Source organism: Primulina eburnea, chromosome 9 (genome assembly GCF_022965805.1).
Source record: "Primulina eburnea isolate SZY01 chromosome 9, ASM2296580v1, whole genome shotgun sequence".
Lineage (NCBI taxonomy): Eukaryota > Viridiplantae > Streptophyta > Magnoliopsida > Lamiales > Gesneriaceae > Primulina > Primulina eburnea.
In genome coordinates, this window is record NC_133109.1 from 6375679 (window position 1) to 6447767 (window position 72089).

Below are 72089 nucleotides of genomic sequence, written 5' to 3' on the forward strand. Positions count from 1 at the left end.
ACTAAGGTGTAAACACCTTAGCTCTTGAAGGTAGACAATCTACAAGCTCCTCCTCCAAATCCTTGAAACTTTCCTTCAAATTAGGCCCACCACCAACTAGGTAAATCCCCTCTTAATTTGCACTAGAAAATTAAGAAGATTTTTCAAAGAGAAGACTTTTATTCTCCAACACTTGAAGAACAAAAGAGAGAAGAAAATTGAGAGAAAAAGAGACACACAATTTCGGCCAAGGTGTGTGGAATGAGGAGGAGAGTTGAGTCTTGGGGTTGCAAAAAGTTAGATACAAAAGTTGTATGCCTTTGCAATTTTTTTAATCAAAAGTATTCAAGACTCTTCACCTCCCAAGCATGCAAACCCTAGCATGTCTCACATATATTATATGGTTTTTAACACATTAAAAACCATGGACTAAATTTTAATTATCTCAAACATATTTGAGATTAATTAAATACTACTTGAATTTATTCAAGTCCCACTAGTTAAATAATTATTTTAATTGAGCTCTACAAGACTCAATATTATTTAATTAATTCAACACTTGAATTAATTTTAATTATTTAGACTCTACTAGGTCTACTAGTGTTTAATTAATTCAACACTTGAATTAATTTAATTTAGTCCCCAATAATGTTTATGAAAATCACAATTTTCAACTACATTATTTACTTGGCCAAATTTTAATCTAGGAACACTTTCATAAATTAAAATTTATATTTCTCTCATAGAAGTCATACTTCTATTTTTCTTTACGCTTATAAACACATTTATAAGCCGTTCAACACATTGAACCATTTTCTCCTTTATAGAAGTCAAACTTCTAATTTTACTTACGCTTATAAACTCCTTTATAAGCCGTTCAACACATTGAACTATTTTCACTTCTCATCGGGATTTACAAAGCTAGTACTTGTGTGGCCCTCAATGGTTCATTGATACAACTAGCCGTGGGTTCACATCTCCATGTGATTCGGACTAAACATGTCCTTATTCGAGCATACCCCAATTGCTCCATTCTTACTTATCAACTCCTTGATAGTAAGAACGTCAGAACTCAAGTCTGATAGTACCCAACCAATCACGTTAAACGCCTAGCAGCATCGCTTACGTGATTCCCTAGGTATCACATGATAGTGCCTGCAAGAACCATTCAATTATGGTTAGCGTACAGTACGGTCCCTTCAACTCATATATCCCGATCGATTCGACAACCATTGGTTTATCGAGAGTTGTCAATGAATCGATACTATGTGTCATGTCGTAGTTGCATCGATGGTGTAATCTATGAAACACCTTTCATAATTACAACCATACTCTGGCCAGAGATTTCGATCTACATACACATGATAACACATAGGATATCCATACCCGAAGGTAAGCGGTGAATCCCCGACTACAATGCATCGACTCCTATGTGTTTCGACAGAACACCCAACCTTGCCACCTGATGACCCCATGAGAGTCGGTAAACAAGTCAAAGTGTAATTCTAGCACATAGAGTCTCAATGTTGTCCCGGGTCATAAGGACTAATTCTGTACAACCATAAACCAGGACTTTTCCACTCGATAAGTGAGAACCACTTGGAAAGTCCTTTTATGGAGGGTTGTTCAGTGCACTCTACAAGGAGCACCTATCTGCATGTTCGGACATCACAATGTCCCCTACCAATGAAACATGGTACTCACATCGCAGATACTAGTCTCTAACTCGAGCGGCCTATATCCTTCTTAGTGGCGGCTGAATCGACTAGGAACCGTTTAGAATATACAGTATTACAAATATGAGTTTCATGATACTCATCATATGAGCATCTCATATTCTTTCTACTATTTGTATATTCAAGGGCTTTATCTATGCAGCTAGCATGGGTATACAGATAAAGATTTGCCAAAATAATAATTTCAAATATTATTAAAATAAAGACTGCTTATACATAGAGTTTCATTGTGAACACTCGGCCAACACTTGGCTCGACGGGCACCTACTCTAACAGAAAGTTCCAGCACTCACCCAAGTCTCGGCCCTTCTTTATTTACACCACCCTTGCAATAGCCTCCAATATTACGTCCTAGCTCACCACCAACAGATCAAGCCTCGACTCCATCTTACCTAGACCACCCTAGGACTCCCGTGAAGCTACTGAACCCACGAAAACCATCCCATGCAAGGCGCAGCCCCCATCAATTCGCTAATCACCCAAAACGTCTAAACCGAGCCCGTCCTCTACCTTCTCGATCTACAGCGCTCGGGACAGATCCAGCACAGGCCGAGCCCTTCCAAGCCTCGTCTCAGACCCACCAGGGTCTGGTCCAAGCCTCGGCGAGGTCCCTGCGGCACTGGTCGGACCCTGCACGCTGAAACACCCAAGATCGAGCCACCGTGAAGAACCCTTCTCTCGACCCTACGCCCGTATGCGTCCAGAAAATTTTCTACGCCGCATTACAGCTCTTTGACACACTAGCAGTCTATAGACAATCAAGAACCGTAGCCCCCTTGCACCAAAAATTCAGAAAAGTCATGACAGCAACAAAAATGCAAGAGTAGCAGAGAAACCGAACATCGTGCATGCTTATGGATAGATCGAAACATTCGTGTATAGGCATTCACAAAAGCATTAATATTGACGTGCGTGATGCAAAAAAAGGAGTAACAAGCGTGCCTTATGATGCTTGGTTCACAAACGCTCCAAGGGACCGAGGTGTAGGAGAAGCTTGAATTTGAAGAAATGAATGCACCGAAATCCCTTGGCTGCAGCAATTCACGAAGATGGTTGCTGATTGGAGGGGTGGGCGGCTGATACACTATTAGGTTTAGGGTAAAATGGTGTTTAGGAGTTTAACTCAATAATAAACAAATGGTTAATGGACCTTAAATTATGTAATTAAAAGATTAAAAAGATATTTAAGTCCAATAAGCTTAAAAATAGGCCCATTAGATCCAAACACACTCCCGAAAAATATTTCTTGTAGGAAAGATTTTGAAAATATTAGCCGAACCCTTAAAAAGTCTCCCGATTCGATAAAATTTGCATATCGATAAAAATAAAGTCACGCAGATAAAAATACCCAATAAAAATCCCATTTTTACAAAACACACTTAAAAATACCTTAGAATAATTAATAAAAATTAATCTTGTAAAAGAAATAATTTTCCTGAAAAATTTTCCGGTCTCCGTTCCTCGTTCGAGCGCGAAATGAAACTTAAAAATCATAGTGCATGAACTTTTAAGATTTCATGAATTAAATCCTATCATGCAATAATAATGCATAAAATGCATAAAAATAATTAAACACCATTTAATAAAATAAACATACATTTTATGCTTTAAAAGAATTTAATAAAATACCAAAGAAATTTAATAATTTGATTGCATGCGGTTCACGTGGACTTTCCGATTTTCGGGATGTTACATAGTTGGTAATCAAACTGAACATGCTTAGATCGACTGAAGTGAAGATGTCGTTTAAAGCCTTTGAATTAAAACCTTTGAATTGTGGTTCGAAACCTGGACTTCATCAATTTTTTGGCTTTGGCAGATTGTCACCATCTCCATCTATTCTTTTCAGTGGAGTCCAACCGCTGACAACTCGTTGTCGTGCTCTCTCATCTATAGATTTAATATATATATTCTGATATTGACCTTTCATAGACTGTAGTTGGATCCAACCAAGACAGGTGGTCATAATGTAGTGTTTGTAATTGACACATCTATTAATTTGTACATGTTAAACAAAAATAGCCAGAATCTCACTTAGTATAGTCAAGTGACCATTCTGATACTACTTGTAAAGAAATTTGTTTAATATAAAAGTAAAAACGCTGTGTGATAAGTGCAATTTATTGTACTTTTATTACTTGTTTTTAACTTGGAATTTTGTGATTCTTGAGCAGGTTTTATTTGATTTGTTGTTGTTTTTGTTATTGTAGTTTGGAAGCTTAGAAATGAGAATTTGGAGTAGTATAGTGATGAATTAGAAGGTGCAAAGGATTTTTCTGCCGAAGCAGCACCGCACCCGCGGTCCCTCCTAGCACCGCACCCGCGGTCCCTCCTAGCACCGCACCCGCGGTCTCACATGTTTGAAGAATGATTTTTGTTGCGAAGCACGACCGCACCCGCGGTCCTACTTACACCGCACCCGCGGTCATGCACAGACAGAGTCCGAAAATTCTGAAACTTTGGTGTGCTGCGCATGGGAGTTGCTGACTTTGATGTTTTGCGTATAAGATTTGTCTAGGACTATAAAAGGTCTCTATTATTCATCATCTAGGTCATAGAGGAGCAAAGGAAAAGGGTGGAGGCTACAAAGAAGAGATTGAAGATCTTGGGAAAGTTCTTGCACAATTTTGGACAGAAATTTCATTACACTCCAAAACTCTTGTTCTAAGTTCTTCTTTCTTTATTTTTACTCTTATTTGAAATGTTTTGTTTAAGATTCATGTATTGTTGTGTTATTTTTATTATGAACTAATTTTTATTTCTAGAGGAATGATGAAACAAAACTAGAAACCATGTGTTGAGATTTATGATTTATGCTATATAAGTTTCCTTTCTTGTTCATTTGTATTTTTCCAATCTTAATGCTTTCATTTTATTGGCCATATCTTGAATGATTTGTATGTTATAAATTATCACTTGGAAAATGGAATTTATAAACAAGAAAAGGAAAAATACATCGATGGTATTTATATAGTTCGGGAGGACATATCTTGCTATTGAAGCCATTAAAAGACTTTAGTGCTTAATGTGTTATTTAATTATAGATTGTTGACAGGAATGTTACAATCTTTTGTTAGATAATTAGTATCTACTTAGCACTCGGGAGAGGGAGTAGATAATTATAGAATTCTTGGTTAATGAATAAGAAGGACAATTATAATATAGCTATACAAAATAGCACATGGTGGATAGTTGCGTGAAGTCAGACCTCTAGATCTTTTATTCCATTGTTCAACTTTGTTTGGTACTACAATTAAATTTATTTTCAATCTAGTTATTGAAGTGAACAAATCTGTTAATTGAATATTCTAAATAAAGTCGAGACTATTTTAATTACAAGCATTAATATAAATTTAGAAATACATTCCTCGTGGGATCGACACTTGTACTCAAAATTACATTTTACTATAACTTGACGTCGTGCGCTTGCGAGCAATCAAGAAAACACGCAACACTGTGTGTATCAGATATCAATGTTACCTCAGATGTTGTAATACTTTATGAAAACACGTAACAGAATAATAAAACAAACAAATAAATACTTAAATAGAATAACTTAAAGATAATTATGCATAAGTATTAATACTTGTGATGTCTCAGGGCAAAATAATCACTAAAAGAATAAATTAAGTTTACAAAACCAATACTATTGATTATATGAAACACTAACTTCCCTACACTAACTTCCCTGACAAGTTTAGAAAAATCAAATTGCATTCTAAAACAACAATATAATAACAAAATAATGCAAAATACTATATGCCAAAAATTGGAGCAACAAAACGAAATCTTCAATAAATACTTTCACAAGTGTTGTCTTCAAATATCTCTAACAACCACAGCAACACAGTTGTAAATAACTGTATTCTTCAAACTGTGGCCCTCTACGACTTAATTTTCTATGAGTGAGTATTTCTCTATATCTCTTCGCTCTTGTGCATAACATATGATCCTTATATTTATAGGCATGATTTTCCTATAATTTTTTCGTTGATTAGATACCTAAAAATCATGGCAAGATGGAGTTTATAACACTTTTAAGTATATCAAATTAAATTTAGAGTCAATCTCTATAAAATTATAGAAAGAAAAAACTCTTAATAAAATATTTAACAAAATCATATCACTAAAGAAAATATAAATTAAGTAATAAATTATATCTTTGAACCTAAATTTTTTTTCTTTCAGATATAGCTATAAGTATTTGTAGAACTTACAAACATCGAATGGAACAAGCATTACGGTAATTTAATGTCTTATATTTCACACCAAACAATGTCTAAACAATCAAGAAAGAAAAAATATTGAGGTGAGAATTTTAAATTTTCTGATAGCTTTGGTGTTTGGAGTAGAGATCAACCTCAATATTTCAAAAGTTTCTAATATCATTGTCCAAAATAAAGTAATTGTTGAGGTGCCATAATTAATCATGTTGGGAGAACAGTCAATGCGTGAAGCTTTAGTTGAAACGATAATTTAAAAGATTTAATTTATAATGTTACTACCAGCTATAATTTTTGATAAAATAATAATTAAGCGCTCAGTCTTGCAATCGTTATTAAAGTCAATGTCACATGTTTGATTCATATGAATTCAAAGAGTACAATTATTATAAGAAGAATTGTGGAGGCGTGATAACTTGCTCTGATGAGAGAGTGGTCGACACGTGATACTTAACATATTGGATGCTTTAAAAAATTTGAATTGCACTATTACTATCAATTATAACTTTTGGTAAAACACCACAAGAAATTGTCTAATTAAATTGTAAATAATTATAAATTAGAATAAGTAACTTTATGAAATAAAAAAAAGTAAGAAAACAAAGGGTACGGATATCTGCTAATTTTTATTAAAATTATCGGAACTTGTAATGAAATAAATTACCATAGAGTAGGTCTCTTGTGAGACGATCTCACGAATCTTTATCTGTGAGACATGTCAACCATACCAATATTCACAATAAAAATTAATTCCCTTAGCATAAAAAATAATATTTTTTTTATGGATGACTCAAATAAGATATTTGTCTCACAAATACGAACCGTAAGACCGTCTCACACAAATTTTTGACATTACCATAATCAATAAGGAACTTAGCAGTGTTCTAAAAAAAGACGGCCTAGCCACCTCAATTTTTAGAAATCGATGCTTCTTGGGGTTGTTAAAAAAATCGGTCGCCTAGGTTGGCCAGTCATCGAATAGGTGGCTTAAAATCCTCTTAGGCGGACACCTAATTTAGTAAATAGAATTTTTAATTTTTTGAAAAAAAAATTGTTTGACATATTTTTTAATCGATTTTTATTGGATAAAGATTATGAATATGCTATTTATTTTGAGTTCGAATATTATATATAAGAATTACTGGAAAAATGTTGAGATGAATAAGAATCAAATATTTAGGTAAAAAAACCGCCTAAGCTACCGCTTAAACGCCTAGTCGTTAGGTGGTGGGTAGTCGTCCGCCTACCGCATATCACTTTTTAGAACACTGAAAAAGATTAATTTTGCAGCAACATCTCTCCAGATAGTTTTATTTGAGAGTTTAGCCCCCTAACTTTTTGCAGTTGTATCACATACACCTTTCGTTTAATGTGTAGTGATGATACAATTTTATTTTTATACAAACGATGAAAACATCAATATTTCAGATATTTATCAGGATGATTATTGTAAGGTCCAATATCCGTCGATTGTCCTAGTGTACTAACACAAGTCTGTTCAATATGTTTATGTCATCACTCACACGTTATCTGAAAAACTTTTCGAGAGTCACACCTATCTCACAATTGTTCCAAATCAAATACGTTTAAATTTTGAAGATATTTACTCTAGAAAAAATATTTTTTTTTGTTGATATAATTGGTGTATCAAATCTTTAATCACTACTCAATTATACAATTTAATACATGCGCAATCTTGGAATCTTTATCATTCTAGTATGAGATTGTTTCATTTATGGTTTCTTAACCTAAAAGGTCCGTGCAACTTCTTCATACCGACGATCGCTCTTCTTTCCATTGAACATAGGCGTCACAATTATACCTTTGATTTTTAAAATTTATTTGATAACTATATACAATAGTTTTAAGCTTTATTAAAAATTTAAATTTGAAGATATGGATGATCACGATGCGATTTGACTGATTTTTTTAATGAAATTGGAACCGAATGGTTATGTGGTTCAGTTAGAAATATTTTTGAATATTGCGGAACTTTCAAATAAAATTAGATGAGTATGTCTCATGTGAGACCGTCTCACGGATCTCAATCTGTGAGACGGACCAACCCTACTCATATTCACCATAAAAAGTAATACTCTTAGCATAAAAGCAATACTTTTTCATGTATTACCCAAATAAAGATCTGTCACAAAATATGATCCGTGAAACCGTCTCACATAAGTTTTTGTCAAATTAGATATGCGGTTTTAAACGGCTTCACGTGGCTATGCGATGTTTAAGGTTTACAAAAATAAAGCATCTATTGAGCAAAGCACTAAATCAAATATAGTTGTTTTTTCAATGAAAATAACAACTTAATTTAAGATAGTAACTATCAAAATTAAGCATATAAAAAACAATTAACACATGGGAATACATGAGTTAACATGTAACATATGAGTAGGTTTCTTGTAAAACGGTCTCACGAATCTTTATCTATGAGACAGGTCAATCCACCGATATTCACAATAAAAAGTAATACTCTTAGCATAAAACGTAATATTTTTTCATGAATGACTCATATAAGTCATAAGAGATCCATCTCACAAAATATGACTCGTGAAACCGTCTCACACAAATTTCTACCTTAATATATATATGTCTCTATGGAAAAATTGCTCAATATAATAAGCATATAAAATACAAAGACCGGCGAAATAAGAGGAATAGGGTCAAAATTGGACCAAAATAATTATAACCCAAAAAGAAAATATATGATATTTAATTTTTTTAAAAAATAAAATAAAATTACGAATCTCAGTTTGATACAATTCGATTTGAGCTGTTCGGGCAGTTTTATAAAAACCCTTAAATTGCTAACCAAGAAATATCCACTTTAGTTTAGTATTTGTGACCACCTAAAAGGTACAACAAAACAATAATAAATTTCAAATGGCAATCATTTCCTACACTCCCTGTTCTACTTACAAGAGAAGAAGATTTTGTAACAAACTATATCTCAAAAAATAAATATCATATACTTTCCTTCAAATTTCTTAATTTATTTCTATCTAACAAAATCGTATTCTCGTCCAAAGCACATGTTTCATACTAGTATTAAAATACTTTAGGTTAGCTGAGAAATATGTTATTCAGAGACACTATTGGACGTATAGCTTTGCAAGTATATTGTAGCATGGGTTTTGTGTGTCTCATAATACCCACTTGTAAGCAAGAAAAATCAAATCAAATCAAACCCCAAAAAGACTTGGATCCCACTCCCGTGTTAAAGGAATGACAGAAACTATAACTGGACTGACTATTCACACCTCAGAAAATACTCTTCTATCCAACCAACTGGACAGGCGCTTCATCTTTCCTAAAAGCTCTTTGTTTCTTTGAAAGTAAGATTCACCATTTGATAGCATCACCTCAAAGTCATGCTTGGTTGCCTTCAGACTCCTATAGTAGTTGTTTTCTAACCTAAGCTTTATTATTCGAGGGGATAATGGAACAGGAAACCTGCAATAATTCAACGATTGATGTCAGCTTTATCACACACACACACACAGAGAGAGAGAGAGAGAGAGAGAGAGAGAGAGAGAAGCTTTTCTTATACCTGTTGACGAAATCTGACTTCTGAGCAGCGTCATTCAACTTCAAGACCCCGTATCGATCCTGCGACATTGGTGACATATTCATAATACAAAGATGAGAACCCAACATTCACAATGGGTCTGAAACATGAATTCTAAACAAGAAAGAGGAAGACCTTATCTTTTCTAGCAGCCCGCAACAATTCAGTGAGAGAATTTAAGATTTTTTCCCTGCACTTGAAGTTAATATTTGGTTGCTCCCAACACCTGCCAGGATCATGCAGTTCCCATGGACAATGAAAATGGGAATCTGTTGGATCATTCTTGTACTCAACATTAAATCTTTCCCATGGACTACCAGGGAATTCACTAGATTTATCTTTAATACCAACAATTCGACCATCCCACCAAGCACCATTTTCCTCATCTCTCCACCACACCTGGCATTCATCCCTAATCGTCCATCTTCGGTCCAAAGATGCATCATACCATGTCCTTTCAACAATAAAATCGGGGAAGTTGTCCAGCTCAGGAAGCACCAGGCAAAATTTTTGACCAACAACATTACAAGAAGAATCCATGAATTTGAGCATGAGTTCACAGCAACTGTCCCCAGAACCGGAGTGTGTTGTATACTTGAGTTCTTCAACCAAACAAATCTCAACAGCTCTAATATTATCTCCATACCAATGCCAAGGACCAGGTAGTGATTGCACAATCAGTTTCATGTACTCGTGATGGCCCTGCGCATGAAAAAGTCATATACACTGTTCACTAGACAAATAAAGTATCAACAAAAAATGATTAAATCGATGCAGCTTCCTACCTGTCGTAAATATACTACTTCATCTCCTAGCTGAGGGATATAGCGATATGCCTCCTCCTTCTCTGACAACAGCAGCCAATTTTGTTTATTGGCCCTATCGTGCCTATTTCCGTCAACTAAAGAACTTGTTGCTCCCCTCAAGTAGCCTTCTCTTTTGTTCAGGGAAGACTTAGATTTGGCACAAAGTTGTGATCCCTCTAAAGGAAAATAATCAAGTGCTTTCTTTGATGACTTTTGTGCACCTCTTGAAGTATCTGGTCGTAGAGGGTCACTAAACATCCGAAGGTGACGGATTTCAGGATTGCTCTCCCGTGAGGTAGCCTTCAATCTGAAGGTTCTGGATCTGCGTATGGAATCAGTCTCCATGTCATGAGATTTCGTCTCTAAGTCATGGTTGCTCAAGCTGAAATTAGAATCACTGTCACAAATTTCATCTCCATCTACAAGGAATTGTGACTTAAGATTTGGTTCATCTGGACTGTTGTCTTCCATCAACACTCCATGCTCAGTTTTCTCTTTGACAGAGAAATGTGTTTTAGATATAGCACCTGATGAAGCATCTAAGTTGGTCTTACAAGTAAGTTTAGGAAGGTCCCCCAGAATATTCTTTGTTTTTATTTTTAATATAGTTGGCTTCATTTTAGAATTTCTTTGTGGTTCAGAAGAAGATTCTGTAGCATCCACATTCAAGTTATTAGATATACAAAGATGAGAACCGAACATGTCCTTTTCTCCTTCGACACAATTTTGGCGGTTTAACACTCTATAATCACTGTCCACAAGCTCATGACCATGAAGAGGTGACACAACCAGCAATGAAGACTTATCTGTCTCTTCAGTAGGCAAACTTCCATTATTGCTGGCAACATTCACGTGGGCAGGCAAGTGATCTTCTGACTGCTTTCTATTTGAAGTACGGATTTTTATTTTCCCCCAACCTAAACAGGCTTCACTGCAGCTTCGTTCCAACTTATCATCAGCTTCTGTGGGTTTTTCAACATCTATAAGACGCCGCTTGTGATTGTGTTCATCAGATGGTTCCAGATCACCCATGCTTCCGAAAGATGACCTAAGATCCGTTGGTCTCAAACTAACCCCCTTATCTTCTATGTTTCGTTCACAAACTCTTGCAGCCAAAGACGGAAGACTAGTCTGACTCTTAAATTGTTCCTTGTCAGACTCAGATAACACCGGAGTTGGTGGATCACGAAGTGAAAATTTCACCACCAATTTCTTCTTGCTTTCAACACCAGTCTCTGACTGAAGGCCCTTGAGTGGTTTGATCACATCTTTAGACCGATTTGAAGATATCTTTGCAACAGTTGAATGATTTATTTGCTCATTTTGTTCTTTACTCCAAAAGTCTGAACCTTCAAATGATGATTCACTATCTGATGAATCGCCTTCCGAACCATCATCTTCCCCCTCAGTAGAAGCTTCCGACATCTGGGAAAAAGTATTGATGGCATTACGTGCAGCAATTCTCTGAGGTCTCAACAACTTAGATGTTCGAGACTTCCTTCTAGAAGTCCTCTGACCAGTTTTTGATTTTTTATACCTTTTTATTCTGGATGAAGTTCCATTTTCATCATCTGAAAGTTTCTTCTTAACAATTTTACCGGATGAAGGAAACAACGGGCCCTGAGGAGCCAAATGTTGGTTAGACAATGCAAACTAAATAAATATACATTTTCTGAACACAAAGCTTACATCTTGAACAGATCTCCTTCGTTTTGATCGGACCAGATTATCTTTTTCATTGAGTCTCATCCTATCTTCACTGCAGTCTGACTCAATCGAAGTGTTGTCACTAGGACAATCTTGTTCATTACTGAAATATTCTTCAGCAATATTGTATTCTGAGTCATTGTCATCGTTCATGCCATCATTTTCTGGTTCCCAGTACATTGCATCCACAAAATCTGGTAAAGAGTCCTGTACATCCAAATCCGCCAAAGGCAATATATGGAACTCTTGCCCCATACCAATATCTGTGCCGACAGCAAATTTCATGGATGAAGGACGCCATTCGATACCAAGAGCACCAAGACGACGCTGTTGATACATGTTCTGGTAAGGTTCTGGGTATGGAAGCATACCTGAGATTTCCCATCCATTGACAAAGACAATCAAGTGTCAGATGATTTTACAGAAAGATATGGAAGATAGAGAGAACTATAACAATTAAACACAAGAAAATCATCAAAGGGAGTGAACAAAAACCAATGCATACTCGAATCACACAAAGGGTCTTGAAGATTTCTTCGATATGGTGAAAGCTGGGTCTCCTGCATAAGATGCAAACCATCAAGATTTAGATAAAGCAAAAGTAACATACGCTTCCAGAACCATAATTTTTTTTTTTGTGATAGGAAACTAAAATTTTATATAATCATTAGAGTCTATTACATAAAAAGCGGATGAGTGGTCCGCGGAATAGAAGAAACTACAACAATTATGTCAATATATTACGAACTTCCAATCCCTAACCACATCTGAGAGCAAGATGACCGAACTCTTTGAATTTCTTGTTGACGTTGCGACCCTGAATTTGAGCACTTCCCAAACTGTCTACCGAATCAGACGAGTCATTGAAGATTCTGTTATTTCTCTCGAGCCATAATGTCCAAAACGTGAAATGAACGACCATATACCAGAATGTCTTAGCGGTAGCCCCTGTTTGAAATCCGGGATCTATGATGAACATATCTTTCGCCCTTCTCGGAAAAATCCAAAAAAATCTCAGCTCTTGCATCACCTTAATCCACATGCTTCTCGAAAAAGAACAATGTACCAGTAAATGATCTTGATCCTCTTCGTGGTTTTGACATAAACATCACCAATGTGGGCTTAAAGCACACGATGGCCATCTTCTTTGCACCAAATCTGAGGTCGGCAATTTGCCCAGAGCGACGATCCACGAGAAAATTTGAATTTTTTGGGGATAGGTACTTTCCATATATGAGTAAAAAGGGAGAAAACATGGAAATTATGGAATGGAAAGAATGACTCGTAAAAAGATCGGACAGAGAACAAACCCGTAGAATCCCCCAACCACACCCTGATATCCTCCGAACCCAACTCTAATCTGACCGTTTCTAGGACTCCCACTAAATTAGCAAACTCCCCCAGCTCTAAATCATTAAGATGTCTCCTAAAGCGCACGTCCCAACGATAATTATGACCGACTCCTAAATCAACAACCTCAATAAAATTACGAATTGGTTTATTGATGATGGTGCAAATCCTAAACAAAGATGGAAATCGTTCTTTGAAAGAAAGACCCCCTCCTCCCCAAACATCCTCCCAAAACTTAATGTAATTTCCCCCTCTCAAAACCTTCCCACTCAACAGTTGAATTGACAGAAAAGAACGAGAAATAAATTTCCAAGGGCTTCTGAATGTTGCGTTTCTGGCCAATCCCAAGTCCCATCCATTCTCTTGAAGACGATAAATGCTTTTAACTACGTTCTTCCACAACTGCTCCTTATCTTCTGTGCCTCGCCACCACCATTTCCCTAGTAACGCTTTGTTTCTCAAACCAATATTCTCCAATCCTAGCCTTCCCCTGTCCTTTGGTCTGCATACATGATCCCACCCAACAACGTGACAACGCTTATCCCCGTCCGCTTCATCCCACAAGAAATCTCGCATCAGTTTTTCCATTTTTTTTTCAACTTTTGCTGGCACCCGAAACAAGGACATGTAGTAAGAAGGCATTGCACTTAACACAGATTTTATCAGGGTCAACCGACCACCTCTGGATAAGAAAGATTTCTTCCAGCTTGAGAGTTTTTTTTGACATTTTTGTAAGGACAGGTTCCCAAAACTCGAGAATCATAGGTTTTCCTCCCAATGGTACCCCAAGATACTTAATCGGCCAGTCATCTTTTTTGCACCCAATTGCTTGTGCCAAACCAACCACTTCCTCGTCCTCACAGTTAATCCCCAACACCACACTTTTTTCAAAGTTGACCTTCAACCCCGATCTAGTTTCCTCACATGTCTATCCGTTTGTACTAAAAACAACGTATCATCGGCAAATTGAATATGCGAGATTTCCAAATTTCCCCTGCCAAGCACCAGTCCTCTTACCTCATTCAATTCCTTAGCCCTGTCAACCAACCAACCCAAAGCGTCAATGACCAAGTTAAAAAGAAAAGGGTACAAGGGATCCCCTTGTCAAAGTCCTCGTTCCCCTTTAAATTTCCCCCTCGGTTTCCCGTTAATAAATATCGAAAACGTGATGTTAGACAAACACCCTCTTATCCACCTCCTCCATCTTACTCCAAATCCTTTTTTTAGAGCACAAAATCAAGAAATCTCCAGTCAACGTTGTCATACGCCTTTTCCAAATCCACTTTAAGCACCCAACCCTTTTTTTTTCTTCTTGCAGTGTTCCTCAACCACTTCATTTGCAACAAGGCAACAATCCATAATTTGTCTTCCTTTGATAAAAGCACATTGATTCTCGGCGATTGTACAGCTCAAAACTCTTTTAATTCTTTAAGTCAACACTTTGGCCATAATCTTGTACAAACTCGTTGTGAGGCTTATTGGTCTAAAGTCATTGATCTTAATAGCATCTTGTTTCTTGGGAATGAGGCAAATGTAAGTTTAATTTGTAATGTCGTTCACAACTCCTCCATAAAATTCAGCGAATACCTTCATTAAATCATCTTTAACCGTATCCCAATTCTTTTGGAAAAATGCCATTGTGAATCCGTCCAGACCCGGAGCTTTTGATCCTTCACTCTCAAACACTGCTTTTTTGACTTCCTCCTCGGAGAAGGAAATTTCCAGCTCGTCTGCTGCACTCGTATCCAACGGGCACCATTCCAACCCATCCCCCTCTGATTTCCTATACAGATTCTTACAAAATTTTACAATGTCATCTTCAATCTGTTTCTCTTCCGTAACCAAAGTCCTATCCTCCAACTCTATCTTATCTATAATTGATTTGCTTCTTCTGTTGGTCAACAATGAGTGGAAGTACTTTGAATTTTGATCACCTTCCCTCAACCACCTCACTTTCGCTTCTGGCTCTCCAATTGAAACTTTTTAAACGTCAAATTTTCTAGCTCACATTTTGCGTCTCTTCTTTCGGAATTTAAAATTTCAGTCCATCGTCCCTTGGCTTCTTGCTCATCGAAGTGATTAATCCTATATGTCAACTCTGCCAATCTGACACCCACATTGCCAAAAACATCTCTGTTCCAACTTGAGATATCGACTTTCCATTTTTTTAGTTTTTTCATATACTTGTACCCCTCCGACCCTTGATTATCCCCATCATTCCACCAAGTATGGACCAGATCTTTAAAATTTTTGACAACCAGACGTTCTCGAATCTGAACGGAGCAGGTCGCCATTTCGACTTTGGGGTGTCAAATATCACTGGATAGTGATCCGATGTAATTCTGGGTAACACCTTTTGTCTGAAGTGAGGGAAAATGTCCCTCCATCCATTCGAGATGAGATATCTGTCTAATCGGCAACATATCGGATCAACCCTGAAATTAGACCAGTGTACTTTGCATTCAAAAGAGGAGGGTCATAAAGTCCCAATTCTCCTATCAACATGTCAAAACATAACATGCTCGTAGTGTTTGAAATGTTCATTTTTTCTCCCGTGTTTCTGACCACATTAAAATCTCCTCCCAAGCACCACTTTTCCCCGCATATAGAACTCAATCCTACCAATTCATCCCAAAATCTCTCTCTCTTTCCCGGCTTGACAGGTCCATAAATTGCTGTGAACCACCACATGTTGTCATCATTGACACCGAGAATTCACCTATCAAATTATTACTGACCACCACCACTCTCGGATCCCACATCACAAGTATACCTCCCGAACGCCCATCCGATGGTAGACAGACCCAATCCACAAATCTAGACTTCCACATACTAGTCACAAACCACCTATCAACATGTTCTTTCTTAGTTTCCTGAAGCACCACAATGTCTGGATTTTCCTTACGTATCACCTTTCGTACCAACCTTTTTTTCCTCGTCTTCCCTCCACCCCTGATATTCCAAGAGAAAATTTTCATAACAAAATTTCTTGACCCTTTGAGGAAGAACCTCTCTCATAATTAATTCCACACTTCAACCTATTCAACTCTCTCTTCAACGTATCGTTTGGCAACTTCCTCTCCACCCCACATAAACCATCTGCACAATCTGCCAAAATTTCCGTTCCAACCCGCCCTGTCCTCTCCACTTGTAGCCCCTCGGAATTTTCTTCCCCGTAGCCCGACAATTCAACTACCCTCTGACCCCTTCCTCCTAAAAGGCCACTAGACAACCCCCAATACAGAGAATGAAAAACGAGAGAATAATTGAATGAAGCTTGAAAGAATGGTTTAGAATTGAAGAATGAAAATTGGTTAGTACCTGTCCCACAGCAAATGTCGCATTTTTATATTGATTTAGCTCGACATGTGATACATTCCTCTTTGGTGAAGAGAACATCTCCTTCAAGATTGCTACCTCTTCTACACCTTTGGTTGACTCTTCTGACTGCATTGTACCATGACTATCAGTATCTGAGAGTTCAAAATCAATCTCATTTTCGAGCAAATCATCTTCCGAGTCGTCAAACTCCATTATTGTTCTGCTATCTAAATCATGAATCCCGCCATGCTTGTTTTCTTCACTGATGCCGAGATATGTGGTCTTCTTCTCATCATCATCGTGCCTCTTTCCTTTCAAATGCCGGTTTGTTTCTGTTTTCGGCAATAAACATTCCCGTAAGTCTTTACTGTATGACTGCCGGTTCCTATACCCTCGCTTGTCTGCTTCTCCTCGTCTCCTCTGTCAGTAATTGATTGAATTGGCGATTGTTTGAAAATTAAAAGCTTTTTTCGGAACAACTCTCTTCAAGATTTTGTACACTTTGCCTCCATTTTTTTTATAGTGTTTCCTTATCGCCCGCTGGAAGGCATTGTTGTTCCTTAAAATATGTTGACACCTGCGGCTCTTCCGTATTCACCCCGCTGTCCCCACAATCCTCCCGTGTGTTCCTAGCGTCGGTGGTCATTGATGGTTCGCATATCTCCCTCAATTCTTTGTTTCCTTTGATAGGGAATGTTGTGCCCTCCGCAACTCCTCTCTGTTCTTTTTCAATATTTATGTTTCCCCATCCCGCCAACGTCCTCTTGTTATTCCACAACTTGTGCATAAGTCTAGCGTTGGTATTGCTCATATGCCAATGGATCAAAAGAAACTACCTTAATGCTTATATCTATAATCCCCTCTTCCAATGGAATACGCATCATACTCCGAATAAACCCTCCTTCAAGGCCTTTAACCTTAATCTTAGCCGCTTCCAGGTTACGGAAGAATAAAGTATCATCACTGATGGCCAACAATCCCCCGCACTGTTCCCCAATGATCTTGAAAGTATCATGTGACCAAAGGTTCCAAGGCACCCCTAAAACTTGTAACCAGCTGTTGCAGCATTTTTGTATCTTTTCTTGCGTATTAATATCCGGTCTCCACTCCTCAAATTCAGTGCCGAGTGGAAGGAGAGATTACTCATAGCATGTCTAAGAAATCTCCTATTGTTGGTAGATTTTGTTCCTTAATTTAATATCCTTCTTACCATAGTAAGTATAATGATTTTCTCCACTAATATGTCCAGTCAATCAATTTAGATTCTAGTCTAGTTTATAGCTCTATCTATATATGTAATTTTCAAATATTTTAGGAAATAATGCCTCAATTATTTTTATTTTTTTTAAAAAAAGAAAGATATAATATGACTTTTCTTAGACGGGCTTATTTTCTTCTAGGCTTTGGTAGGCTTTTTTTCTCTATTTGTCTTTATATCTTAAAAATTTTAAGAGAACAGACAAAAAAATGAAAAGCCCACTCAAGCGCACTTAAGCACGTCTCAATGGGCTTCAAAGGCGCCTGGAATCGCCTTTAACAACTATGTATGTTACTGTTAAGCATCCCATACAACATGTTTATTCTCGGCGACATCTTCTTCCTGACCCATGTCCAGCACCAGATTCTTTGTTGCTAGATTTAAAGCCAACCTTGTTGCTAAAGGTTATGCCCAAACTTATGGTGTGGATTATTCTGATACGCTCTCTCATGTTGCTAACTTACTTCACTCAGGTTATTTATTCCATGGCAAGCACTCATAATTGGCCCTTACATCAGTTAGACATAAAAATGTTTTCTTCGTGGTGATCTCAAGGAGGAAGTCTATATGGAGCAACAACCCGGCATTGTAGCTCAAGGGGAGTAATGGAAAGTGTTTCGCCTTCGAAAATCCTTATATGGTTTGAAACAGAGCCCTCGGTCATAGTTTGGCAAATTTAGTGAGGCAATTGAGCCGTTTGAAATGATATTGCAGGCATTTCATCTCTTAAATCCCTTTTTCACAGCCATTTTCATACAAAAGATTTAAGGAGTTTAAAATACTTCTTGGGTGTTGAGGTAACAAGAAATAAGAAAGAATCTTCTTATCTCAAAGGTTTATCGTCTGAAACATGAAAATTGGAGGCTAAATCGTGTAGTACTCCAAGGATTCCTAATATGGAGCTCACAAAAGAAGGAGAATTATCTGAGAATCATGAGGTATAGAAGATTGGTTGGAAAATTAAATTATGTCATTGTGATTCGTCCAGATATTACATATTTAGTCAGTATTTTGAGTCAATATATGGCTTCTCCAACAGTTAATCACAACTGCCCAAGTTTTGTGTTATTTGAAACAAGCAAGTGGACAAGGTATGTTGTATAGCAATCATGGTCAGAGTAAGGTTGAGCGTTTTTAGAATTCTTACTGGGCAGGTCCAAGGATGATCGAAAATCTACATCTTGTTATTGTGTCTTTGTTGGGAGAAACCTAGTTTCATGGAAAAGTGAGAAGCTAAATGTGGTCTCACGATCTAGTGCAGAATCAAAATATAGAGCTATGACAAAAGCTATGTGTGAGATAATGTAGATATATGAGCTTTTGACTGAAGTAGGTCTTAAAACCTCAATACCATCTAAATTGGGGTGTGATAACCAAGCTGCTCTACATATCGCTTCCAATCCCGTATTTCATGAGCGAACAAAGCATATTGAAATCGTCATTTCGTTCGTGAAAAGATTCAGCTAGGTTTGACCGCTACAGAATATGTGAAGACAGGAGAATGGCACAAAAGCTTTAAATGGAGTTCAGGATTGCAGGAAGTTGATTAGTGATTTACATTGATTTTCGGGATTGATTGTAGGGATTTGTTTAAAGTCTGTATATATATGTGTTATGTGTTAGAATAATTGGGTTTATTTCTGCCTATTATCCTTTCCTTATTTCTTTTATTTTGTTCCTTGATTTCCTCCCTGATTGTTAGGGGGATTGCTAGCTGTTACGGTTGTTGCTACTTTGGTGCTAGGTTTAGGTTTCCCTTTGTAATATATATACTAGTTCAGATGATCAATAAAGTAGACAATTTTATTCCAAAAACTTGCATGGTATCAGAGCCTCGGCTCGTACCGTTTCATGACTGCCAACCAAGGAATAATTTTTGGCTCGATTGGGCTAACCTCTGAATCAGAGGTAATCTCTGGAAATTCGTCATCATCCTCGGTTCACGACATGACATCTACCTCGATTCAAATTACCGTTCATCGTCTAAATGGGCAGAATTTCTTGGAGTGGTCACAGTCCGTAAAACTTGCAATTGATGGACGTGGGAAATTGGGGTACCTAACTGGAGAGGCAGTGAAACCTGCTGAGACAGAGTCAACATACAAGACATGGAGATCAGAAAACTCTCTTGTGATGGCGTGGCTTCTCAACTCCATGGACTCCGCGATAGCCAGACCACACATGTTTATGAAGACTGCGAAAGACGTGTGGGACTCTGTAAAAGAGACGTACTCAGACTCCGAGAATTCATCTCAGATATTCGAGTTGAAGGCAAAACTCTGGAACTTGAAACAGGGTGATCATGAGGTAACCATCTACTACAATAAGATGGCGGCCGTGTGGCAGGAGTTGGATCAATACTACGATGATGTCTGGGAAAGCAAGGATGATTACGCGAGACAAAAAAAGAGAGAGGAGAATGATCGGGTATACATGTTCTTGGCTGGAATGAATCAGAATCTTGATGAGGTCAAAGGACGAATACTTGAAAGAAAACCACTTCCGTCAATCAGAGAAGTCTTCTCTGAAATTCGCCAAGAAGAGAGCAGGAAGAAGGTGATGCATCGCCAGGCCGAAATCAATGTTGACTCGGTGAGTGATAATTCAGCACTGGTGTCTCGGAACCTGGACTCAAATCCTAATGCAGATAGGAAGAAGAAGCCCTGGTGTGACCACTGCCAGAAAGCTTGGCATACCCGAGAAACTTGCTGGAAACTTCACGGCAAGCCACCCGGTTGGAAGAAACGACATGAGAAGGCACTACAAACCGTGACTGAGATTTCTCAAGAGTCTCCAATCAATCCTGGACAGCTTCCATTCACTCAGGACCAAGTAGATCAACTTGTTAGGTTACTTCGAACCTCAAATCCAACCCCATCCTCCACCAACTGCTCTGTTGCACAAAATGGTAAACCTTCTACTGTTTCCCTCATGTGTTCTAAACCTGACTGTACCTGGGTCATCGATTCAGGTGCAACCAATCACATGACTGGTTCGTCTTCTTTTTTCTCCTCTTACAAACCGTGTGCAGGTAATAGAAGAGTTAGGATTGCAGATGGGTCATTCAACCCAATTGCTGGAATAGGAGACATCAAGCTCTCACCTTCTATTACCCTTTCAAATGTCCTTCATGTTCCTAAACTGTCTTGTAACCTTATATCTATTAGCAAGCTAACTCAAGACCTTAAGTGTCAAGCTAAATTTTCAAACTCTTATTGTGTTTTTCAGGAGGTGGACTCGGGGAAGATGATTGGCAATGCTAGGGAAAATGGTGGACTCTACTTCCTTGATGGGGAAACCGAATCTTGTAAAGTTGCTCAAGCATTTTCTGGTTTGGAGACTACGTCTATTGATCTGAATAATGAAGTCTATTTATGGCATTACCGCCTAGGACACCCAAATTTCTTTTATATGCAAAAGTTGTTTCCAAAGTTGTTTCTGAATAAAAATCCTTCGTTGTTTACATGTGAAATTTGTGCCCTAGCTAAACATCATAGATCTGTGTATCAACCAAAAATGTATCAACCTAGTAGACCCTTCTCACTAATCCATAGTGATGTTTGGGGCCCTTCTAGAGTTGCTGGCCTTCTCGACAAAAAATGGTTTGTCACTTTCATAGATGACCACTCACGAGCTTGTTGGGTTTTTTTATTAAAAGCAAAATCTGAGGTTGAACCAATCTTTAAAATCTTCCATAACATGATTGTCAATCAATTTCAAACAAATATTCAAATGATAAGAAGTGACAATGGAGGGGAATATTTTACAGAAACTCTAGGCAAATATTTTAGGGAGCACGGTATCCTCCAACAAAGCTCATGTCCTGATACTCCACAACAAAATGGTTTGGCTGAGAGAAAAAATAGGCACATATTAGAGATCACCCGAGCGCTTATGTTCTCTACTCAGGTCCCGAAATATTTATGGAGTGAAGCTGTTCTCACAGCAGTCTATTTAATTAATAGATTACCGTCTAAAGTTCTCAATTTTAAAACTCCACTGGATATTCTCAAAGAGATCTTTCCAAACTCGAAAGTGTTCTCTTCTCCTCTACCTTTGAAAACGTTTGGATGCACTGTCTTTGTGAGAAATCTTGATCGAAACATGAGTAAACTAGACCCTAGGTCTAAAAAATGTGTTTTTGTTGGATACGGATCCACTAAAAAGGGGTATAAATGTTTTGACCCAACTTCAAAAAAATTGTATATATCCTTTGATGTTTCCTTTTTTGAAGAAAAACCGTTCTTTGGTTCTCATCTTCAGGGGGAGATAATAAGGAATGAAGATGATGTCTTAGATTTTTTGTCCCCTAATTTGGAACCAGACTCTAACAATCAGGGAGGTATTCCTATTGACTTAACTTCCAAAAGTAAGGAGACTATCCCTGGATTACATGAGGACTTGGCTGTGATACCAACAAGTCCTAGAATTGTGGGAAACATTGACCACATAAATGTGGACCACTCGAATTTTTCGCATAACAAAGAATCTAGTCCAACTAGCCCGGGTATTCTTCAATCCTCACCAATTAATAAAGGCAGTACCCAAAGAGGAAAATTCTATGAGCAAGTCTACCAGAGAAGGGTTCCACATCAAGGAGGGAAAAACATCATATCTCAACTTGACCATGAGTCCAACTCAGAGCCATCTTCTGAAGGTAAGCTCCCTACTCCTCTGGATCTCCCAATTGCCCTACGAAAAGAAAGAAGATCATGTGCCAAATACCCTATGTCTAACTTTGTCTCCTATTCTAGATTGTCTCCACAATTTTCTAGTTCTCAGGTAATGTCTCCTCTGTCCATATTCCAAGGAGTATTCAAGAGGCTCTACAGAGTCCTGAGTGGAAGAAAGCAGTACATGAGGAACTTGGTGCCCTTGAGAAAAATCAGACTTGGACTCTTGAGGACCTGTCTGTGGGGAAGTCTACTGTTGGGTGTAAATGGGTATTTACACCGAAATTTAATGCAGAGGGGATACTTGAAAGATACAAGGCACGCCTTGTGGCCAAGGGCTTCACACAAACATACGGCATTGATTATTCAGAGACCTTTGCACCTGTTGCGATGATGAATACTGTCCAAGTGCTACTGTCCATTGCTGTAAATTTGGACTGGCCTCTTCAACAACTCGACGTAAAAAATGCCTTCCTAAATGGGATGTTAGAGGAAGAGGTCTTCATGGATCCTCCCCCTGGGTTTGAAGGTACATGTGATAAGAAAGTTTGTAGGTTGAAAAAGGCCCTATACGGCCTCAAACAGTCTCCTAGAGCCTGGTTTGGAAGATTTACCCAATTTGTGTTGAAACAAGGCTATGTGCAGGGGCAATCCGATCACACTATGTTTACAAAATTCTCGAGATCGAAAGTCTCGGTTTTGATTGTCTATGTAGATGACATTATTCTCACAGGTGATGATACTGAGGAGATGAGCTTGTTAAAAGAAAAACTATCCAAGGAATTCGAGATCAAAGATCTAGGTGGACTTCGGTATTTTCTGGCTATGGAGTTTGCTCGATCGAGCAACGGACTGGCAGTCTCTCAGCGCAAATACATCATGGATTTACTAGAAGAGACAGGTATGAGTGACTGTAAACCCGCTGAAACTCCAATAGACGCAAATAAAAAACTTGGGGAGACCACCTCTCAAAATGCCGCAGATGTGCATCAGTATCAGAGACTCGTAGGTAAACTGATTTACCTATCTCACACTCGACCAGACATAGCATTCGCTGTGAGTCTAGTAAGTCAGTTTATGCATGCTCCCTCTAGAGACCATCTTGAAGCAGTTAACAGAATCCTAAGGTACCTAAAGGGGTGTCCTGGAAAGGGCTTATGTTTCAAGAAGAGTGAGAGCAAGAAGTTGGAAGTTTATACAGATGCTGATTGGGCTGGGTTTATTACTGACAGGAAATCAACTTCGGGCTACTGTACTTTCTTGTGGGGGAACCTAGTCACATGGAGAAGTAAGAAACAGAACGTTGTAGCGCGTAGCAGCGCTGAGGCTGAGTTTAGGGCAATGGCTAATGGGATATGTGAGGCTATTTGGGTTCATCGAGTGTTACAGGACCTGAGAATCGAGGCCTCTCCTCCGATTAGACTGTATTGTGACAATAAGGCAGCAATTAGCATAGCTCATAACCCGGTTCAGCATGATCAGACTAAACACATTAAAGTGGATCGACATTTCATAAAACAAAAACTGGATAATGGTCTGTTTTGTACTCCATATGTTCCATCATCCGAGCAAGCAGCTGACATCTTCACCAAGGGATTATTTAAACCAACATTTGAGAGTTGTATAAGCAAGTTGGGCATGATAGACATTTATGCTCCAACTTGAGGGGGAGTGTTAGAATAATTGGGTTTATTTCTGCCTATTATCCTTTCCTTATTTCTTTTATTTTGTTCCTTGATTTCCTCCCTGATTGTTAGGGGGATTGCTAGCTGTTACGGTTGTTGCTACTTTGGTGCTAGGTTTAGGTTTCCCTTTGTAATATATATACTAGTTCAGATGATCAATAAAGTAGACAATTTTATTCCAAAAACTTGCATTATGACTACTGAATAAGACATACTGAAATGCATTCTTCCTTCATATTTGGCTTCATATTTTGTTACTGGTCGCAACTACCTGCAATGGGGACAATCTGTTAAGATTGTGGTATATGCCAGCGGGAAATTAGGGTTTATCACCGGCGAACTCCTTGTCCCAGCCCAGACCGATCCTTCGTATAAATGATGGCTGGTGAATTCGATGGAATCTGCCATCAGCTAATGCTCCTTGTGGTTCAAAACTGCTAAAGAGATGTGGGATGCTGCTCGAAGAATGTACTCTAATCTTGGGAATGCCTTTCAAGTGTTCAAACTTCGGTCGAAGCTAAAAGAAGCTCATTGTCTCTCACACAATACTTCTCTAACCTCGACATTTATGGTAAGAACTTGATTTATTTTTTGAAGACAACTCGCAATGTGAAACTTCAACGGCATCTCGAGAAACAGAGGCTGTTCGACTTCCTGACCGGTCTCAACTAGGAACTTGATGGTGTCCGAGGGAGGATTGTTGTCTGAGACCCTTTCCCATCCCCTGATGATGCATTTGCACAGGTCCGGCATGAAGAGATGAGCCGCAAGGTGATGTTACAACCAGATGCGCAGCCACCAGTCTCGGCCTCTGAATCTTCTGCCTTAATGTCAAGGAAAACACCAGCCAAGGACAGCGACAAGGCAGACAACATTGGTGTGACCATTGCCATCACCCAGGCCATACAAAAGAAAAATGTTGGGAGATTTTTGGTAAACCAGTAAATTGGCAGCCGCAAAGAAGTCCAATCGTCGTGGTTTCCAGGCATGATCAGTTCAAGAGCATCCTGCTTCCTGTGGCATTTCAGCCCTTTCACGAAGGAACAACTAGAGAAAATCGAATAGCACTGCCACTTCATGCGTCAGACGGCTCATTCAGTCCTCCTGTCAGGTCATGTTCCTTGACCCAGTCTGGTATACTCCACTCCATTTTTAATTCTGGCCTTATACCATCTTGGATTATTGATTCCGGAGGACTTCAATTTTTTGTGCTCTTATACTCCCTGTACTAATAGCATAACAGTCAAGATAGCTGATGGTACCCTCACTTAGGTCGATGGATTTAGTAACATTCAAGTTTCCGAGGGAATTACCTTGCAAAATGTTTTTCATGTTCCTTCTTTGCGCTGCAATCTCATATCTGTTAGTAAAATGACTCGTGACAGTAATTGTAATGCTAAATTCTTGCCTGTTTCGTGTCAATTTCAAGACCGACTATCGGGGAGGATGATTGGCAATCCTAAGCTCCTATTTTGAGCATTCTTCATCTTCTAGTCGACAGTCTCTGGTTCCTAGTTTTATGGCTAGTCCTGTTTAAAAATTTTAAGAAATAAAGTCGCATCACTTTAAATTAGGTCATCTCAGTTTCTGTTATTTAGCTCGGTTGTTTCTTTCATTGTTAAAAAATAATAAAGATTTTCAGTGAGAATTTTGTGAACTTGCCAAACATACTCGTGTCTCCTTCTCACCAAAGCCATTCACACCATCTACCCCATTTTCACTAATTCCCAGTGACACATGGGAACCTTCACAAAATTTCAAATCGCAACGGAAAAAGATGGTTTTTATCTTTCATTGACGCCCACACGAGTTACATGGGTTTACCTATTCCAGAATAAGTCTGATACAACTACTATTTTCCGATATTTCCACAAGATGATTCAAACTCAGTTTCATCCACATATCCGCACCCTCGGAACAGACAACGGTAATACTTCAATACCATTCTCGGTAATTATCTACGAAACCATGGGATCGTCCATCAAAGTTCTTGTGTTAATAATACTCCACAACAAATGGGGTTTCCGAAAGAAAAAACCGTCATCTCTTAGAGATTGCCCGTGCTCTAATGTTCAAAATGAATGTGCCTAAGTTTCTATGGGGGGATGCAGTACTTAGAGCTGCCTATCTTATTAATAGCCTACCTAGTCATCCTCTAAATTTCAGCACACCCACATCTGTCTTGACTTCCCTCTTCCCTCATATATCTACCTCCACTAACCTTCCACTCAAGACCTTTGGGTGTACCGCCTTTGTGCACATTTATGACCATCATCGAAGTAAGCATGATCCTAGGGCTGTCAAAACCATTTTTTTGGGGTACTCTCCTACTCAGAAAAGGTACTGTTGCTATTGTCCTCAAAAAAAAAACATTTTGTCTCTTGTGACGTCACCTTCTTTGAAAATACCTTTTATTTCCCCTCAACTACGCGTAGGGGGGGCATTAGACATAGAAGCTGGTTGGGATACTCCACCTCTCGGTCCTCTCCTAAATATTAGCCCAGACACAACATATTCCATCTGTCCTGATTCTATCAGCCCTCCGATCAATTAGTTCACATCTGCAGTGTCAGAACCTGTTTCCAAGCCTACCTCAATACTGTCAGAAACAAGGGGAAACTCGACAGTCGACACCTCAACCAAATATGTATACTCAACACGAAAGCCTCGATGTATTAAAGATATCGTGAATCCTAACCACAGCCAAGAGCCCGACCTGATAGTAGATCCTCCATCAGGTACCATTCTTGATCTTGATGTTCCCATAGCCATTAGGAAAGGTGCAAGATCATGCACTCAACACCCCATTTCCAAATTTGTTTCTTTTTCAAATTTCTCTCCTTCCTTGTGTGCTTTCACTTCAAAATTGTCTAGGATAACCATTCCCAGGTCAGTTCAGGAAGCTATACATGTTCCCGAATGGAAAGCTGCAGTGTTAGAGGCATGTTCCTGAATGGAAAGCTGCAGTTTTAGAGGAAATGCGTGCCTTAAAGCAGAACAACACTCGGAACTTGGTGGAATTATCATGGGGAAAAAACATAGTGAGCTGTAAATGGGTATTTACAGGTAAAATATGGGGCAGATGACTCAATCGAAAAGCACAAAGCACGGTTAGTTGCCAAAGGCTTCACTCAACTTATGGTGTTGATTAAGCCGAAACATTAGCACAAGCTCAATAATGTAAGAATTTTTCTGTCATTGACAGCTAACCTTTATTGGCCCTTACAAAAACGTGATATAAAAAATGTGTTCCTTAATGGTAATCTAGAAGAGAAAGTTTACATGAGCCAACCCCAGACAAGCTGGGAAAACAGATAGTATGCAAACTCAACAAGTCCATTTACGGACCGAAACAGTTTCCACGTGCATGGTTTGACAGATTTTCCAGTGTCATCAAGAAGATTGGATACAGTTGGGGGGAAGCAGATCATCCACTTTTTGTTAAACATTATGAGAAAGGAAAGATCACCATCATTATCGTACATGTGGATAATATCATTGTAACTGGAGAAGATTGTCAAGTGATGGAAGAAGTGACATGTATGATGGCAAGGGAATTAGAGGTTAAAGACCTTGGAACTCTGCGATATTTCTTGGGAATGGAAATTGCTAGGACAAAAATGGTATGTCTTCCCCAAAGAAAATATACTTTGGACTTGCTAGAAGAAACGAGCATATTGGGATGTAAGCCGACTAAGACACCAATTGAATTGGGGGAATAAAAAAATTGAAGGAAAAACAGAGGATATTGGAAGATATCAGCGTCCTGTTGGGAAACTTATCTTTTACATACTCGACCCGACATTGTTTTTGCAGTGAGCTTAGTAAGTCAATATATGCCATGTCAAGGTCATATGGATGCAGTCTATAGAATCCTCAGATACCTGAAACAAACTCGAGGGAGAGGCTTATTCTTCACAAAGAAAGATGATCGAAGAGTGAGTATATTTATAGATGCAGATTGGGATGGTTCGAACTCTGATAGAAAGTCTACACCAGGATATTGAACAGTGGTATAAGGAAATCTAGTGACATGGCGAAGCAAAAAACAGACAGTGGTTTGCAAGGAGTAGTGCAGAAACTGAATATAGAGCCATGACACATGGAGTTTGTGAGCTCATTTGGATTGAGAGTGTATTGACAGAACTGAAAATAGAATGCAAAGACCCTATGCAGCTGTATTGTGACAATAAGTCGACTATCAGCATAGCTCACAACCCTGTTCATCATGATAGAACCAAACATGTGGAAGTGAATCGACATTTCATCAAAGACAAGTTAGATGAAGGGATTATCAGCATTGAGCATGTACCCACATCCAATCAACTTGCTGATATACTTAAAAAAGATTGTCAGAACAAGGTCATGAATTTCCGATCGGTAAGCTTGGCCTCATCAATGTATATTGTCAAGTTTGAGGAGAAGTGTGGATAAAGCCTATCAAGAATACTTTATGATTTAGTGAAATTTTTGATAATATTTGTTGTGATTTGATTATATTTGATAGTATAGTTTAAATCTTTGAAAATAGGTAGGATGATATTTTTTACTTATTTTGTGGAAGTAGTTGTACTTTTTGTAGTCTATATAACGTGTACTATACCCATGAGATTAATGAATTGATTTCCCTCATATCTTTATTTCTCATTCATTTTGTTTGTTTCTCATCTCGGCCTTCACTTAGTGATTTATTAGGATCATTGCATCTACTTCGATATCATTCTAAGCACGTGATAATAATAATCAACCAGAAACAGCCAATTCACCTGATCAACAACATTGCCATGAGCATCTTGGGTAAGAGGACGATAATCTCCGAGGAAGAACTGTTGGATATTTAAACTGCCAGTCAGAATCATCTAAGCAATTCCAAAACTCACAATTTACAACATAAAATTATGCGTCATTCATATACCTGATCATATTTAGCATCCTTCTGGGACTCTCCTTGACCAGTGTTTAGAAGATATATTTGACCAACGTCATCGGAGAGCACAATAGATGTGCCGTCCCTACACAACCAAAAAACATCTAGAAACTACCATAATTCAAATAATACCAGGAAGCTGGCTTCCAAGAAAAATAAGATACAACAGTAAATTTATAAATTCTAATTGATATTATAATCATAAACAATAAAAATCTACGTCTTACAGGTATGCCCGTAGACAGACACCAAAAACCATGAATAAAGCACTTGCTTTCACTGTCAAAAGACTCAAAACAACGGGAAAGGCATATTAGAATAACTCACTGTGAAAACCTTCCATCAACCAACTTAAAGCGTCCACCAATGTCGTATACTCGTATTGGAGTACCCTCCCATATCTAGGAATACATGGAAAAAATGATTTGACAAAAATGATGTATCATTCAGGAAATCTGCTAAACAAAAGAGCCATCACTTACATCCCACACTATTGTTTTCCCATCATACCCAGCACTCATTGCAACCCTTGGGTTAAAAGGATGAACATCCAAAACATAAGTCTGCCAGATAGCAAAAGTATATATTGTGCTTCAAATCCATACAAGTTAAATGCAGAATCTATTACTCTAATAATTTTCAAAATCAAACTGTAAGCAAAGCAGCTCCATTGTCGTACAAGCTTAGAAGCTCTCAACTTACAAAATCAATGCTCTCCATGTTACCACTTCCAAAAAATGTAATAGAAGTGTAAATGCAATGGATTTTACAGCAAATGAAAGGTGTCGCCACCTTTAGAGGAAGAAGTAACTGTAGTTTGATTCTTACACATCAAAAAGCGCCTTATGTCCCCGTGGCATCTTCAACAGCATTTTATGTATAGTTCAACACAAACAGATAATAAAAGTTTTTCACAATTTACTGCTCGCATTTTAATACTAAGTTGAGATTATGAGAGCAAAAAAAACCAACTAAAAGGCTGGACTGTCCCAACCGATTGCCCAACACAAACCACAACGCGTGCACCTTGAATGTCAAGTGAGTTGGTCTCAGGCTGATATTTAAAAAATACAATCAAGGATTTTGGCTCGGGTTATTATTAAACGAACAAAAAAAATCGTACTCAACCCTAATGTGTTTGTGTGCTTGTGCACACATTAAAAAACTTTTTGATCCAAATATAAAATGTAAGGTCTTCTTTCTATCTTATATCGAATCTAATTTATCAATAATTTTAAATTACTCATCCGTCAACACTCAGGTTCAAGTTTCAGGACCTCAACTAAACTTCAAAGGACACAGGTAGGTTGTGAGTTATTCGAGTTGACTCAAATATTATCTAACTTGTATCAAATTATGGTAAATTATTTTGTTTGCGAGCCACTTGTGAGTATCAAAATCTTTATTAATATTTATAACACGTTCAAAATTAAATTAGCCCATTAACTCGATCCATAATTCAAGTTTTTGTTTAATAGAACTCGATATTTGAGTTTAAGTCAAACGGATCGATCTACAATTTAAACTCTAGTTGAAGCCAAATTCAAAACTAAAATAGTTATGAATTTAAAACGATTACCATTTTTGGTCAATTTGAATATCTAACTAAGAAGTTCAAATATAGACTTACAGATGCCATATGACCCGCCAAAGAGTGCACCAAACTACCATCGTTAGCATTCCAAACACATATTCTGTTATCTGAGAATAAAATAAAAAAGGTTTAAAAGATTTTCGCTCCAAGAAACCACATAGATCTCTTGCTTGAATAGGCTTCAGATTATAACTTGAATAGATTGAAAAAAAAAAAAAAAACACACACACATATATATATAATGCAAACAAAGAAAAGAAAGAGGATACAGGAGGCCAAAGATCAACATTTACAAATAGAGACTTAATGATTGGACAAATATCACTTTTTTACATACAAAATAAGAGCCTTTAAATCATTAACTACAATTGTTCCTAACCGAGTATTTTTCTTATTTCATGCCTCATTGCTTCACCTGAGCCCGGGAGGTATGGAGCTAGTTTAACTGTATCTTGATCACATTCTGTCATGAGCCTCCATTGCACCAATATGGAAAGTTCAAGCCCAAAGGATTATTTTGTTATTATCTTCTGTAGGATTTGCTGTTATCTTATCCATTTAGTTAAGTTTTAAATAAATAAAATCATTTCATAGACAGACTGATCTTTTATTTATATTAAAATTAGGTTTTCTTTATCTGAATTATTGTATTCTACTGTAAATAGAGTGTGATTCTATTAATAAAATTATCGAGAAAATTATATATAATATTGTGTTAAGAGATCTAAGGTTCTCTCCCATTGAGCATTAGATCGTGAGGTTATCTCAAAACGAGCCTGGAAACACAATCCAAAATACATTGATCATCCCATAACATGATCCAAACATGGGATCATAACAAATTGGTATCAGAGTCAACTGTTATGGAGGATTTTCACACCTTGCAGCAACAATTTGAAGCATTATTCAGATGTACAAGGAAGATAGGGCAGCAAACAAGCTCGGCAGCAAGAACACCTTGCCCAGATGGAAGCATTATCCTTAACTATCTCTGCAACAAGAACCGAAGCGGTAAGGGGTAAGGACAAGGCAGGTACTAAAGAGCTGCGTTGCGGCGAAGGTCCATTGCTGCAGCTAGACTAAGTGCACATACAAGAAAGGAAGAAAGCAGTAGTATGAAAGGTATGGACGACAGGGAGCTGCATGGCAGCGGATCAGCATATGGCAGCACATTTGTGGCCAAGCCTAAAAACTCGAAATGGGATTTTCCAAAGCACGAAGGGATGTCCAATCCACTATGAGCCCAAAGAAGACCTTACATTTTAGACCTTACTCTAGTTTCAGGTTCAACACTATGATGGCTAAACAGAAGCCAACAGTTCTTTTAGAATCAACAAACACAGAAAAAATTAAAGGGTGGATTGGCTTCTTTTTAACATGAGAGCAATGTCCAGCTCGGTTTTTTTAAGCTGGAACAAGATTGTCCATGGTTACAATGGGAGGAATTTAAGAACCACCGCCAGCTATATGCCTGTTATTTGAAATATTCCAACAGAGACAATCATTCTTGAAGAGATCCAAGTACCTCCTTGCGTGAACTGAGGTTGCCTATACTTTTCACATGGTCGGACAACCTTGAACTCCAAGGGGGGGAGTAATGTCATGAGCCTCCAATGCACCAATATCAAAAAATCAAGCCCAAAGGATTATTCTTCCATAATCTAACGTAAGATTTGTTATTATCTTATTCTTTATTCAAGTTAAAATAAATAGGATCATTTCATCGTTAAGAGTGATCTTTTATTTCTATTAGGATATGATTTTCTTTATTTGAATCATTGTACTCTATTATAAATAGATTGCGATAGGAAAATTATTCACAATATTTTGTTAAAAGATCTAATGTTCTCTCCCAACGAGCCTTAAAACTAAGAGATCGCAAGGTTCTCTCAAAATGAGCCTCGAAACACTATACAAAAAAAATTGATCTATATTAATGGTCCATGAAGTAAAAGAAATTGCACCAACCACTGCCACCAGCCACACACACAGAGTGCATATTAAAGCACCGTAATGTGTAACATAAGGGAAAAGACCAACAACAAGCCTTTATCTCACTAGTGTGGTCAACTATGTGGATCATCCTACACTCGGTACTATATCTTCTATCATATCATCGTCTATACTTAAATGAACTTTATCTTGTTTTATTGTTGCTAGCCATGCCTTCTTTGGTCTTCTCTGAGTCCTCTCCCTCGGTTATGTGCGTATTTGTCATGTTTCTCACATCGAAAACCAAACAAGTGGCTGCTAGATGAAGATCGATAAAAGGACTATAGTTACCTCCAATCCACTACGTTTTTTTTGTAGATTAGTATCAAATATATTTTGCAATATTTAATTTCAATCTAGTTGATTTGATAGGATAGCATAATCTTTTAATTTGGTAGGATAATATTGTGTTGTTCCTTAATTCTTGGTATAGACTTCCCATTGTTGTATATTTACAGATGTAATATGACTCATAAAATAATATACAAGAAATTCTCCTTTTGTTCTTTTTTGCACGGTATCACAAGCCGGTGTTTTGTTCCATTTCACCGCTTAATTTTTTTCTCTTCCTCGTCGGAGGTGTTATCTTTGGAGGAATATGTATCTTTTGCAGCTTCTCAGATATCCTTGGCACTGCGATAACGGAGGAAATTCTCTCCGATCTCGGTTGTCATGGAATTTACTAACCAAAACATAACCATGAAATTCTCCGAATTCCAGATCCAAAATTTTGAATCGTCAGATGCTAGACAAAGCGCGTCGCCGGACAACAAGCCATCTTTCCCACGGCCACAGATAAATAGCATAATGGATTGTGACCACTGCAAATAATTCTTGCCATTCAATCGATGACAAGTAATGGGTACCGACGGGAAATCGATCACCGCGGGATTGGAATCCGGAGTTTGGGATATTTTCCGTGTTGCCATGCCGTATTTGGTCATGTATATTATCCCTGGTGCTCTAATACCATGTAGTTAGAATAGAATGAGAATTGGTGAAACACTGTATATTTCATATTCTGAAATATAGAGTCTACAAGAATTAAATAAACAACTAAGGAGATAAGATAAATTAATCCTAGGAATTTAAAATACAAAGATACAATTATACAAATAAAGAGAGAGATAAACCGATAGATAAATTCCTATCCAACTGAGTAAATAAGATATGATCAGGGCAACAAGTTCTGATGCTTCAGCCCTTGTGACAAACAAGTCTTCAAACATCCTGGTCATACGTGTTAGGAGATATATGGGAAACCACCAAATTGGCAGCCGAGAAAGAGGACTGATAGTCGTGCTCTTCGAACTCAAACGACCCAAGAGCAGCTGCACACTCCTGAAATTTCAAGCACCTTTCACTAAGGAGCAAATTGAGCATATTGAGGAATATTGCCGTCTTCTTCGCCAAACTGCACTTAATCCTTCCTCTAGCCATACAGTTGGGTCATGCTCTCTAATCCAATCCGGAAATACATACTCTAGCTTTCATTCTAGTGTTAAAAATCATTGGATTGTCGACTCCGGAGTTTCCAATCATATGACAGGAGACTCCCATTTGTTTTGCACTTGTACTCCATGTTCTAGCCGTACTACTGTAAAAATTGCAGACGGTTCCTTGTCTTGTGTTGCTGGAACGGGTGATTCGATTATCTACTAATATTCTGCTGAAATCTGTCCTTCATGTCTCTGCATTAACGTGCAACTTGATCTTTACTAGCAAACTGACCTTTGACAGTAACTGCATGGCTAAATTTTTGTCTCTATCTTGTCAATTTCAGGACCTATCTTCAGGGACGATGATTGGCAGTGCTAGGACTCACAATGGCCTTTACTACTTTTAGAATGTTTCACCAAATTGTAGTCAGTCTCTGGTGTCTAAAGTTGTTTCAGATTCTTGTTCTAACATTGGGAAAATTATGTCATTGCATATTAGATTCGGTCACCCCAGTTTTGCTTATTTGAAATGTTTATTTCCTACCTTCTTTATTAATAAAGAGCTTGAAGAGCTTGGTTCATTGTCTTGTGAAGGGTGTCAATTAGCTAAATATACTCGAGTCTCTTACTCTCCGAAGCCATATACCCTATCTACCCCTTTTGTCCTCATCCAAAGTGACTTATGGGGCCCCTCACAAATCACTACATCTCATGGCAAACATTGGTTTGTAACTTTTATCGATAATCACACAGAGGTTACATGGGTTTATCTCCTTCAAAATAAATCAAACTGTGCTCAGAATTTCATAAGATGGTACAAACTCAATTTACACCCAAATTCGCATGTTTTGTACTTATAATGGCTCGGAATACTTCAATAGCATTCTTGGCAGTTATCTGTTGGAACATGGTATCATATATTCTTGTGTTGATACCCCACGACAAAATGAAATTTCCGAAAGAAAAATTCGTCATTTGTTAGATGTTGCTCACACGGGGTGGGGAGGGGATGCCATTTTCATAGTTGCTTTTCTTCCTAAGTACCTACAGGGGGATGCCATTTTCATAGTTGCTTTTCTCATAGACCGCTTAATCAGTCGACCATTAAACTTTGTCACACCACTGTCAGTTCCTACACGTGTCTAACTCTCACCTTCCATTGAAAACGTTTGGGAGCACAGCCATTGTCCACATTCATGAACAAACTCGTAGCAAACTTGATCCTAGAGCCCTCAAAATTGTTTTTGTTTGACTACTCTCCAACTCAGAAAGGTTACCTTTGTTACTGTCCACAAACAAAAAGACTTAAATTTCTCGTGACGTAACCTTTTTTGACGTACAATATTTTTCTCCAACTTCGCCTCAGGAGGAAAAATCTGATAAAGCATGTTGGAATACCCTACCTCTTCTTGGTGAAAATTCAGATACCACAACCGTTTTTATTCCTCATCCAATTCCGACAATCTCTACTATAGTTTCCCCAATACCAGAACCAAGAAGAGAACCAACGCCACAACCAGAACAAGTCTACTCACAACAAATCTCATAATAGGGAGCGTATTGCAAATCCAAAGCACAACCAAGAATCTGAACCGTTAGTATATCCAAAGTCAGGTAAAATTCTTGATCTCAATTCTCAACTTACCTATAGCTATAAGAAAAGGTGTCGGGTAAAATTTTTTATCTCAACGTGCCTATATCTATAAGAAAGGGTGAGATTCTGCACTCAACATCTCATCTCTGATTATCTCATATTCAGTTTTGTCTTATTCATCTATGCATTTACTTCAAAGTTGTCTCATGTCATAATCCCCATGATTATTAAAGAAGCCCTTGATGCACCTGAATGGCTAATAGCTGTCCTTGAAGAAATAAGAGCCTTAAAGTAAATAATACATGGAAGTTGGTGGAGCTTCCACAAGGAAAGAACGCCGTAGAGTGTAAATGGGTGTTCACAGTCAAATACAAAACAGATGGATCCACTTAAAGATACAAAGCACAATAGGTGGCAAGAGGATTTACTCAGACCTATGAGATTGATTACACTGAAACATTTGCTCCAGTTGCCAAGCTCGGTAAGTTCGTGTCATCTATCATTAACAACTAATCTTGATTGGCCTCTACATCAACTTGATATAAAAAATGCCTTTGTCAACAATGAACTAGAGGAAGAAGCCTCCGGGTTTTGAAGAAACCCTGGAAGATGGAAACTCAACAAGTCTTTGTATAGGTTAAAGCAGTCTCCACGTGCTTGGTTTGATAGATTCTGCAAGGACATAAAAACTAAAGATGTTTGTATATGCATAGGGATAGATAGACCACGAACTCTTTGTAAAACACCTGAGAAAGGAATCAGTGTTCTCATAGTATATGTCGATGACATAATTCATTTTTCGGAGATGACAATCAAGAAATGGAGGATGTTAAACTTATGATGGCAAAGGAGTTTGAAGTAAAAGATCTTGGAACCATAAAGTACTTTCTAGGGACGGAAATTGCAAAAAGCAAGAAAGGTATCTATTTTTCCCAAAGAAAATACACTCTCGAAAAAATGTTGGAAGGTACACTAGTGGATCCTGGAAGCTATCAACATCTTGTTGGGAAATTTATCGATCTCTCTCCCAGAAATTGCCTTCGCAGTGAGTCTCGTAACCCGATACATGCACGCACTTTCTTGAGGTCATTTGAATGCAGTATATAGAATCTTGAGGTACTTGAAACAAAATCCCGAGAGAGGTCTTTTATAAGCAAAGAATGATGATCGAAGAGTAAGAAGATTCACCGATGCAGATTGGGCAAGCTCAATCACTGATCGAAAATCAACATCAGGGTACTGCACTATGGTCTGGAGAAATCTTGTAACATGGCGTAGTAAAATACAGTCTATGGTTGCAAGAAGTAGTATAGAAGCAGAATTCAGGGCTATGGCACATGGAGTTTGTGAACTTACCGGGGTAAAAATTGTGATGCAGGAATTAAAAATTGCGAAATTTGTGAATTTGGCTGAATAATTATTTTATTCCTCAAGCATGGTATTTATACAAGAATAATCGGTAATTAGAAAGATGGTAAAGATCACTACCAAATCTCTCATTAAAAAAAAAGATTCTACTAATCCTATTTCTATTAGGCTTAGAATCCGGATTCCGGATTTAGCACATTTTCCTATTATAGAATACATAAAATCCTAATATAGAATGATTAAATAAAATCTTAATATAGAATGAATAAAATAAAATCCTAAATACAAATCTGACTAGGAAAAAATAATAGCAATTCTAACACTCCCCCTCAAGTTGATGCATAGATGTCGATCATGCGCAACTTGGATTTAAATGAGTTAAACTGAGGTCGATGAAGATTCTTCGTAAGAATGTCAGCAAGTTGACCATCGGACGGGACGTACGGAATACAAATTTCCCCGGTGTCAATCTTTTCTTTGATAAAATGACGATCAATCTCGATATGTTTAGTCCGGTCATGTTGGACTGGATTATGAGCAATGTTGATAGCAGCCTTATTAGCACAGAATAACCGGAGAGGAGTAGTGAAGGACAGATGCAGCTCCCGAAGTAGAATCTGTAGCCACAATAGTTCACACACACCATTAGCCATAGCTCGATATTCTGCCTCCGCGCTACTGCGGGCAACAACAGATTGTTTCTTGCTCTTCCAGGTGACCAAATTTCCCCAAACAAAAGTGCAGTAACCCGACGTGGAGCGGCGATCATGAACCGAACCTGCCTAGTCCGCATCAGTATAGGCCGACACATTCCGAGAGGAATTCTTGCGAAAATGAAGGCCCGAACCCGGAGTACCCTTAAGGTAATGGAGAATGCAAAAAACAGCCTGAAGATGGTGTTCATAAGGGTCATGCATGAATTGACTGACTACATTCACGGCGTGAGCAATATCGGGGCGAGTATGTGCAAGGTAAATGAGGCGGCCTACCAAATATTGGTACCGAGATTTGTCCACGGGAACAGCGTTAGGAACGTCGCACAATTTCTCATTAGGATCCATTGGAACAGTAACAGGTTTGCAATGTAGGAGACCTGTGTCGCGAAGTAAGTCGAGAACATACTTGGTTTGGGACAGAGCAATCCCTTCAGATGAGCGTGCGACCTCCATTCCCAAAATATAACGTAGCGGTCCCAAGTCCTTCATAACAAAGGTAGAACTGAGAATTCCTTTAAGCCTTGCTAACTCCAGAAGATCACTGCCGGTAAGAACAATTTTTTTTTTTGATAGGAAACGTTATTTTATTAATTATGTAAAAATAAGGATTACATCAGTGGACTAGAAGTTCACTGTCCTAAAACAACATATTAAAGCGTGAATATGTCAATGATACACATAATCCCATTGTCTTATCAAATCAAAAACTGAAACATTATCGAATTCTTTGTGGTTTCCAATCCACAAGGCCACGTTAATCTTTATCTTCTCCCAGCAATTGTCAATGTTTGACTCTTTTCCTTCGAAGATTCTCTTGTTTCTTTCCAACCAAATCGTCCAGCACAGGCAATGAACCACGACTTTCCAAAATATTCTTCCTCTCGTTCCGGCTGGTTGTCCCAAATCCATGGCGAATAAATCTTTTGTTGATCTAGGTATCACCCAAACCAACCTCATTTCTTGCAGCGCTCTAAACCACAATGAATACGTGAATGGACAGTGAATGAGCAGATGTTCCTGAGTCTCTAAATCATTTCTGCATAGAACACACCAATTTGGGCACCAAGCAATCCCGGGGCACCTTTTTTGAATCATCTCCGAGCTTGGCAGCTTACCCAGAGTGGCTGACAAAGAAAAGAACTGAATCTTGGTAGGGACAGGTACTTTCCAAATGGCGTCAAAAAGTTGGAATTTTGGGTTAAGATTATTTGAAAAGAATGACTCGTAGAAAGAACTGACAGAGAAAATACCCGATGAATCCCCACTCCACTGTATAACATCGTCCACCCCCTGAACTAATCTAACCGGTTCTAAGACTTCTAATAGTCCTGTCAACTCATCAATCTCCTCCTCTCTTACCCCTCGTCTGAAATGAAATCCCAAGAGTGGTTGAAGTTAATGTTATCAAATGTTGCAAAATATGAAATGGGCAAATTGTGAAAGGACGAAAACTGATATAAATCTGGGAAACAAACTTTGAAGGAACCTTCACCCACCCAGATATCTTCCCAGAATCTCACCTTATTCCCTCCTCTCACCTTAACTAAAATATTACGTTTAAAAGTTGGATGTATCCGTGAAATAAACTTCCAAGGGCATCTGAATGTTACACTTCTCGCCAAACCCGCATCCCACCCATTTTCTTGCAATCCATATTTGCTAACAATGATTTTTTTCCATAAAGTCCCCTCTTCTTTGAAAAAACGCCACCACCACTTCCCAAGCAAGGCTGCATTTTTTAATCTGATTTTAGCAATGCCCAGTCCACCTCTTTCCTTTGGTTTACAAACTTGATCCCATGAGGCCAAATGAATGTGTGTGTCTCCATCCGCTCAAGACCGAAAGTATCAATGTTAATCTATCACCCTTAGACAGAAATCCTTTCTTCCAAGCAGCCAATTTTCTGGACAGTTTAGTAACCACCGGCTGCCAAAATGATGCTTGCAGTGGATTGCCTCCCAAAGGTACACCCAAATATGTAATAGGCCATGACTCTTTGCCGCATCCCAACTGTGTAGCCAACCTTTCAACTTCAACCTCTTCATGATTAATTCCCAACAACGCACTTTTTTCCCAATTTATTTTCAAGCCCGACATTTGACAGAAAGAGCTCACCACTTTGACCATGAATCTTATATGTTCTTCATTTTGTGCGAAAAAAAGCGTATCATCCGCAAACTGGATATGAGATATCTCAGTCATTTCTGTGCCGACCTCAATTCCTTTTAGTAGATTCGATTCCTTAGCTTTTTCTATTAGTCTTCCCAGCACATCTACGACCAAGTTGAATAGAAAAAGAGATGAAGGATCTCCTTGACGTAGTCCTTTGAAAGCCTTAAATTTTCCTCTTGGCCTCCCATTGATCATGACTGAAAATGAGACATTCGATACACATCCTCTCATCCACGATCTCCATTTTTCCCAAACCCCTTCTTCGATAAAACGAAGTCCAAAAAATCCCAATTTACGTTATCGTAAGCTTTTTCAAAATCCACTTTCAGCACCCATCCTTTTTTTTCTTAGTCCTAGCCTCTTCGAGCAGCTCATTTGCTATTATACCACAATCCAGAATTTGTCTACCTTCGACGAATGCATTCTGTGATTCTGAAATTGTCGACTCCATCACACGTTTCAATCTCTCTGTTAAGACTTTCGATATTATCTTATATAAGCTTGTTATTAAACTGATAGGTCGGAAGTCCTTGACTTTGTAAGAGTCAACTTTCTTTCTAATCAAGCATATATAAGTCTCGTTGGTGATTCCATTAATGATGCCACTGTGAAAAAACTCATGAAACACCAACATAAGATCTTTTTTGACTATTTCCCAGCATTCTTGGAAGAAACTCAAAGTAAATCCATCGGGTCCCGGACTCTTGCCTCCGTCACATTTGAAGACTGCTTCCTTCACTTCTTCTGAAAATTCTTTTTCTAAGAGTCGACTCATTTCCACTTCAATTGGACACCATTCGATGCCTTCAATACCCCAACATCTTGCCTCATGCTTACTGTACAGATCCTTGAAGAATTCAGAAATAATTGAAACAATCTTATCCTCACTAGTTGTAATTGAACCATCATTTCTTTCGAGTCTTTCAATGGTTGCCTTACTTTTACGTTGGTTTAAAATGGAGTGAAAGAATTTTGAGTTTTGATCCCCTTCTTTTATCCATTTTACCTTGCATTTTTTACTGTCTATTTGGTTCTTCCGTCTTATCATCTCCTCATACAACAATTTCGCTTCTTTTCTCTCGGTCACTAAGCCTTCCGAAGCCTTCCCCTCGCCCTCGAGCTTGTCAATTCTGCTGATTTTGTTTGATAAATCTGCTACTTTCATTTCCAACAACCCATATACTTCTGTATTCCATTTTTTGATGTCGCCCTCAATTGACTTTAGTTTCATCATCAGTCTATATCCCGCCCATCCTGTTGAATTCGAATTGTTCCACCACAGCTGAGTTAAGTTTTTGAAGCTCTTATCCTTTAACCACACGTTCTCGAATCTGAAAGGTGATGGGCCTCATTTGTTTTGTGTCAAGTCAAGAACCAGAGGGAAATGATCCGACGTGATTCTCGGTAATATTGATTGTCTATAGAATGGGAAAATTTCAGTCCATCCCACCGTGAACAAGAATCTATCTAAACGACAACAAATTGGTGAAGCCCTGAGATTCGACCAAGTAAATTGTCCATTCAATAGGGGTGGATCACATAACTGTAGTTCTTGTATCAAGCTTTCAAAACAATGCATACTCGATGTCATAGAGCGACTGTTTATTTTCTCACGACATTGAAATCTCCCCCCAAGCACCATCTTTCTCCGCATATGACCCTCAACCCTGCGAGCTCATCCCAAAAATTGTTTCTTAAACTCGGGTGACATGGCCCATAAACAGCTGAAAACCACCAATCGGTTTGTGCATTATGTTGTATGTTAATTGAAACAGAGAAATCCCCAATCAGATTGTCCTTGACCATTGTAACTCTTGGATCCCACATAATGATAATCCCCCCTGACCTACCCAACGAGGGTAAGGTTACCCATTCCACGAATCAGTTCGTAGGACTTGAATATCGGTATGAAATTGAGTTTTGACAAAGGAGTGGAAATTTTTAAATGTGATGGCTGCCTCAGATTTACCTTTAAGAATAAATACCCAGCAAAATCGAGTATGATCATCAATTAATGTTAAAAACCATCTTTTATTGGTATAACTCGGGACCCGAGATGGATCCCATAAATCACTGTGTATAAGGGAAAATGGAGCATAAGGTGTATATGGATGTGGGGGATAGTGAACACGATGGTGCTTTGCCAATTGACATATATCACATTGAAAATAAGATGGATTTTTATTTGTAAACAAAGAAGGGTACAAATGTTTAAAATAATGAAAGCTCGGATGACCTAATCGAAAATGTAAAAGTTTAATTGGACAAATATTAGAAAAAGAAAAAAAAGCCTAAGTGTAAAGGCCGATTTTTAACGGGACCAGCGCCGTCTTCTTGGTGAAAGATGTAGAGGTCATCCACTCGTCTAGCATTGCCAATCATCCTCTCCGAACGACGGTCCTGAAAAACACAAATATCAGGGGAAAAGTGTAACGAGCAATCTAGATCAGCGGTTAATTTACCGACGGATAGTAAATTGCAATGTAAATTAGGGACATGTAAAACAGAGGTAAGGGTTAAGGTGGGTGAGATAGTAATGGAGCCTTTGCCAGCAATGGAAGAAAAAGAGACATCCGCAACCTTGACTTTATCCCGACCCGAACAGGGAGTATAAGAAGAAAACAACTCGGAACATCCCGTCATGTGATCGGTGGCACCGGAGTCTATAAACCATGGCCGATGGTGTAAGAGCGAAGCTAAAGCTCGAGGGATGTCACCTTGACGAACATGGGAAGTCGATGAGGAAGCAGGAGTAGGCTTGAGGAGACTCAGCAATTGATGAATTTGATCAGCGGAAAAAATCGTAGGAGCAGGGGCAGAAGACCTTGGAGAGGTTGTAGTAGCCACAGCGACACCTTTTCCGGTAGTCTTCGAGCTCGATGGTAAATTTGGTGGCTTACCATGTAGGGCCCAACACTTCTCCCGAGTGTGCCACGGTTTATGACAATAATCACACTCAAAATAGCAGATTTGCCCGATTTCCGGGAGTCATTGGTTCGAACTTTGGCTGGGGCAGGGGCCTGGGTGACCATGGCAGAGGGCTCGAAAGAGACGACTTCGGAGCCGAGCATGACCGTACGGCGGCTTTCTTCACGACGAACCTCAAAGAAGACCTCCCGCAGAGTCGGGATAGGATCCCTGCCAAGTATCCTACCACAAACCTCATCGAGATCCTTATTAAGGCCAGCAAAGAATTGGAAGACACGGTCTTTCTCGATCAATTTGAGGAACCGAGCATGATCCGCAGAGCACTTCCATTCAAAGTCATAGTACAGATCGCATTCCATCCTCACCTCATAGAGTTGAGCCGAGTTCCCAACATCTGAAAACGTATCCTTGACAGCATCCCACAAAGCTCGTGCTGAAGGTAGAAACAAATAGGAGCGACCAATAGAGGGCTCCATGGAATTGATCAACCACGACATAACCATGGAATTCTCAATCTCCCAGGCATTGTAGGAAAGGTCGGTTTTGGCAGGTTCAGTCATGGTACCATTGAGGTGGCCAATTTTTCCTCGTCCTTTGATGAACAAGGTGACCGATTGGGACCACTGCAGAAAGTTGGTACCATTAAGCTTATGGGTAGTGATCAAAAAATTGGTGGAAATTTCATTCTGGTTAAGATTGGTGGAAGAGTGGCCTCCACCAGTGGGTTTTGTGGTAGATTCACCATCAATTGTAGTGTTCGGGGAAGATGACTCAGCCATAAAGCTTCCAAAGAAAAATTCCAGGTAGCTCATAACAGAAGAGCAATCGGAAAAGAAGAAAGGTTTAAAGTATCGGATCGATTATAGCTCTGATACCATGTGAATTTTGTGAATTTGGCTGAATAATTATTTTATTCCTCAAACATGGCATTTATACAAGAATAATCGGTAATTAGAAAGATGGTAAAGATCACTACCAAATCTCTCATTAAAATAAAAGATTCTACTAATCCTATTTCTATTAGGCTTAGAATCCGGATTCCGGATTTAGCACCTTTTCCTATTATAGAATACATAAAATCCTAATATAGAATGAATAAATAAAATCCTAATATAGAATGAATAAAATAAAATCCTAAATACAAATCTGACTAGGAAAAAATAATAGTAATTCTAACAAAAATCAAGTTTGAAAGTCCAATTCAACTATATTGTAATAAGTCTACCATTAGCGTAGCTTACAATCAAGTGCATCGTGATCGAACTAAACACGTTGAAGTGGATCGACACTTCAAGAAGAAGCTAGATGGAAATGTTTTCAGCATTGAATATGTTTCTACCACTCGTCGACTCACGGACATCGTCACAAAAGGACTTTCGGAGCCAACTAATAAGCTCCTTGTACGCAAGCTTGGTATCTCCAACATCTATATGGTATCTTCAACATCTATGACAAGCTTGAAGGGTAGTGTAGATTAGTATCAAATATATTTTGTAATCTTTAATTTTAATCTAGTTGATTTGATAAGCTAGCAGTATTTTTAATTTGGTAGAATAATATTCTGCAGTTCATTAATTCTTGGGATAGACAATGTATATTTAAAGATGTAATCCGACTCATAAAATAATATTCGAGAAATTCTCCTTTATTCTTTTTTCCATGCATCTTTATTGGAAATTTACAAATTTTGGATCATTGAGAATAGATATACAATTGGCATCGATTGTTGCACTAGAACACTACCACAACAAGCAAAGATTATAGTAACAATGACATTAGCTAAAAGTGCAAATAATTTCTAATCTAATAAAATCTAAGTAACTGATATGCGACTATTAGCTCAATAAAAAAGAGCCCCTATAGGCAAGGATGCAGATTAGGCCTAATCCGAATATTAACTTTATGCAGTTGCACAAAACAAAAAGTAACAGTTCCAGCACATAACCTGTACAGTGCCAGCTCAATGTTAAACGGTTAAACATAAGCCAATGCACAATAATTTTCCATATGCAGAAAAATACCCATGATAGCAGCAAGCACAAAACGATTATCCAGGCTCCATACAATCATATTAACTCCACGAGGAGTTGGAAGAAATCTCTGGCGTGGACCTCCTCGAGGAGGTTGGGGAGGCATTGGTGGAGGAGGAACCTTAAGATGATATGCCCGAACCCAACGTCCAATTTTTCTCCCCTGGAATAAATAAATGTAAGCAACAGATAAAACAATTGTTGATTACTTCTAACAGTGACATGTCCAAGTGGAAATTGTAAGTGAAAGTACAATAAGAAATTTATGCTACTGAAAACAGATGGAATGTCATGCTGAAAACAGATGGAATGTAGAGCGCTTTCTTTCGTATAATAGGACTAACTCTTAATATATTTACTAGACCTTATTGCCCTCATTATAACAGCGAAAAATATACTAATGTTAGGTAAAAATTTGGCCAACCTTCTAATATTGCTGTTAAGTCAAGAGGGGTGATACGAAATCAATTTATCAAACGCAAGCAAGATCTTCAAAAGGAAAAGAGTTTATGCCACTGATCACAGAGGAACCAAGATAGAAGAATTATCTGAGGAAAACAAGTGATGGGGGTTTATATTTGAAAACTGCATATTCAAAATGGGTTTCAAATAGAGTTCAGAATGCATCATCTTCCTTGGACACAGTTCCATACTTAAGCAGTAAAGCAGAAAATAATTATGTAGGTGATGCTTCTTGGAAGCTTGTTAGGAGTGGTGTTTTATGCATATTTAATTTAAAGATGCAACAGTTTCAAGTGGCACACATACCAAAGTTAAATTTTATAATTTCAAATACTAGTCTGTGTTATGCATCTTTGCCCGTCAAAATCACCAAAAATATTGATTTAGCACTGAAAATAGAAAGTGAAAACGACCTTATGATAAATTAAATATATGTTCCACGTGACATAAACTCCTAAAATATGATACAAATCCAGCAAGTAGTTCAGCATATGTAAAGAGCTGATCATTAAAATGAACAAGGCGTGGATGCTTCCCTTTCCAGTGACCAACTACAAAGTAAGATATATTAATTTTGTTGTAAAAATACGAGAAGCGGAATGGAGGAAATCTAAACTGGCAACAAATACTGAAACCAGCTACCACATTCCTACATTTATTTAGTTGAATTGAACAGAATTATCCGTTTGAGAATCGAGGAAGATAGTCCAATAAGAGCCAATATGATTCACTTTAAAAGGCTAACGCAGCTTTAAATTAAAAGGACAGTAAAAAATGGGACTCACTGCAAAAATTAAACAGAAGTACTTGGTTGAATGTAAAAGAGAAGATTACACTGCTAGGTTCAAAACGAAAGGGATAAAACTACTTGTGCTTAAAGTGAGGACTAAAATGTGTGGGAGCTAGATTTTAAGCATCTAATCGACAATGAAACACCTACCGTTTACTCTAATATATTTAATCCACCCAAAAGAGTGGGGGTTTTGGCCCGACGTTACCCATATATTTCATTACTCAAAATCACAAGAGGAAAACACCTCAGCACAGAAATAAACTACAGAAATTGGTAACATAAATGAGCGAAGGATTTTACGGGGACAAATAAAAATTTGGATCCAAGATATGACGAGTATAAATGAGAATGAATATAATATATATATATATATATATATATATATATATATAAATATATATATATATATATATATATATATATAAATATATATATATATAAATGAACAAACTGTGATAACAAATTTTGATAAACATGCAGGGGTAGATTAGGGGGCATTTACTTTTCTAGCCTTGATCAATTTTTCATTTTGAAAAATGACTCTCTCTAGTGTGTTTCAATACAATTGGGGAATGTCAAAGGTTGATTGAGTCGAGATAAAAAAAATATCCCATAAAGAGACAAATCACAGGTTATTGCCAATCTCTAATTTATTATAAGCACTATTGGCAATAACTCTAATAAGTGTGATTCATTAATAGCATGTATCGAATAGATCAGAAGTATGCTAACAACATGAACTCTCGCTTGCATATATAAGCATTTACGTAAAGTGAATTTTTAACCAAGTAGCAAGCATTTGATTTTACATTCCATGAAGAACTAACATGAGATCTCAGAGATTTAGGTGTCCAAATAATTGCACTGCCATCACGCGAACAAGTAACAATGTTGTTATGCCCAAACCTGAGATTGTCAAAAAGCATGAACCGTTAACAGATCATAACACAAACGGCTTGGCTAGGCTAGTGTCTTAAAGCTGAACGAGTGAAGCAAAATATTCACAGTCGATTGACAGTAGTTAAGTAATGGACATTATTGAAGGAACAACAGACCAGGAATTTTTAAATTTTGAGATGCTATCCTCGCTGAAGGAATCAGATGATGATGAACGTGAAGCCACAGCACAGCCACTGCACAAAAGTATCAGATTAGAACATGAAAAAAATTTCAAGGTATGAAGTGAATTACATACTGACCTGAACTGAACATAATTGACATCATTCTCATGGCCAACTAGAATATCGATTTCATGGCTTGGTTGTTCAGGATCAACTGTACTGGGTTTGCAAGCATTCCACACCTGCAAACAAATAATGATTTCTTTGATGCTCACCAATAGTAAAGAATTACCGTAGAACAATTTAAGAAGCATGAATCACCACATTGGTGCAAGCTTTCTATGAGCAGAAAAATTGCAATACATTTCCAAAATAACATGATTCAAACGAACGCAAGGTACTAATACCATACATAAGAACTTTTTTTGGTATGATAATGACCTGATTAATAAAATAATAGTCTTAAAGGGGCTGCGAAAGCTTTCCCCACAATGGGTCATACCCACCTCAACTACGAATTCCGCTCGGGAACGAGAGGCCTGATTAAAAAAGACTATTGGTTTCATAGTAGTGCTTACTAGTTAGCAAATTCCAATGTTTTACCAAGAAGGAATAAAATTGAGAAGTTTATCATCCTGTTTATTATTTAACACCAACGTGTAGTTTGTAGTTCATGCATAAAGCCTAAACAACTGCGTAAATATTCATACCCTAGCAAAAGTATCAGAACTCCCAGTAACAAAAACTGTTCCATTAGCATTATATGCACAACATAATATTTGATGGCATGGAAAAGTAGCGTTCGATGATGTACTAGCTGTAGCTGAAGGTAAACCACTGTTCTTTCCTGCAGCAACATAGACATATCAAAGTCCCCAATAAATGAAAGCAACCATAGCAGGCTAGACAATCGTAAGACACCAATTTACCAGCAGTCGCATCAGCTGGCTTTGGCAGGTAAACACGAGGACTGCATTGAGAGTATCTAGCATCCCAGATCCGGCAAGTCCCATCGTCAGATGACCTATTGATGTGAAAAGATATTTATGCAAAAAAGTTAACCTTCAATACCAGCTCCAACAAACAACAAGAACTATCCACGGCAAATAGTTAAGTCCTGAAAGAGACTAGCAGGCATTCAATGAATATGATGCCATACGAAATCAAAATCCCCAGTGTCATACAACTACTATATTATAAACACCCAGCTTAACCACCAAAAACTTAAATAATACTTTATGAGAATAGGTAATAGCATTTTATGAATTTCAAAAAAGTTTCTAAACATAAGAATATTTGAATCACTATAATAATGAAAAAGTAAAAGCAAGCCTGGAGCAAAGGAATAAAAGGACGGGAATGGCTGATGGTCAAATTTTGTTACAGTAGCATCCTACAATGTTGCGAAAGTCCAAATGTATAGACAAACCACACGCTGCATCACAAATACGACTAGTCACAAGTCGTAAGGGAAAGTACGAAAATTCATATCACTTTATAGAAACCTTTGACCTCCCACTCTTTGTCTTGCGGTAATAAGTCATTTGGCATCAGTTAGTACAAATCATTTCTCTCGCATAAGAAAACATTTAAACACAACAATTGCAAATCAATTCCTCTTATATTAGTGTTCGACAGCTATAACCAACATTCTGCAAGCCACAAAAGTGTATATTTTTCAGATATTTCAAGAAACCTTAGAGGAAACACTGAATCAAACTAAAATTATATATGAAACATTGATCAAAGTCAAATATTATGCTCACGATAAGAGCTGGAAGGGAGTGCTAGTCCTGGGACTAAAGGCAATGGCAGTAACAGCTCCAGCGTGTCCACGAAGTACTGAAATGGGCATCCCATCAGGCAATCGCCACTGTAAGAGATGACCATTTAGTTACTGAAATTCCAAAAAAGCTAATTTTCATGTTTGTGGGCAAGAGAATCTCACAACACGAATACTGAAGTCATTTGATGCAGAGGCCACTAAAGCATTGTTGGAACTAACAGATAGATCCGTGATGTCACCCTTGTAAAAATTAAAAGGAGCTAAAACAATAAGCCCTTGAGAAGGAGAACAAACATTTTCCAGAACATAAGACAAATGTTAAATCAAAACAATAAAACTAACTTCATGTCCGCGGCAGCTAGCAAGACATAATGCAGTTTCCATTGACCAAATCTTGACCAAACGATCATCAGATCCAGTAATCACGTAGCGACCAGATCGATCAAAAATTGCTACAAATTCAAAAGAAAGTGTGCAGCTAACCATTATACAAGCAGCAATTAAAGTAGAAGAATGTACCACGGTGTAATATAGAGCAAACTAGGGGTACAAGTGAGTCAAGCCACTCGTGAGTAGCTCGTGATCAACTCGGTCAAAACTCGACTCGAGCTTGATTAACAGAGATCAAGTTGAGTTCCACTTATTTGTAATCAAATATCTAGCGAGCTACTTGAGTACTAACTACATATGTATATATTATGTAGAAGTATGAAAAATATGGGATATTTTTGTTAATATATACCCAACTCCGAGCTTGAGATCTATATTCTAGAATTTAGACTTTTGAGCTTTTCGAGCTTGAGGAACTTGAAATATACACAAACCAAGCTCGTGCTTGAAATGGATTACTAGATCGAGTTCGAGCTCGAGTAGACAAAAATTAAATCGAGTCGAACTCGAGTAATATGACACTCAAACTCGACTCGGGCTCATGTGCACTCGTAGAGTAGACTAGATGGCACAACTGACAAAATTTTAGGACTACGGGAGGACGATATATACCTAACAGATGCTCGTTCTATTACTAGAACATGTATGCCAATTGATATTGAATTTCTTAGACTACATCAAATGCATGGATTCATAGAAATTTAATCCTTTCAAATTCTGTATTTTTACTTGTCTTCATTATATCATACCACAATAGACAGCATCCCTATGTCCTCTTAGCTTCTTTATATTTTGCATCTTTTGCACCATAGTTGATGGCTTTGCAATGGCATAGCATGCAAAACGAATGGATGGAGCTCTATGGTGTTTTGAAAATCCACCTCCAAGTTCTCTTAAACTTAACCCTCGAACCTGATCAGCTAGCAAATGAGGCCAGCGGAAGTAAGATGGTAAATTCCTCACTTGCTTGTTTACTTTATCTTTGTCACCTGTGTGTCATAATATACAATAGTTTAGCTATAGATCTTAGGTTTTTGGATTCACAAATTGTGAAAAATTCAAACAAAACAAAGAGTCTCGTGACTTGTTGCTAGTGGCTGAGGGACTGAAATCAGATAAAATTGCAACTTCAGATTTTATCATATAACTTTATACTGTATCAGCCAAAACATTCTCATCTCTGCCCAGGCAGGGCGGAAGATAAACAACTATTCAAATTACTCGTTATGAGATTCTAGATTTTAGTAGACAACTTACTTTCATACAGCAATTTCATAGAGTATCTCAATACCTGTCACTGTGACCAGACATAATGCCATATTTTTTTCAACAAAATCTAATGAATGGAAAAATAAATATAATATAGCATATGAAAACTCATACATGGAAGCAAAGAAAAGGAACCGGTTCCAAGTAGCGTAGGAACATCAGTGGCACTTGGAGTTGTTCTTCCAACCACACACCGTAATGGAAGGCATTGAGTCAACATGACCTGTTTAAAAAGCTTCACCAAGTGATCCTTTTCAACATGAGAGTACCTGATCAAATTAGAATCCAGTCACATTCAACTCAATAAACTTGTTGCAAGAGGAAACAAAATCCATTGCCCATTTGACATAATATTTCACAACTAAAAGTAAAATAGCCATAGCTGAAACCAATTTGGTCAAAGACAGACTTTGGAAGACCCTCCCACTTTTGATAACTATAGCCTTCAGTAAACCCAAAATGAACAAACATACAGCGAGATAAACACCCCTAAAATAAATGTGTCAGGAATCAGGAAAAGGAAACCTTAGGAAAACTTTCTTATGAAACATGGGGAACATTTTCTTTTACCAACAGTAAAGAATAACCAATTCACAGTCAGATGGAATCATGGAAAAGAAAAGCACAATGCAGCCCACACCCCTAAGCTTTAAAATTTCAATCTTCAGTTCTGATACTCACACGAAAGTAACAAACTTATACCTTCCAACCAAATTTTCATAATTTAGAGGCACAGAGTTTCCAACATTGGTTTCATCCCCAACTACAGCACCACTTCTTGTAAACGAAGCATGATATCTTCTCGGTAAGAGATCATGCTCCAAAAGTTCATCCCAAAGTTTCCCAAAAGTGTTTTGGCATGGCCCAGCTGATAGAAAATGCATAATCAGAAAGTAAATTTCTCGAAGGTCGACATCTACATCAATGGCACCAGCATGAACTGCAGGCTCCTCGCAAACTTCCATCGGAGACTTTGCATGAACCTTGTTGATGAAATTTACTGTACCCACATTCACAGAAGGCATATCACTAAATGCGGAACACTTCCTAAAGTCCATAATTTGTGTACAATCTGAAACAGTAGAAACAGTTAGAAAAAGGAAGCGTTCCAGCTTATCGCAACAAAATGGAAGAAACGGCAGGATAGCCATGATCCATTTCATAAGAAAATGAAAAGTTAAGCTCGAAAAAGCCACATAATCAGAGGAAAATATCCATTTTATTACAGACATTTACATTCATGAACAGAATTCAAGTCCTCATTTTGGAAAAAATCAAGTTCTGGTGAGAAAGTGCATTGCACAAAGGCAAATATTCCATGTTCTAAGGCAAAGACTGAGTATGCCTAGAATGAGCATGGACATATTCATACTTAATGCAGAATGAGTCATCATAGAACATAAAAAAGGGATTAAATACACATAAATAGAGCGCAATACAAAGTTATTTCAAGTATAATCATAAAAATAAATTAGTGCCTTTCAACTTCATGAGATCAACTAAGATCCGTAACTCGTCGCATAAAAATACAAGCTTAAAAATTACATGTGGATAATGCTAATGCAGGCAGTCAAAATATGCCAGCTGTGTGCCGTAGCAAAAATTATCAACATAACAACTAATAAGTCCAACCAGAAAACCCAGCAAAATATAGTTCACGGTAAGTAACATAAAAAAATGTTGTAAGCCCGCTGAGTTAATTTGTTACATTTCAGGGTCCATCAAATGTAAAAAAACGTTAAAATCACGTTAGCGTATAAGTTTAATTCCTCCACAGCTCTTCGCGTCATAGAATCCGTATCCAGTATGCCTACAATGGGTTCACTTTCATAACTAAAATGAGCACCCCGGACTGTATAATTCATCAATTTAATCGGAGTTCAATCACAATAAGTATATTTACAGTGCTAGCTCAACAAAAGGAAACAACATAAAAATAGAGATCTAACCGAAAAAGAAACGACCCCCAAGCTTCCATTAAATCCCCATAGAATGGGCAATAAACCAAAATTAGAAACGAACTGGGTTTTACAAACCAATATAAATAAGTTGCTTACGGGTAAAGATTCGATCTTTTCTTCAGGTTCCACCGCAAAAAATGCACCAAACACCTCAAACTTCGACGAAGCGAGAGAAGAATCGTTGGTAGATTATTATTTTTACCAAAATCGCAGCTGAAAATGGAGGGAATAATATCTTTCAAGGCAAAACGGGCCTCAGGTTTTGCTCCCCGAAATAGTGCGAGAGAGAATATATATATTCTACAAAAACAAGAAATTTGACATTGAAAATTTGAGTGCCCGTTGATTTACACAGTTTTTCGTAATCAAGAATTGACTCAACACGAAAGTGGCGAACAATATAATTTCGATGTTAAAACACCAAAATATTCATCAGAAAAACTTTCTATTATAGAAATAAACTTCATAAACTAACTCGTTCCAATTTTATATTCAATAAATTCAAAAAAAAATTATTTAAAAACAAATTTATTGGTATGGATATTAAGGAATTATTAATTAATAGTTAACATTACTTCAACGAAAATTATTTAAATGGGAATAGTTGAATAGAAGGTTGTTCAAACAAATAAATTTTTTTAACAAGATTCTTATTGTTCGAAATAATTTTGTATCAAATTTTAAATAAAATCTTTTAAAGTAAATTACTAATAATTTCTGTTAAATAAAACTTTTATCCGCAAAATACATCTTAACAATACAAGATGCTCTTAGTCAACATTTTACTCAAACTAGTAGCAAAGCACGTGCGTTACATGTGAGAAACGAATTTGAGTGTACTATGAATATTGGTCGTAAATTTGTAAATCAATGTAGATACATAAATTTTTCAATAACAATTGTTATTTCACAGTTTATCTATCATTTCACACAACCATGATTTAATTTTTTCAATATTTTCCTTGCTTGATTTTCAATCATTCAATATATTTTCGTCTTTTTAATTATTTTTCTTGCTTCTTCGCTCGATTAAATTCAGCAATTACATTATCATATCCGATTTTTATGTTTTCATTGTCGGATTTGATGTTGATTAATATCTCGATTTATTTTCAATCATCATTGTGTTATGTTGATGCTATTTAGAAACTATATATGAATCTTATGATTTTTCTATGTTTTAACTTTGTTTATATTTGTGTTCATCTTTCTCACCCTTTATTATTTGATTAATCATGATAAGATGTAGTACCCCATAACTTAAATGGTATTTGCATATATTATATTTTATTACTAAAATTGATTAATTATTAAATTTTAAATACATATATATGTGAATAAAATAACTAATATTTATATATACACATTCATACATACCTGCATATCGTCATCATAGTTGCTTAACCAACACACCACCTCCCTTCTTGCCCAACCGGTGATCGAGATTTGTTCATCATAGATTGGAGATAAGGCTTGATCATTGCCTATAAAATGCACCCTTCACCTCAGGAGTTTCAAGAGTTCTTAGCCTGAATTTTCGAGTTTAAGGAGTGGGTCTAGTATAGGGTGGAGTGGTGAGAGTTTATAGCTCTAAAAGTAGAGAAAAAAGGCCAAAAATATCTTTATATACCCAAAACCCTTCCAAATATTCTATAAAAATTCCACAACACTCTCAACTTACCCAGAAATATACCACAAAAAGATGTGTCGAAAAATCATCAGCCGATTTTTCGTTAAAATTCAGAGATCGCTACTGTCCGAGAAGGGAATAGTGTCGGAAAACTCGTTTTTCAGGTACTGTTTTCACTCCCATTTTTCGTACTTTTCTTGATCGTATTATACCTTAGTCCAAGCATGAAAGTTGTTCATTGTATGTCATAATTCTCATTCATGTCTTTGGTTTCCCGGAATCGGCCTCGAAAATAGTGGTTTCCGACAGCCGAAGTCGAGGTGTGAGTTTTACTAGTTTTTCCTTTTCTGGCACATTTCGGCTGGAAATTTCAGAAAACTTATAACATAAGAGTTGTAGGAAATCTTATTTTACATTTGCTGGAAAAAGAGTGGCCGCGCGTGTAGCCAGACGCCGGCCACGCGCCGATGAAAAACGGAAATTTCATTTTCCGAACGTTTCTTGGTAGGATTCCATGCTACCGTACAAGTTTCGTAAATTGTGGACGAGTATTGCATTTACTGTGAATTCTTAAAGGGAAATACTATGATTTTCGGATATGATATGCTATTTATATGATCATATAAATCTTTGTATAAATGTTCATAGCCTTCAATACTTGAAAAATGTATTGGAAGTAGCTATGAAGTTTTATAATTTTTCGACTCACGAGTTATTTATTATTATTTTTGTGAGTTATATTTTAAATGTTATATATATCGATTAATGATAAAATAATTTCAAATATTAACTATTTTGATTTTTTTCCAGTTAATATCATAATAAGAGTTGTTATAGGAAATATTGTAATTTTTAGAGTCAAATATTAATTATTGTAAATTTTAAAGATAGTTTTGACTATTAGAAAATAATTTTGACAAAGAAATATTAAATAAATAAATAAAATTATTTTCTTATGAACTTTTAGTCAATAAATAAAATTTATAAAGTTATATTCTTTATTTTGGTTAGGGATGGCAATGGGCCGGGGTGGGGGCGGGTTTGCCATTCCCATCCCCATCCCCGAATGCCATCCCCACCCCCATCCCCGCCCCCATCCCCGTTTTTTCGGGTTCGGGGAATCCCCAAACCCGAAACTTCGGGGATCAACTTACCATCCCCATTTCAAAAATAATAATATGGCAAGACGATGACGGATTCAGATATTTTCTCAAACCAAAACTTATTATTATATATTATTATTTGATATATTTTTAATATTAATATTAATATCAATATCAACAATAATAATATTATTAATATTTTAAAAATTATATTATTAATACTAATAATACTATTATTTTATTATTGATAATATATTTTTGGGGCGGGTTCGGGGATTTCGGGGATGGGGATAGTAATCCCATACCCGCCCCGAACTACATCGGGGATTTAAAAAAATCCCCGAACCCGAACCCAAACCCGAAAAAATCGGGGATCCCCATCCCCGTTTCGAGTTTTCCCCGCGGGGCCCCAAACCCGCGGGGGAAATTGCCATCCCTAATTTTGGTAAAATTTAGAGATAATCTATATCAAAAAGTGTTTACTATACTAATGATAATCACGTTGGTCAATAGAATTGACTTGAACTTGGAACTCTCACTTTCATCTATAGTAAGTCTCAAGGTGAGGAAATTTTTTTATTGTTCTTCCTATATAGCCTTTGGCATTTGGCCAGGAAATTATGATATGATATATTATATTTTTTAACGATATTCACTACGGATTATTGATTTCTTACGCATGTGCATAAATTTTGTATCTTTGAATCACGTTGATGCATATGAAATATGCCACATCCTGAATATCCTTTTCTATCTTACTAACTCCTTATTCATGCCGGTATTATCTTTCTGAAATGAGTGAATGCTTCAATGTAACATTCTCATTGTAATATCATCATACTAGATGTGATTCTTATCAAGCTTCCACTGAATGAAGTTTTGGTTAATCATCGAATAAATGACTGAATGATAAGGTGATTGACCAAAACAGAGCCCTGGACAATGGACTTTGGTCTAGAGATTGAGTCCCTTGAACAACGTGACTATGGTCCGGGTATATTAGTTCACTTGGCTCGTTATTCTTTACTAACCATTATTTTTGTATACTCATATAACCGGATGATAATCCTTTTGTCTATTGTATCATTCTTTCGAATTTGTGTATCATATTTACCTTTATTTAATTCTCACTAAGTCCTTAATGACTTAACCTCTATTTTTCTTTATCTATTGTAATTTCCAGAGCCAGGTAACCAGGATTTGGATAAAAAAAAAAATGTCGATGTATGGTCCGCCAGTTGTTGTCTGGAATAAATTGCTGGAAGGCATAATAAGTCATTTGGTCTATGAGTCAGTTTGTCTGAAATGTTTACGTCATTGTCACTCTTACCGTCTATGTTAGTTTGGACATGTAAAACTTATCGTAATTTACTAGTACTTGTACGTTTCTCTTCCGCTAATAAAGTTCTTTAATAGTTCTTTTTACTGCCTGTAATACTTCTAAAGAGACAGAAATCTCTTATGAGGTATTATTAAGGAATGTGGCATTCCTTGAGGTATAGTTTCAAGACAGGGTGTCAAATAAGATATGATGGACTTATATCCTCCGATGTTATAAATGATTCGTCTGTTTCGAATTAGTGTATACAATGTTCATAATGTGATATTTTTTTTTAAACATGACTGAAGTCGGAAAACTTCCAAATCTTCAAAGCAAGATAATAAAGAGATTGAACCTCGAGATTCGAGACGTAATTGTGGAATTAAATCGTCCAACCAAAAATGAAAAAAAATTCAAATTTTAATATCCGACAAATAGAAAAATTACAAAAGTACAATATAACAGTAAAAGTAATAAATGTAAGTGGATCACCTCATCATATTTCCATTGAACTAAGATCGAAACAAGAAAAAACATTTGTAATTCGTTGATTATTAGTGGCATCCCAAAACATTTGGGATTAGAGAAATATAAATTATTCATTACTATTTCATCGATCCCTCATTATCTTACCTTTCAATAACTTTTAAATTTTTTTTATTACGTTTTCTCGACAAATAGAAAAATTACAAAAATACGATATAACAATAAATGTAATATGTGTAAGTGGATCGAGTCATCATATTTTCAATGAAATATGATCCAAACAAGAAAATATATTTGTTATTAGTTGATTATTAGTGACATCCCAAAAACATTCTGGGCTAGAGAAATATAAACCATTCATTAATATTTCATACATCCCTCGTTACCTTGCCTTTCGATAACTTTTTAATTTTTTATTACATTTTCTTCAATAAGTTAGGTACACGTCTAACTTGCAAAACAAAATAATCAAAAAGCAAAAGAAAGAAATTATGCACACAGTATTCTAAGTATGTTTATGCGGGTATATATAACACAGTAATCCAATAATTCATATAGTGATAAATAATTTGTTGTATTTCTAAAAAATCCGATTCTAATCTCTAAATCCATGAATAGTTGTATTTCTAAAAATCCAATGACAATCCCTAAATCTATGAATATGTCTCTTATCCAATATAGTTTGATTTGCTAGTATTTGCAATTAAAAATAAAAGATGATAAATAATAAAAGATGTGGAATATATATGGACAAACACACAATATTAATTGTATATGGCACACAACATTAATTGTATATGGTAATTGTTTACCAAAAGACAAATGTATCCATGCCTATAATAATTAACACATATGATACAAGGACAATATGGTAAATAAACAATGAAAACTCGCAATGGACAAACTCGCAATGTTAATTGTATATGGTAATTGATTATGCACATATTTTTCTAAGTATGTTAATGCGGGCATATATCACATTAATCCAATAATTCATATAGTGATAAATATTTGTTGTATTTCGAAAAAATCCAATTCTAATCCCTAAATCCATAAATTGTTGTATTTCTAACAATCCAATTCCAATACCTAAATCTATGAATCTGTCTCTTATCCAATATAGTTTGATTTGATAGTATTTGTAATTAAAAATAAAAGATGATAAATAATAAAAGATGTGGAATATATATGGACAAACACACAATATTAATTGTATATGGCACACAATATTAATTGTATATGGTAATTGATTACCAAAAGACAAATATATCCATGCCTATAATAATTAACACATATGATACAAGGACAATATGGTAAATAAACAATGAAAACTCGCAACGGACAAACACACAACATTAATTTATATGGTAATTGATTATGCACATAGTTTTCTAAGTATGTTTGTGTGGGTATATATCACATTAATCAAATAATTCAATATAGTGATAAATGATTTGTTGTATTTCTAAAAAATCAAATTCTAATCCCTAAATTCATGAAGTTGTATTTCTAAAAATCCAATTCCAATCCCTAAATCTATGAATTTGTCTCTTATCCAATATAGTTTGATTTGCTAGTGTTTGTAATTAAGAGTGAGTCTCATGTGAGACCGTCTCACGGATCTTAATCTGTGAGACGGATCAACCCTAACCATATTCACAATAAAAAGTAATACTCTTAGCATAAAAAATAATACTTTTTCATTGATAACCCAAATAAGAGAAATACAACCCGTGAGACCGTCTCACACAAGTTTTTGCCTGTAATTAAAAATAAAAGATGATAAATAATAAAAATCTATGAATCTGTCTCTTATCCAATATAGTTTGATTTGCTAGTATTTGTAATTAAAAATAAAAGATGATAAATAATAAAAGATGTGAAATATATATGGACAAACACACAACATTAATTGTATATGGCACACAACATTAATTGTATATGGTAATTGATTATCAAAAGACAAATGTATCCATGCCTCTAATAATTAACATTTAACACATATGATACAAGGACAATATGGTAAATAAACAATAAAAACTCGCACTTTTATAATAATAAATATAAATATAATATAATGGTTGATTATTAGCAGCATCCCAAAAACATTTGGGGTTAGAGAAATATAAATCATTCATTAACATTTCATCAATCCCTCGTTACCTCGCCTTTCGATAACTTTTTAATTTTTTATTACATTTTCTTCAATAAGTTAGTTACACGTCTAACTTGCAAAATAAAATAATTAAAAAGAAAAAGAAAGAAATTATGCACACAGTATTCTAAGTATGTTTATGCGGGTATATATAATACATTAATCCAATAATTCATATAGTGATGAAAAATTTGTCGTGTTTCTAAAAAATCCAATTCCAATTCCTAAATCCATGAATCTGTCTCTTATCCAATATAGTTTGATTTGCTAGGATTTGTAATTAAAATAAAAGATGATAAATAATAATAGATGCAGAATATATATGGACAAACACACAACATTAAATGTATATGACACATAACATTAATTGTGATAGACATGAATTAATTGTGGCGATGAAAATAAAAACCAGCAGACCAGCGGCACTCTTTAAGAAAACAGTAGACAACAAGAAATTCAGAAGCTACTGGTCTAGTAAAATAAAAGCAGTAGAAAGTATAGAAAAACAGAATCAATAGAAGATGTGGCCTAACGTGACTACTTTAAATGTTACCGTTAAAGTTACCAAGTACTAGTATTAATTGCAGCATTAAATACTATACGGATTCATTTAATTCACTTTACCGAGTTTAGTATAAAACAGGACTGATTGTTTTATAGCTTTTCTGCAGGAACCTTTTTTGGTAATAAAGCTGACTCTATCAGAAATCTGAAGACATCTTCTGATCATAAACGTTGAACTCAGACTCTTATATATACATGGAACAAACCCTTACAGAAAAAGAACTCCACGCATAATATCTTTTCAAGGATCAACGCTATTTCACTCAACAAGACAACCTCGAAATTCCTTGATAACTTTGAGTTCAACACAAAGAAAAGTAGCACACGCTTCATAGCAAATATCTGATCTTTTGAAGATCATCTTGTGCACTGATTCTTACACTCTTCACAATCTTTTACAACACTTACACTTTATCAGGAAGAGCTTGTAATCTGAAAAGAGTCTTTTCAGAACTTTGTGTATCACATTCTTTTTGAGTCGAGTAACTAAGAGTTTCAGTAGGCAAAGGTGTAAGTCCTTCTGAAGTATGTGTGTACAAGAGTTATACTGTAATATCCAAAGTCTTTTAGTTATACCTTCTGGAAACAGGAGAAGGGGAGACGTAGAAGATTTCATCTTCGAACTTCCATAAACAACTACTGCCTACTGTTATTATTGTCTTTCACTTACTTCATCTGATTGTTTCCGCACCTATAATTGTAATCTAGGTGAAGGTATACGCAACAAGATAAACTACTATCTCTAACAGGATTTTAGTACCTCATCAAAAGAAAGAAAAAAAGAGCAGAGTTTATTCACCCCCCTCTAAACTCAACTTCGATCCTCAACAATTGGTATCAGAGCAGGTCATTCTTGTTCGTGAAAAACTACAACAGATGGCATACTTTAGCAAGATCCCTATGTTCTCTAAGGAAGATTTTGATGATTGGAAGATTAGAATGCAAGCTCATCTTGCAGCACAAGATCATGACATGTGGTATGTCATCACAGATGGTCCATTAAAAATATTAAAGCCTAACACAGCTGTTGTTGTTACTGAGGGTGCACCACAGATGGTTGAAAAATCAAGAAATGAATGGACCAGCGAAGATAAGAAGAAGGCCAACCTTGATAATGTTGCAAAGGATATATTATATAATACTCTCGACAAGGACACCTTTAGCAAGATCAAAATGTGTTCTACTGCAAAAGATATTTGGGAAAGCTCATCCAGATATGTGAGGGAAATGAGCAAACGAAAGAAAACAAATTGTCTGTAGCAATGCAGAAGTTCGAAAATCTAAAAATGAGAGCTGGTGAAACTCTAAATGAGTTCGATGAAAGATTCAGTAGCTTGGTAAATGAGCTAACAGCTCTGAGCAAAGAGCATAGCAACAGAGAAATAGCCCTCAAGGTAATGAGAGCCTTACCCAGAGAATGGGATGTAAAAACAAAGACTATGAGAGTGTCCAAAGATCTAAACAAGTTGGAACTGCACGACTTGTTTGCAGATCTGAAAGCATACGAGTTCGAATTGGAAGTAAGAAGTGGAGAAGAGCCTTCAAGTCTACCTACCAAGGCTCTTGCTGCTACTGCTACTGCCACTACCTCTTCTACTGCTGCTACAGCTCTACCTCAAGCATTACCCACTGTGATCATTGACAGTACATTGGAGAAGACTGCTGAACAAATCAGTAGTGATGCTATGTCCTTGTTTGTAAAGAAATTCTCCAGGTTCATGAAAAAGAACCATCGAACTTATCAGGGTCCCAATCGTAACTTCAAGAAAGATTCACCATCTGGTGATACGGGATGCTTTAACTGTGGAAAAATAGGTCACTTCATTGCTGATTGTCCTAAACCAAAGAAGGATGACCAGAAGAGAAAGGATCACAAGAGGAATGACAAAAAGTCCAGAAGAGATCGTAAAGCAATGATTGCTGAAGAAAGCAAATCCAAATGGGCGGACTCCAGTTCTGAGTCATCTGATTCAGAAAGTCATTCCACTGACAGTGATGCAGAAGAAGTTAAATGCCTCATGGCAGACACAGATGTCGAGGTATTTGATTTTGATTCTAACGAATTCACACGAAATGATCTTATTAATGCATTACATGACATGTTAGAAGAGTATTCTAGACTTTCTCAATCATTCGAAGAAGTTAAGATCGAAAATCAGAACTTAAAAGATCAGAACAGTAAGTTAACTTGCTTGCAAGTAGACAGCTATAATGATTTACAAGTTGAGATGAGTAAATTAAAAACAGAGAATGAAAGAGCAAAAGCAGATTACCAGAAGATGCTTTCTGAAAACCAGAAGTTATCACTACTGGTAAATGCTTGGAACAAGTCTTCTATTCATTGGAAAAGATGCAAGAGTTACAAAAACAATCTGGAGACAGGAGTGGTCTCGGATTTTGTAATAATGAAGGCACCTCTTAAACAAATACTAAGCCAAAACTGGATATGTGCAAAGGGAAGTATATTCACTTTGTGAAATCCAGCGTGGTACAGAAACCAGAAGTACCTACTGCTTCAGTAGAAAGGAATGAAAATCAGATGAACAGAAGAATGCATTATGGTCTGGGTTATGTTGAACCTAAGAAAAAAGTTGACCAGAGTTCTAGAATCAGAAGAGGATTCAACTCAGGAAGACAACCTCCTATGAAGGTTAAAAACTACCAGTACTACAATTCTAAACCTGTTCAGAAGAGATACAGGCTGGACAACAGAAACAGAAGGGAAGAACAACATACTAGGATGCACAATGTTAAAAATAACAGACCCTTTGTTGCACACACCTCCATGGATACCCGAAGTACAAAAATTGTACAAATGCGGGTCCCCAAAGGACTGATAAGGCTTGGACCCAAATAGATTTGGGTACCAGATACTAAAATCTGTGTTTGCAGGAACAACAGAAGAAAACAGAAATCAGTAACTCTACATGGTATCTGGACAGTGGATGTTCCAGACACATGACTGGACAGAAAAACCTACTTTCCGAGATATGAGTTGCACTGGACCAAAGATAACTTTTGGAGACAACTCAAAAGGTAAAACCGTGGGTAAAGGTAAGATTATCCATGGTAACATAACCATTAATGATGTGTTATTAGTTGACAACCTTTGTTACAATCTAATTAGCATTAGTCAACTATGCGATAATGGCTATTCTGTAGCTTTTCAGTAGCACTCGTGTGTAGTAAGAGATTCTGCTGAAACTACTGTATTAACTGGAAAGAGAGAAGGCAACACCTACAGAGTCTCTTGGAACTCAAATCATGTCAACACTCCTACATGCTTAGTTGCCTCTCTTAGTAATAAACACTGGCTATGGCACAAGAAATTGAATCATCTGAATTTCAAGTCAATCAATCATCTCAAAAAGCAGAATATAGTTGATGGCTTACCTGATATTAATTTTGTTAAAAATCATGTTTGTTCTGCTTGTCAGCTTGGGAAACAGATAAGATCTAGTTTCAAGAACAAAGATAGCAATCAACTTCAAGATGTCTGGAATTACTGCATATGGATCTTTTTGGTCCAATCCCTATCATGTGCTTAGGGGGAATGAAATATACTCTTGTTGTTATTGATGATTTCTCTAGATTCACTTGGGTAATATTTCTCACAGGAAAATATCAAACCAGTAGCCTCTTGATCAAGCTTCTGAAAAAGATTCAAAATGAAAAATCTTCTTCCATCATTAAAATCAGGAGTGATCGGGGTACTGAGTTCACTAACAAAAATCTTGAGTTATATTTGGATGAACAGGGGATTCATCATGAATATTCAGCTGCTAGAACACCTCAACAAAACGGAGTAGCTGAGAGGAGAAATAGAACTCTAAAAGAAGCAGCTAGAACAATGCTAGCAGATGCAGACATCTCTCAGCGCTTCTGGGTTGAAGCAATTAACACTGCTTGTTACACGCAAAAAGAACTATGGTCAACAAAAGGCACAATCAAACTCCGTATGAAATATGGAAAGGGATTAAACCCAACATATCTTATTTTCATGTGTTTGGTAGCAAATGTTTTGTACTAAATAATGGCAAAAATTATTTAACTGCATTTGACTCAAAATCAGATGCTGGACTATTTCTTGGTTACTCTGCTGAAAGCAAAGCCTTTAGAATTTTCAACAATAGAACTCTTAATGTTGAAGAGTCGATATATGTTGTCTTCGATGAAGACAGCATTGCTCCTGAAATATTTAACATGTCATATTTAAGTAACAGGCTAGACAGGATCCAGTTGGAACTAGACAGTGAAGATGATGTAGAAGCAAACATCAAGGATCTTCAAAATCCAGAACCAGACATTCCGATAGTGGAACCAGAGGTACAGACATTAGATCCGCCAATACCAGCAGAAGACACTCAAGAACCTACTACTGGTTCCGTCAAGAACAATCTCAACATATCAAATCAGGAAGATATCCTTTTAAATCCTTTTATTTGGAGAAAATCTCATCCTCTATCATTGGTTATTGGTAATCCAGCAGCGCCTTTGAGAACCAGAAGGCAAATGATTAATGAATACATGCATGCTGCTTTTATCTCTCAGGACGAACAAAAAAAATTGAAGAAGCTCTTCTGGATCCTAGTTGAATTGAAGCTATGCAAGAAGAGCTGAATCAATTCAAACGAAACGAAGTTTGGTTTCTAGTACTTAGATCATCTCACCAAGCTGTCATTGGAACTCGGTGGGTATTCAAAAACAAACTCAATTAAGAAGGCACAGTGATCAGAAATAAAGCAAGACTGGTAGCTCAAGGTTTCAGACAAGAAGAAGGAATAGATTATGATGAAACCTTTGCACCAGTAGCTAGGCTCAAAGCTATCAGAATATTCTTAGACTTTGCTGCTTTCAAAAATTTCAAAGTATATCAAATGGATGTGAAGAGTGCTTTTCTGAATGGTCTCTTACAAGAAGAAGTCTACGTCGAACAACCTCCAGGTTTTATCGATCATTTCTCACCTCATCATGTATTCAAATTACACAAAGCATTATATGGTCTAAAACAGGCACCTAGAGCGTGGTGTGACACTTTATCGCAATTTCTTATTAATCATGACTTTACAATTGGAGCAGTAGACAAAACTCTGTTTACTTTAGTCAAAATAAGCATATACTTTTAGTGCAGATCTATGTTGATGATATTATTTTTGGGTCAACTAACCCCAAATTGTGTGCAAAGTTTGGAAAATTGATGCAGGATAAATTCGAAATGAGCATGATGGGAGAATTAACATTCTTCTTAGGATTACAGATTAAACAACTTGATAATGGAATTTTTATAAATCAAGCCAAGTACAGCAAGGAGCTTCTGAAAAAGTTCGGTATGGAAGCATGCTCTGCTGCTTCTACTCCAATGAGCTCATCTATTAAACTTGATAAAAATGAAAGTGGAATTCCAGTAGATGTAACTCAGTATCGCGGTTTGATTGGTTCATTGTTATACCTTACTGCCAGTAGACCAGATATCATGTTTGCTGTTTGTATTTGTGCGAAATTTCAATCAAACCCTAAACAATCACATTATATTGCTGCAAAACGTATTTTAAAATATCTTAAGGATACTCAAAATGTAGGCATCTGGTATCCCAAGGACTCGTCGTTTAATCTTATTGGATACTCAGATGCTGATTATGCAGGATGTAAACTGGATAGGAAAAACACAAGTGTTTTTTGTCAATTTCTTGGTGACAGGTTGATCTCCTGGTTTAGCAAAAAGCAGACTTCCATAGCCACGTCTACTGCAGAAGCAGAATATCTAGCTGCTGGAAGCTGCTGCTTCAAATATTATGGATTCACCAACAATTAAAAGACTATGGAATTCAAGCCTTCGAATCACCTATTTTCTGTGACCAGTGCCATTGCAATCACACAAAATCCAGTACTTCCTTCTAGAACGAAGCACATAGACATCAAACATCATTTCATCAGAGATCATGTGCAGAAGAAGAACATCTGTCTGGAATATGTTTCTACTGATCAATAAACAGCAGATATCTTTACAAAACCTCTGCCTGAGAATAAGATTTCTTACTTTCGAAATACACTTGGATTGATAGATTTAACTTGATTATTTATCATTATCTGATATTTTGGCTTAACTTTTCCTCTGTGATTATTCAGTTTTTAATTTTGCAGAAGGTAAAAGCTGAACAATAAAGACAATCAGTAGACATAATATTTCATTAAAGATAATAGAAACAGGGGCGTACATTTCTCACTTCTGTTTTAACGTAAACTCTCCAAGATGCCAATCAAGCGGTCAGCTCTCCAATAGAGAAATGGCCGGAGCATACACTCTTAATGCATATCAAGTCAACTTTGCTTCAGTTCTCAATGTCAAAGATGAGAACCTTGTTAAAATGTTTCAAGTCCTTGAGAAATCAGGACTTCAAAAATTCTTGGAAGCACCGGCTGTGATATACAAAAATGCTCTCCTGGATTTCTACGCTAAGGCAACTGTGCACGAAGGAAAGATCGTTCACTCTCAAGGAGATGCATCCATATCCATTGATGCCGCACTATTGGGAGCAACTTTCCTCCTCCCACTTTCAGGTACTTCTGAACTATCTGATATTTCCAAGCTAGAAATGTCTATTGCTCTCAGCACTTTCTCAGCCACTGGAGAAGGATTGTCTCCTTCTTGCCACAAAAAGTTACTCAAAATGGAATATCAAATTCTGGCTGATATTGTGGAGAAAGCTATATTAGTCAAAGCTAGCACGTTTGACAAGTTAACAAAGGAGAAAGTTCAAGTGATGGCTGTCATCACTAAGGGAACTAAAGTGGATTGGAGTCATTTCATATTCAGAATCATGAAAGACATGGTCATCAAGAAAAGTTCTGGATTTGCTGTTCAGATCAGCACAATGCTAAAGGATGCTGGTTTTTCTTCTACAAGTGAACAGGATGTTGTTTCGGTAACAATGATTGATGATGAGAATGTACTCGCTTTGAGACCCAAGCCAACCGTGACTGAATTTGTTGCTTTGAAAAAGGAGATTGGAGAGACTCTTTCTGAGGCTCAGAAACCTCAACGAAAGATTAAAAGGAAAAGAGTGAACGTCTCTACTGATTCTGATAAAACAGTATCAGAAGAGTCTACTGCTGATGTTCAACCAACCCTACCAACTCCAATCAAAAAGAAAGCACAGACTGTTCTTAAAATCAAGAAGACAACAGCAATTTCTGAAATTGAGAAAGTGCCACTCAGACAGGTGTTTCCAGAAGTGGTTCCATCTGCACGATCCACTGCTCCTACTTCAGTGCAAGCTGCTGCATCTGTTCCAGCAACATATACTGCTTCTACTTTCAGACCGACGTCTGGAATAGTGATTCGAGAACCAACAAGTGGGTCTTTTGCATTTCGACCCATTTTGCCTATTTCATCAACCGACAAAGGCAAAGGAAAGATGATTGAAGAACCACAAATTTTTGGACTCAGAACAACTGTGACAACAGGTGTTGATCTTCATTTGGCAGAAATAGAAAGCTCTGCCAATGATGACATGAATTTCTTAGACGAGTTGCACAAGGTCCGAATTTTTCATTCTTTTGCTTACTTCAAGAAGAAAGGATCATATGGGAAAATAATGAACGCTGAGAAGAGGGTCTTTCAGATTGCCAAAACAGAAAATGTAATCGAGGCCTTCCGTAGAAGAAGCTACATCCTCAAACAGTTGAAATGTCAGAACTTGGAATCGGTTCTGAAAACTCTTAAATCAAATTTTGATCCTACAATTCCTACTGCTGTTCAGGATAAAAACGTCATTCTGATTCTAACTCACAAATTGAAACAGATGAGTGAGCAACTTCTTGATCAAGAAAAGGGCTTTGGCGAGCCAATTGAATAACAAGTCGGCCTTGTTCCAGACTTTCAACAGATCCAGACAGTTGAGGAACGGACTATAGCTTCACCAAAAGCTTCTGTTCTCAGTACTCCTGCATCACCAACAAGGCCTATTCAATCATCATCTCTTTTATCTGTGCGTGAACTGGCTTCAGTTGAAGAAGTCATTGAGTCAATTGTTCCCACGACCACTACTACTCAGGAAGCAGTTCCAGCTACTTCATTGCCACAATCACCCTCTCCAACCGCAGAACAACATATGGCAGAATCAGATGCTATATCTCTTTTGCCCAATCTAGAGAAATTTTCTGCTGCTCATCAAGCAGAAATGAAAGTTCTTTTGCATCAGCAATCTGAACCCATAAATGCGGAACAATCAGCTTCACCTACTGCCATTGTTCCAACAGAATAGAACTTGGTCTCCAACTTGATTGCTCCTGATGAAGAGGTTGTTCCTACAATAATTGCTGCCGAACCAACTGTCTCTGTTATTGCAGATGAAAGCTCTGCTGACCCTGGTCCTTCTACTGCTGTGATGGATACCATTTCCCTCAACACCAATCAAGTCTCTACTGCGCTGATTGTCACTGATCCTGCTCAGACTCACACAAACACTCGCGCTGCTGAAATGAGGCAACGTTTGCTTGCGCGAACACCCTCACCTGAATCAAAAACATTCAATTTGGAGTTTAAGATTGACGTTCTGCAAAGGGAACTCAATAACATGTCTGATTTAGTCAAGCGGATGTCCTGTGAAAGCATATAAGAATTTACTGGTGCTCAATCCTTCAGAGAACGAATGAGCAAACACATATATAACACGGCGGAATCCATGGAGAAAATGTATGCTGAAACCATTGTTTTTAGACAAGCTGTATCGAGAAATCATAGTCACATCGTGCTTGCTCAAACTGATATACTCACTCGGCTCACCGAGCATGATGATCTCATTCGATCATTTTCCACGTCTATGGAAGTAACGGATGCCAAGATTGATTCTCAAACTCAATCTCTCACTACTCTCAATGATCGTATCTCTACTCAAGCTCCGTATCTGGAGATGTTAACCAATGGCATTCAAAACTTGTCTGGAAGAATGAATGATCTTATGGCCCATGTGATTGCCGCTGATGCCAAAAAGGGGGAAGAAAAACGACCATCTGAAGCAGAACTAAGGCAATCAGAAGCTGAAGCTGAACCTTCAGATAAAAGATTTCAGGATCCTCAAGATGAAGAAGTCATTTACAGGGACATTGGAACTGATTGACAATTTATTGTGTTAATTTCATTGATATTATCATTTTGCTAACTGATTATCTGTTATTTAACGCTTTCCTACTGTTTAGGTTTTGGCATCACCACAAAGGGAGAAATTGATAGACATGAATTAATTGTGGCGATGAAAATAAAAACCAGCAGACCAGCAGCACTCTTTAAGAAAACAGTAGACAACAAGAAAATCAGAAGCTACTAGTCTAGTAAAATAAAAGCAGTAGAAATGATAGAAAAACAGAATCAGTAGAAGATGTTGCCTAACATGACTACTTTAAATGTTACCGTTAAAGTTACCAAGTACTAGTATTAATTGCAGCATTAAATACTATACGGAGTCATTTAATTCACTTTACTGAGTTTAGTATAAAACATGACTGATTGTTTTATAGTTTTTCTGCAGGAACCTTTTTTGGTAATAAAGCTGACTCTATCAGAAATCTGAAGACATCTTCTGATCATAAACGTGGAACTCATACGCTTATATATACATGGAACAAACCCTTACAGAAAAAGAACTCCACGCATAATATCTTTTCAAGGATCAACGCTATTTCACTCAACAAGACAACCTCGAAATTCCTTGATAACTTTGAGTTCAACACAAAGAAAAGTAGCACACGCTTCATAGCAAATATTTGATCTTTTGAAGATCATCTTGTGCTAAATGATTCTTACACTCTTCACAATCTTTTACAACACTTACACTTTATCAGGAAGAGCTTGTAATCTGAAAAGAGTCTTTTCAGAACTTTGTGTATCACATTCTTTTTTATTCGAGTAACTAAGAGTTTCAGTAGGTAAAGGTGTAAGTCCTTCTGAAGTGGGTGTGTACAAGAGTTGTACTGTAATATCCAAAGTCTTTTAGTTATACCTTCTGGAAACAGGAGAAGGGGAGACGTAGAAGATTTCATCTTCGAACTTCCATAAACAACTACTGCCTACTGTTATTATTGTCTTTCACTTACTTAATCTGATTGTTTCCGCACCTATAATTGTAATCTAGGTGAAGGTATACGCAACAAGATAAACTATTATCTCTAACAGGATTTTAGTACCTCATCAAAAGAAAGAAAAAAAGAGCAGGGTTTATTCACCCCCCTTCTAAACTCAACTTCGATCATCAACAAATTGTATATGGTAATTGATTACTAAAAGACAAATGTATCAATGTCTCTAACAATTTGATGTATTTCTAAAAAAATCCAATTCCAATCCATGAATCTTTCTCTTATTCAATATAGTTTAATTTGCTAGTATTTGTAATTAAACTAAAAATTGATAAATAATAATAGATGCAGAATATACATGGACAAACACACAACATTAATTGTATATGACACACAACATTAATTGTATATGGTAATTGATTACCAAAAAACAAATGTAACTATGCCTCTAATAATTAACACATATGACACAAGGACAATATGATAAATAAACAATAATGATAAATAATAATATATGCGGAATATATATGAACAAACACACAACATTAATTGTATATGATAATTGATTACCAAAAGACAAATGTATCCATGCCTCTAATAATTAACACATATGATACAAGGACAATATGCTAAATAAACAATGAAAAATCGCACTTTTATAATAATATAAATCTAATATAATATAATATAATAGTTGATTATTAGCGGCATCCCAAAAACATTTGGGGTTAGAGAAATATAAATCATTCATTAACATTTCATCAATCCCCAGTTACCTTGCCTTTCGATAATTTTTTAATTTTTTATTACATTTTCTTCAATAAGTTAGGTACACGTCTAACTTGCAAAACAAAATAATCAAAAAGAAAAAGAAGGAAATTATGCATACAATATTCTAAGTATGTTTATGCGGGTATATATAACGCATTAATCCAATAATTCATATAGTGATAAAAAATTTGTTGTATTTCTAAAAAATCCAATTCCAATCCACGAATCTGTCTCTTATCCAATATAATTTGATTTGCTAGTATTTGTAATTAAAATAAAAGATGATAAATAATAATAGATGCGGAATATATATGGACAAAAACTAGAGATGTCAATGTGTCCGGGTTTTTACCAAGACCCGCAAGAGACCCACGTGTATGGGGTGAGTTTGGGCATACTAAATGGGTCATGGGCGGGTCTCGGGTCCAATTTTCCAGACTCGTCATGATATGGGGTGAGTCATTGGTCCTATAATACCCGCCCCATATATGTGGATATAAATATTCTAGGGTTTTAATTTTATTAATTTTTCATTTTTTTAGTAGCTCGCATCAACCATAACGATCATAGTTATTCTTATGTCAACTGTTGCATTTGAATATACTTTTAACAATAGTGGAAGAATAGTTGGTCCTTATCTTAGCAGACTTAAATATTGCCTACTCGCTGATTTTATATTGATCTGTTTAAATTATGTTATAACTTATTTTTGGGGATGTCCAGATTTTTTTGGAGAGCTAGTAACTCTTTTTTTTTATGTAATTCTTTATGTCGTGAAAAAATTTTGTGTGTTATTATTTAGTGTGGTCGAAGACATGAATTAATTTTCCACAATGTTATATTTAGATAATCGTCTGTTTCATAATTCAGTCATGTGAGAAGAAATATTACTTTTTTTAATAAAAAAATTCGGGTCACACGGGTCTCTCGAGTCTACTCGACCCCGTTTCGTATTCGAGGCGGGGTGGGTCCGAAAAATATTTAACCGTGGTGGGGCGGGTAATGAGTCGATGTTTTTTCATGGGGAGGGTCTTAGGTTTAGCCAAACCCGCCCCATACCTGCCCGACATCTCTAACAAACACACAACATTAACTGTATATGGCACACAACATTAATTGTATATGATAATTGATTACAAAAGACAATGTATCATGCCTCTAATAATTTGTTGTATATCTAAAAAAATC

The 72089-nt window shown here is 36.9% G+C and overlaps 1 protein-coding gene across 3 annotated transcripts; it reads right to left on the reverse strand.

Annotated features, from left to right (window-relative positions):
* Nucleotides 1-8751: 8751 nt before the first annotated feature.
* On the reverse strand, nucleotides 8752-53212 carry LOC140841236 (uncharacterized). 3 transcript variants are annotated; one of them, XM_073208507.1, is made up of 24 exons: nucleotides 52894-53212; nucleotides 51539-51908; nucleotides 50951-51105; nucleotides 50317-50556; nucleotides 49520-49629; nucleotides 49340-49417; nucleotides 49158-49264; nucleotides 48321-48415; nucleotides 48102-48238; nucleotides 47530-47633; nucleotides 47386-47463; nucleotides 47158-47236; nucleotides 45067-45238; nucleotides 30873-30943; nucleotides 29725-29805; nucleotides 29570-29643; nucleotides 29231-29327; nucleotides 29082-29141; nucleotides 12534-12588; nucleotides 12011-12399; nucleotides 10301-11941; nucleotides 9651-10217; nucleotides 9498-9556; nucleotides 8752-9400 (listed from the first exon to the last, which is right to left on the reverse strand). In XM_073208507.1, exons 2-24 carry the CDS (start codon nucleotides 51892-51894, stop codon nucleotides 9202-9204), a joined length of 5004 nt encoding a protein of 1667 aa, XP_073064608.1. In that variant the 5' UTR covers nucleotides 51895-51908; nucleotides 52894-53212; the 3' UTR covers nucleotides 8752-9201. The 3 variants fall into 3 exon arrangements, with proteins under 3 accessions (XP_073064608.1, XP_073064609.1, XP_073064610.1); XM_073208508.1 differs by having other exon boundaries at nucleotides 52873-53212; XM_073208509.1 differs by having other exon boundaries at nucleotides 52869-53212.
* Between the last annotated feature and the right edge of the window lie 18877 nt (nucleotides 53213-72089).

What these genes read in the sequence shown, in the direction of transcription:
- LOC140841236 (XM_073208507.1), bottom strand. Translation starts at nt 51,894, where the DNA reads ATGGACTTTAGGAAGTGTTCCGCATTTAGTGATATGCCTTCTGTGAAT. An exon ending in GTTCTGATACTTTTGCTAGG is followed by an intron (nt 47,634 to 48,101) that starts GTATGAATATTT and finishes ATTTGTTTGCAG; the next exon opens with GTGTGGAATGCTTGCAAACC. An exon ending in GGGCTGCTAGAAAAGATAAG is followed by an intron (nt 9,557 to 9,650) that starts GTCTTCCTCTTT and finishes CCAATGTCGCAG; the next exon opens with GATCGATACGGGGTCTTGAA.